We start from the raw sequence: 72,089 nt of genomic DNA on the forward strand, positions 1-72,089 counted from the left end.
CACTTTATTCACTATGTAGCGACTCTACAAGCTACAATATGTTGTTTTCTGCCATTTTTATGACATGTCAAAATTTTTACATTTTTCGACATACTATACTATTGCCTTTGTGGCCATTTTTTGGACATGCAAAATTATGATGTTTTTTGCCGTTTTTGGCCTTTATTTCCACTTTATTCACTATGTGGCGACTCTACACATAGTGAATATGACATACTATGACATACTATGACATGTCAAATTTTGACATTTTTCGACATACTGTTCTATTGCCTTTGTGGCCATTTTTTGGACATGCAAAATTATGATGTTTTTGGCTGTTTTTGGCCTTTATTTCCACTTTATTCACTATGTGGCGACTCTACAAGCTATAATATGTTGTTTTGTGCCATTTTCATGACATGTCAAATTTTGACATTTTTCGACATACTATACTATTGCCTTTGTGGCCTTTATTTCCAATTTATTCACTATGTGGCGAAAGAAGTCTTTTCCAAGAAATAATCAACTGAATTCCCTACTTCTATAGAGGAGCAATGGAAAGCATGCTGACTGGAAACATCACTAAATGGCATGGTTCCTGCCAGGCCCAGGACAGGAAGGCTCTACAGCAAGTGATTAAAACTGCCCAGAACATCACTGGTTCCCATCTACAGAGCATCAGTTACCTCTATGAACTGAGGTGTCTACACAGAGCTCAAAGGATACCGACAGACAGCAGCCACAGTCTGTTCACCCTGCTGCCATCTGGAAAAAAATGCAGACGTATCCGCTGCTGAACCACCAGACGACGGAGTAGCTTCTTTCCTCAGACTCCTCAAGTCCTCCTTCAACGCCAAAAAGATGTAACAGGATTTAGCATCAGCTTCAATATAATTTCTTCCTAAACCACATTTAAGAGAAATGACAATAAATCTACCTTGTACCTTGTAAAAGAACAGAGAAACAGGAGCCGGAAGACTTAAATTGATGATTTATTCTTAAGGTAAACATTTTATTCAAAAATAAATTACCGGAGATATCTTTAAAAGGCAGACAGACATTGTCTCCAACCCACTCAACACAATCAAAACAATTTTCCTATCAGAATCCAAATATTCACACCACGTTTCTATTAACGACCGTCCTCATGAACAAGGAGATAAACTAGTGTAATCCCTACAGCAGCGACTTATCATTTAAACAAACCAGACTGTTGTTAGGATGATCAAGATAAACAAAACAGCCATTGTCAACTGATTCACTATAAAATGTATACAAAGTTTATTTAAATATTTAATCCAACATACATGCCCGATTCGTCATATGTGAACACAGAGAAAGAGAGACTGTACAGTATGAGACTGGCGCTTGAGGTGAGAGATCATGTGGATGGAATCAAAGCAAAAGAGCTCAGACAGATGCGGCGCAGCTGCTGAACAAAGAGAAATCAAAAGCGAGACATGTTTCAGTTCCTGGTGTGAGTTATTTTATCAGGCTTTTTCTGGGAGACCCAGCTCTGATGGAGATATGGTTGAGTGATTTTAGATTTATCCAATTATAGAGAAGGAGGGGCAAAAATGCAGTGGAAACAGTCTTGTCAGTGAAGGAGTTGTTCCACATTTTGGAAGATACGTTTATCCACTTTGATGCAGACGGAAGCTTAATATTGCTCTTGTATAACAGTTAAATATAAAGCTGGAGCAGCCAGTTAGCTTAGCATAAAGATTGGAAAAAGGCGGAAACTGCCAGCTTGGGAAGGGTTCAACGCTTGGTCAGAAATAGTAGTAGTAGTAGAAATAATTTTATTCAGCGGTTATTGAATTACAACAAAAGGAGGAGGGGGATTAAGGGGGGGCTTTTAGTGGCCATAAAGGTGAGATGCTGTGGGTGCTGTTTTGTTTTAACTTTTGCATTTGAAAAATGTTTAACCCGCCTTTTTCCCTAAATTGCGACACAGTGCTTGATACATATTAAATAGTACATAGACACATAGGTTTTCCCACGATTTCTTAACGGCACCCAGCTGAACTTTTGTTTGCAGGATAACCGAATGCTCACTTACGCTTCAGTTCATAAACCTTGTCTTTACCCATTACAATTTTCTCACAAGTGCCTGAGTGTTACTGCACATGTGAAACTCTCAACAGAGATGAGAAGGAAAGGCAGATGGCTCACTCCTTAGCAACCTCCACCATAACTTTTTGAAAAAGAATAAGTTTTGTCTCTCTTTTTTCTTTTGTCTTGTAAATTTTTTTTATTGTGTTAGTGGATTTACTGGCCCGATGTGGAAATTTACTTGCCCTGGACAACCAGAACGTGTCCAAAACAGGTAAAAAATCTGTCCACTAACACTAAAGCTTGCCAATTCACGTTTGTTTAATTCATATAAAAAGATGTGTATAAATTCAACAAACAAAATGTAGTAGAGCTTTTGAGGTGCTTGTATAGGCAAATTTTTAAAAATTTCGTAGATCCTATGACTGCCATCAGTCTTCTCATCTGAATCAAGAAAGCGAATAATCATATTTTCCAAAATGTGTAACTGCTCCTTTAGAGGTGTAATAGTAGCTGGAAAAAGACATGCATCTCTAATAAAATAAGATTCCCAAAAGCAAGAACTGAGGTCCTAAATATGTGAGGGAAAACGTGCAGGGAAAGTGCAGCTTTCATGAAAGGCAGTGAAAGAGAATATGCTTCGAAAGTGACAGTCGTCTCTGGCTACCTGACTACAGAGGCCTGGGCTCCAAAAGCCCTCAGCTTTAATGCTATGATACAGTAGCTCTTAATACCATGCAGAGGGCCAAACGCTGGAAGGTCCACTACGAAAACACTAAAGGCCAGATAAAACATGTCAGTCCTAAATTAAAAACACGTCAAAAGTCAGCTGAGAGGCTCGAGGCTCACTACAGTTCTCTTCAGGGTAACAATCACAAAATATTAAAGGGAGAGAGAGGTAACCTGAGCCCACAGTTTGAACATGTCACCCGGTTAATGAGACTTTCAAACTTAGTGTGAAAAACCGAATGAAAGGAGAGAGGCGGGTGAAGTAGTGGTATGTCAGCAGAAAAAAAATAAAAAAACAGTTTTGCTTAATTTCCTGCTCTCATCAGTTCAGTTCTCAGATTTGTAGGTGGAGACAGGCTGGAAATTTGACCGTTAAAAAGCCTCTCCAGCTCGTACATGATGGAGTTTTCAATTGACTTTAGTAGAATCAAAAACATCTGTCTCCTGAAATAACAATAAACATGAACACGACAATCACCTCGTTATTAGTCGATTAGTCACTTGTGCTTGTAGGAAATCAACAGGCTGAAGAGAAAGAAGCTCTGTCCTGTGAGGCAAAACGATTAAACGCACAGAAAAGTGTTTCAGTTTGCATCCATTGTTGATAACAGCTGCCCACATTGGTGTCAGTTTTCCCTGAATTGCAGCTCAATCCTGAAGCGCTACCAACAAGTGTGTGTGTATGTGTGTGTGTGTGTGTGTGTGTGAACCTACAGTATGCGTTACAGCACAAGATGCATCACAGCATGGCACACTGGAGAAGATGACAGTCCTTCAGGTCCTGTTTTGGCAAGAGGCCGCCGGCTTCTCTGCTCGGTCCTCTCATGAATGTGCAGTTTCTGCTCTGAGGCACTGGGGGGCGATGAAGAGCAGGGCAGACAGCGAGCCTACAGGTCCACAACAGCAAGTTAAGATGCGGGGCAGCGACGCGATGGCGGACGTTTGGGGGTGAGGGATTAAAGAGGGTCAGCTTTGGTGTTGAACTAGTTCCACAGTTCTAGGATTGAGCACGTTGAGCGAGTGGGCAGGAGGGACATGGCGGGGGAGATGAGGAGGAGGAAGAGCGTCAGTGAGTCTTTAACCTGGTGTGCTGCGAGCCCTGATCTGTCAAGCTGGCTTTTATTGAGTTAACCACCGTCTGTCTGACGTTGTCTTCCATATAATGTTCACTTAGTGGCTTCAAAACCTGCAGGAGAGGAGAGAAAAAGAGGATTTTGTGTGAGAACAAATCATTTAACTCATCTTAAAAAAGACATCTAAAAAAAGAAAAGAAAAAGAAACTGAAAGAAAGTAGGTTAGGGAGGAAGAAAATTTAAGGTAAAACAAAGAAACAAAAACATGATGTAGTCTTCACATGGTAACCACAGAAACACAGACTCACAACAAAACCTCTTAAACTGAAACAAAAATAAAGAAACACATAAATCATCCACCCAAGATTAGTAAAAACCGTTTGGACAGGCGTCATATCTTCAAATCCTGAGATGAGCCTGGCCTGCAGGTGTTCAGATACATTCAGTGAAGCTCAGAGGGCGTCCAGGGGTTTAAGTTTAAGAATCCAGCACCAACGGACTGAAAATTAACAATAAAGCCAGCAAACTGCAGAAGTTTTTTATTTAAAAAAGGAAGTTTAACAGTCTGTTATTCAGCCAGCAGCTAATTCATCTTCTTGTAGTTGTTGTTGAGAGGAGACAGAGCTCTGAGTCCCAGCAGCGCTCCTGACGGGAACGAAGGGAGGAGAGAGACGGGCCAAGCCAGGCGGTTCCTGACAGGCTCCAAAAGTTTGGAAAACACCTGAGAGGACAGCAGGGAGGAATGGGAGAGTTAAAATGAAGAACAAGACTGACAGAAAGACACTGGAGCAGAAAGAGAGAAAAAAAAAGATGAGAAAGATCAATCCAGATGTTCAGGCAAGAAATAAAGGAGATATAAAAAAGGTGGAAAAAAATTAGAGGGAGAGATGAAACAGAAAAGTGGGTTGATGTTGAGCCTTACAAACAAAACGAATAAAGGGGGACCGGTAGCAGCAGGCGGAGAAAGTAAAAGGAAAGGAAAGGAAATGAGGCAGGCAGAAGATCAGAGAATCGGGAAGTGACACGTCTCACCTTTCTCAATGTCTTCTGTGAGGCAGAGAGAGAGACACAGAAGCAGAGGAGGGAGGGAGAGGTCAGAGGAGACACGAGGGCTGCGATTGTGGTGAACCTCAAACATTCATGAAATTCCAAACAGATAAGAAACAGAAACTTCATATTTGTGCTCCCGGGTGCCGAGCGTGCAGGCCAACAACTGATGGAGGAATGAGATAAATAAAACTAGGTTCTGATGGAGCTTCAGTGTGCTGGGAGCGCTGAAAAGTAATCCAGAGTGTGTGAGATGGATGATGGGATGTGATTTCAATCATAGACATGAACAGAAGAACGTAAAAAATGATGGAAGGATTCTTGTTTCTCTGGCTTTTTAAGACTCCTTGAAATGAAAGGAAAACAGGCGCTTAGAGGTCCAGTCTGTAGGATTTAGGGGGGATATATTAGCAGAAATTGAAAAATTATTTTCCTAACTATGTTTTTTATTAGTTTATAATCGCTGAATTAAAAATCATGTTTTTGTCACCTTAGATTGAGCCAAATCAACAAACAAATCAAACACTGGCTATAGATGGGCTCGACTGCGGTTTTGCATCAGCCATCGTAGTTCTCCGATACGTTGGCACATGTGAGGAGTTGAAGTTGGCTGCAGTTTGTAACCTCACTGCTAGATGCCACTAAATCCTAAACACTGGACCTTTAAGGCAAACCAAGGCAAACAGTAGGAAAATGCAATTAAAATGTCAGTAACTTGAAAACTGAAATGTCAATATTTAAGAGATAAAAAGATCCCAGAACAACTTGTTTTTGTGACCACATTTTTTTTCCTTTCTAGGAATTACTTAAATTAACCAGAAAGAATTCTGTTTGTACAGACTGGAACTAATGTAATGATTTGTTGCTTTTCTCAGTTACATATAACAGTAAATGTTCCATTTGCTAATGTGATGCAATTTAAAGACCTTGTGTTGGGTTTTGGGAAATTGCAATGGGGAAAAAAAACATCTATTTACTGATGTTTTAAAGCCTTAAACTCTGAGCGATTAAAAGAAAAAAAATTAAAAATTGAGAGATTAATCGATAATAATAATAACATTATTTCTGTATCCCAAAGTATCATAAATGCATGTCTTTGGCATTTCTGTACAGCATTCTTTGTTACTTATTGGCCAATATATGTGCCAGTGCTGAACTATCTTTGATATGATTATATCTGCCTTACACATTTTGAATTTCCAGATCTACAAGTATTTTCTGCACCCGACAACCGCATCAATGATTAGAAGGAATCTAACATCGCAAAGTTAGCTAACAATACAGCTCAGCAGAGGACGACGCCATTAACGTTTACACTTTCCACTATTGCAAGGAGGAGCCTCATCAGTAGATGCACGCTTCCTTCTGTGCTGTGATATAGTTGGTGGGCGTAGACTGGTAGAAAGAAAATAGTTCCTACATAAAACTGCTCACAAGAAGGTCTGAGGATTGTCTGAATAATCAAGTCGTGATTTTTGGAAAGAGACATTACTGTTTACTTAAAGGAAAAAAAAAAGATTGCGCTTTGAGCAGCCGAGTACCATCTAGTTCCATCATATTCAAAGAAGGCAGAAATCTTTACAGCCAATACAAATCTTAAAACTAATAAGAAATTTCCTACTACAGAATCTGTTTTCGCCATGTTGATTAACCTGGACACACGCACGCACACGCACACGCACACGCACACACACACACACACACACACACACACACAGTCCTCAGCCTCTCACACTGGAGACCCACCTGTTCCCAGAGTGTCTCGGCCACCTGATCTATCAGCATTCCCAGCTCCCGAAACTCTCCAGAATACTTCACGTATGCCCACGTGCAGAGCGACAGCAGCGCCACACCCATGACAAGGTTAGCCAGCGCTGCCAAGGTGCTCAGACCGATGAAGCCCGTGACCCCGGACACCACGTAGGTGACAAACATGACTGCAAAAATCGTGGCAGGCGTGCGTGCTGCGTAGAAGATGTTTTTGCCGTCGTTGTGCTTGGAGAAGTGGTTGTAGGTTTCGTCCAGCTCGGACTCAAGCTGGCTCTGGTAGCGCTGGCAGAACTCCTCGCCGCCCATTTTCTTCACAGAGCGGAAGTAACGCACTGAGTGCTCGCGAAACTCTTCGTGACAGCGCTCCAGGTCGGCGGGGGCGATGTATGGTTTGTCTCCACCACAGACCTGAAAGTAAAGACATGTCAGTGAAGTGAAAGAGTTCATCAGTCCCCATTTTGCACGATGTTTTTTAGATATTATATGACTGGACCTGTTGAATTAGTGTGCTGCTTGTTTACTGTAAACCATATCAAAATGAGACCATGACTCCACCCTGCTCTCCCTCAGTGACACCCGGTCAGCAACCTTTGGCTTACTAAACTGATCGTGATTCATGATTGTGAGAGGAAAACATGTTTTTACCTGCTCCATGTTCTTGCCGTACAAGTCTTTGGCTCCTGCAACAGCAGTCAAGTTGTTTGCTTCTGCTGTCGCCTGAAAATCAAGAGAAGACCATGAGATTCAACAGAACTTTGGTGACCACATATAATGAGAATTATAACCTCAAAAGTGTTACCAATACTTAATATTCCCTCTGTTTAGAGACAGAAACTAACCTGCAGCATGGACTTAGGGTGAGGCAGTTCCTCCCCTTGGTAGATCTTTATGTAAGCCTGCAGGAATATAAAAGAACACAGATTATCAGACCAGTGTTTCCTGTATAACGTTCATACTCTGCCAGAAAACATAGCATAGCTAATATCCTGGCAAGTGCTTTTTCACTAATTATTTGGGGAGAAATATGCACATGGGTGGTGTGTTAAAAAAGATACACTAAACAAACGACTGCAAGTATGACTGAGCACAGATATGTTACTTCTACTTATTGTCTGCCACCACTGTAGCAAAATTAATAGAAAGTTTAAAGGTTTGCAAACCATAATAAGCCCTTCCTGAGTCCTGACCCAAACGCAGAACCTTTGTCTGAACCCTGTTTTACTTTGATAGGCTGTGTGTGTCTGTGTTGAAAAGAGGCAGAGTTCCCACACATTTCCATAGACAAAATTTCAAAACTTTCCTGTGACTTTTAGAGGAACCATAATAAAAATTTCCCCGCACATTCATTATGAATAACACAAAAATTGCTCCATCTGAGCACAATACAGCAACAGCACAGGTATGGATTCCTGGCCCTACAGTTTTAATGTCACTCTGTTTTTTCTCATATTGAAACATATCAGAACTTTATCAAACATAATTCTAGCTGGGTGCCATTCATGTAGGGTGAGATGTTACCTGGGAGAAAAATGAGGAAACGTACGTGATGGTAAACAAAACCTTGTCACACATTGACGGATATGATACGCTATCATGTGACATTATGTGGAAAGTTACACGTACAAGATTACTGTACAAATTTCATTACAGGCAACACAATTCCATGACTTTTCCAGGTTTTCCATGACAGTGGGAATTTTGTAAAAGATGTGGTTGGGGACTGTCACAATCTTCACACACTAATAAACACTGTGGCACTTAAGAGGGCACTTTTTGTGACACTTAACTTAAAAAAGGCATTGCCATGTTTATTTTTGCCAGGCTTGTCTGACTTAGCAACAGTAACTTTGGGGGGGTGAGACTTATAATCGCTTAATTGGATGATTTGGGTTGGATGGAGAGGATACCACTGTTTACTGGCTAAAAACTATTATAAAACTATTTTGTTTCATTTATGCCCCCTATAGCTTTTTTGTTACTTTTCAAATGACTAATCCTGTGTTAGCAGTTAAGGTGGCAGATTGTTATTTGAAGCTTTATGTTTCTCTGTGACCTATCACTGTAAAAATAACTGGACCATGCATAATAAAAGCCTGCAGGACCTTGAAGTACTCCAGGAGATCTCTGCAGGTGACTTTGTTGCCTCCAATCTCCTTCACAACCAGCCGCTCTGGTGCCAGGAGGAGAGGCACCAGCTTGGCCAGCTCCCTCTTAAAATCATAATCAATGTCTGAAACACACAAAACACACACCTTGATTGTTCTCTGCAGCATGCTTTAGATATCGTTCTTCATTATTAGTGTATTTTCTATTTTCTCACCTTTCAGCCTGCCGTCAAAGTACGGGTTGGTGGCCACCTTGAGGCCAGGATGTGGCAGCAGGAAGCAGCCGATGTTGGAGAAGCAGGAGTGGATGTGCTTCCTCACATTCTGCAGCTCCTCGTGTTGGTTCTGCTTCACCTGAGTCAGCAGACAACAATTCACTGTCACAGTGAAAGTTTTTTCTCTCGCCATGACTGATGCGAGGAATGTGTACACACATGACGTGCTAAGCATATTTGCACACAGCTGAACAGACTAGACATTAAGTATGTCTGTGTGGTGTGTCTGACAGGAGCAGGGAGCATGTGACCTGCTGTGTAAATATCTTCGACAATGTGCAGAAAAATAATTTCTGTATCCTCAAAAACAAATGTGCATTTTCAACTGGATTTAAAAAGATGATTCTCACCTGCAGTCTTTTGTCCAGGAAGTTGTTGCCTCCTTCCAGTCCGTATCTGTGTTCATAAGGATAACTCCAGTCCCGAATCAGGAACATCAGGGACTGAAACACACCGCCAACATCACAAAGACACAATGAAACACGTTACACATGCTTTTTGGAAAGACAAATTACAGCTGAGATAACAATGGTGACATGCCCAAATATGGCTGTCAATTTTTACCGAACAATTTTTTAAAACTTTTTTGCCTCTTATCGCCCATTCCTCTCTTCAGTTACAAGCTCCATTCTAATTTAAATTAATCTTAATAATCCCCTAATATTATTAATTAAAATATGCAGCTACTTGCTGTGCAGCCATGTGCAAAATTGAATAGATGAATTTTATGGACAAGGTGCACCTTAACTCTTTGAGACCTGGCTTGACATCACTTTTCTTGTGCTGCATTCAGACACCTTTCATTCAAACATTTGGACCCTGAGGCAATTGGTTTGAGTTCTTTCAAAAACATGGAGGAAAAGGCAATAAGCAACCTGGCAAGAAATGTAAAAAATATCATAAAAATATATTTTAAAAACCTAGGAAAGAGTGTCCAAAACTATATTCATATTTATCATTATCATATTTTCAAAATTATGTTACAGATAAATATTTCACAAGCGCTTTCTTTCAGTTCACTTCCTTTTATTCCCTCTTTTTGTTGCTATTTTCCTAGTATTTTTAAAATGTATTTCTTGGTAAATTTGAGTTTTTTATTTCTTTGCTTTTCTGCTCATTGCCTTCTTCCCGTGAATTTGAAAGAAGACAAGCCAATTTGCTCAGGTTTCAAGGGGTTAAATGGTAGATGGCATTCATCAATTAGGAGTCAGTACCTGGAAGGGTTTCAGGTAGATCTCTTCCATTGCCAGCCGGCCATATTCTGTGAAGAGCTACATTTGAAAAAACAAAATTCTGATCAGAAAAACAACAGTTACTGTAACTTTAGTGCTACTTTTTCCAAGGAGAAAAATAAATGACACCAACCTGCAGATGCTGCAGGTCGTCCTCCTGTATGTTCTGGGAGAGATTGTACACCTGAGAACAGAGAAACAAAACAGTGTGAGGCATAACTGTTGACATTTTAAGAAAAAAAAAGGGGACAACATATTTTGAACTGATCTGCTTTTAAGTCTCACCTGCACAGAGCTGGTCATTGTGCTGAGGGCGAACACAGTAGCGCAGTCCTTTATGGTGGACTGGCTGTCGAATGCTCCCTGAGTGTCAACAAGGAGCACAGCAACCTGTTGGGACAAGACGCGACACATGTAATAAGCTGAAATTTCAGGCCGAGCAGGGTATGAGTGGAAAAATCTGTGAATTGTGACAACATTTTCTCGAGAAGCTCACAAAAAACGTATCGTATTGTTTGTAAGGTAACAGGCTACCTTGCTGCCATCAGGCTTGTCGACCACAAAGACTTCGCTCCAGATCTGAATTCCTGTGGTCTCCCTCTCGCAGCCTCCTCTCCAGGTGAACCCTGTCAGGGGCTCATCATCACCTCCTATCCACGACTCACTCTGTTGTAGAGGGAGAGAGGGAGGAGACAAAGAAGAAATAAGATGAGAGGAGAAACGTTGGTTGGAACAGATAAGAGGTAAAGATTGAAGGGAAGAGTTGACAGATGTGGAGAGATAATGTTAAAAGAAAGAGGGAGGTCAGTGGACTGAAGTATTGCTACGATTACCAGCTGGGCTTAAAATTTCATTTTTTTAAGAGAACCGTTGGTGAAAAAAGTGTAGAGGTCAGTGGACTGAAGTTCACCAAAAATTTGCTATGATTACAACCGGGGGAAAAAAGTATTGTTTAGTGAAGTCATTAAAAGAACATAAAGAACCTTCAATAGAGATTGACTGTGACCACAATATTTCCAAACCCCAATGACCCAATTAGTGTGAAATTTGATTTGCACATTCACACCTCTAGTGGACAAAAAACATTGATTTTAGTGACCCTTCAATCATCAGGACAGATTTTGAAAATCTTTATATAACTAACCTATTATCTACAAGTGCAATATTGACTTAGAAACTAATGGCTAATAGGATAATGAAGAGACCTGTGTAAAACTTTCTGACTTGCTGATTTCAAGTGCTGCAGCGCCACACTTGACAGTTATTAAGGTTTCAGTTGAGTTTATTCAAGAAGGGACAATGCAAATTAATAAATACACAAGGTATAAAAATATCAAAATTAGGCAGGAGGCTATCTGTAGTCCCTCAGCCAATATGTTACACAAGGGTTCCTAAAATACAACTAAGCAAAAATTAAAAAAAAACAAACAACCTAAGAAGGCATAAAGTTTGAACATTGTCTTTAAACACATCAGCAGGAGAAAGAAAAAGAGAAAAACATAGCAATAACCAAGAACATGCAATTAAAAAAACATCTGAAAAACAGTTGAACCATCATCCTTAATTTTTTTTTATTTTCACACTATCTTTGTTGTTTTTGCAATGTAATGATGCAACAATGTAATAAATGAGCATAGATGCAGGATCAACCCACCACCACCTACCTGCTTCCCATTACTAACACACATCCAACCCATCTGAGAAATGAATTTAGACAGGGAGGCCAAGAACATACTATGCATCAGCATACCTACACCAGTTATGCTTTCTGGGCAGAGCTGGGAATACTGAGGCTTTATTCTGTGCAGCCTGCTAGGAAAGTAGTTTATTCTATGAATGAGATTGTATTGCATGATTTCATGTCTGGTGTTACAAGAGAAATACTGATTTCCAGTCCACGGTGCTTCTTATTCACTTCAAAATTACAGTCAAGGTCTTCTTCCCATTTGTGTTTAATTTCCATTCCTATGATTTGAGAAAATCCCAAGTACGTATAAGATGTAAACCCTTTAACTCCTGTTTAGTCACACACAAGGTCATGCTTGTATTTTTACAGTGTATAGTGTACAGGGTAACAAGTGTGAACAGATCACTCGTGCTCTGAAAAATGTGGCTCCCACAGTAGCAAGACTAGTGGCGCTGCAGCACAAAGCATCAATTTGAGACCAAACGCCCACATAGCAACGGATTTAATGTTATTCTTGTAAGAATCTTTGTTTTAAGGACCATTAAGAGCACCTCATTACAAAAAAAGTTGATCAAATTAAAGCAACACTTTGTGACCTTGTCTGTAGTTCTGGCTGACAAGTGTAGAGGGCCACTGACCACAAATGGGAAATGTATAAAGAAGCCTCACAAACAAATGCCTAATTTGCAAAGCAAAGTATGAATGAACACCGATTCCTGGCTTCTATTCTATTGCCGTTTGATAAGAGCAAGTCACTGCAATCCAATAATAATAATAATAATAATAACATAAACTAAAAGTTACTTTTTGCACCATCAACTCCTGGGTATAACTGAATATATAGAACTTAAGGTTAGTGTTTGGGGGGAAAAAATGTGAACATGTGCAGGTCTGGTCAGTCTTGCATGAATGCCTACGTTCATGCTGCCCAACAGCTGTGAGAAAAACATTCCTCCGTCTTTCCTCTTGTGTGTGTGTGTGTGTGTCTTTGTAAGGTGATCCTGTCTGCTTCTGAAGGACTAGTTGTTGATACTTGTGTCGGAATGAGTCACACAGTTGTTGGTTGGACATGCTTGAAAATGTCTGTGTGGATATGTAATGCTGTAATTTATATTTATAAATACTATTTCAAAAGTCAGTAACCATATTTAAGTACCCAAACTCTTATTATGAAAGCTAGTTATGGTAAAATTCATCTTCCCAGAAGGCAGAGACCAGTTAAATCACCCTGTCATATTCATGTACCACCTTGTCTGTCTTAGTCACATTGTTGAGTAAGTATCTCAGCATGAGAGCAAACAGGAAGGTCTCGTCTCTGCTCGTCACATTCGGTCACACATGCCAGTGCTGGTTGTTATCTCATCTGCTGCACATATTCCTCGAGCCCACCCGGTTTCACAACCTCAACTGAATGTGAATGTTACACAGTATTAAAGCCACCAGAGGATGGATGAGCCTTTTTATGTTGACTTAGGTCATGTAAACACACCATCAGAAGGGGCTTTTCACAATTAGGACAAGTGTGAAGAATTTGTTTTACTGATCTCACAGACACTTTGCACCAATTCTCTATTTCTCAGTAAATAAGGCCATTACTGGTCTCTTTTAAATTGATAGTTAAAATCCAAATATCTGTGCCTCAGTAAAAAACTCAACAGATTAGAAAACTAATTTTTGACATAAGTTAAAAAAATAAATAAATAACCAGCTACGGAACAAATGCAAGACCAACAGTGACATGATGAAGTAAAAGTTACAGTTACATTAACTTTTCTACTTAGAAATAGTTAGGGAGTAATTTCGTAAGGAGGAATTTAATAATTAATCAGAACAGTTGTGAATGAATCAGTGTTTTTAAAGATGTCTTCATCCGTTAATAGGCATCACAGTTACAGTATAATAGGTAACTATACACTGGAGGTGCAACTATTTTGATAGTTGATTGTTTCAAGTAATTTTAAAGAAAAAAAAAAAATCACTGATTTTATTTCAATATTCTCTTATATGAATTACATGTTAATATAGTATTTTAGTCTTTGTCAATTTGTAAGGTAAAAACATCTTACAACTGACTGGACAAAACAAGAAATCTGAAGATGATATTTCTCTAGGAAACTGTGTTGGACATTTTTCACTATTTTGCAACCATTTATAAAACAAACAATTAATAAAGCAAATAATCCACAGATGAATAACTGATGCAAAACAATTGTTAGATGTAGCCCTACCACATAAATAGTTGTGTCCTTGTCAAAGAAAAAAATATCAGTTTTATTTCTACAAAAATGACTGTCATCTGAATTTTCAATATTATGTGACTCTATTCTACAATGTATCTTCCATAAAACAACATCCAATAACCACATCACTGCACAAGTCAAGCAAAACCAAACAAAAGCATTAGTGCACTGTGAAAGGAGAAACACACAGTACCAGCCTGTGCAAAGTCACGTTCAAATTACAGAAAAATATCTTTTGGCATCAGTTTCTGCCACTATTTAGATTTTAGACCAGCCTCATTGTTCCATCAGAAAGTTGTATCAGCGCGCACATGGTGTTAATATTTTTTTCATCCTGATTTTAAAAAGTCTAATCAATATGCAGCGTCACAGAAAACTGACAAAACACTTGACATGTATCAAGCACTTAACTGAATACATTTCTCTTTTAATCTCCACTGAATAATGTACCCTCTGGTGTCCAGAAAAAGAACGAAAATCAAGCATTGGTTATCTCACCTGACTGTGCATGTAGCGCAGCATGAAGTCCAGCAGGAAGGACTTGCCCTTGCGGAAGGCTCCAGCCACAGACACGACCACCACATTCAGGTCTTTTACGTGATCCTGCAGCAGGATCTTCTCCAGCGCTGCGGCGTCCAGCTCAAAGCTGTGCTCATCCTCGTTTGCCAGAACGATCTGGATGGGCCTGGCCTTCTCTTCCTCTACTACAGCCTGAAGACATGAATTTGCAGTCAATCAGGAGCTTTGCCTGGCATTGGGATAGTATTTAAAGTGATGAGGAGGCAGGTTTCATGGAGAAGACAGGAAACTGAAAATTACAAGGCTGAGATCAGCAAACAAAGCGTCTGGGGGTGAGGTGAGGTGAACAGAAAGAGAAACATTGACTACCCAAAATCGTAATTGTATACATGTTTGTCGGTTGACAGGAAATGACAGGGAATACAGCAGCACATTACCTCTTCTTCCTGAGTCTCTTCATCTGGTGAGGGGGTGAGGTTGGCGTTTTTGCCCGAGCTTGAGGCTGTGGTCCTGGGGAGCAGCTCATCCTCCAGGTCTTCAGGCCTGGCTAAAGGAGGCCTCCGCTTATGTCGAAAAATGGGGACATCTTCCACACCACTCAAGCCTTTAGAAAACCAAAGAAAGTAGGTAGAAAAAAGTTAAATTACACTGGTTATATAACATCATGTTGCATGTTAGTGGTGAAAGACAATAGTCATGAAGGAAGGAGAACAATGTGGGGGCAGGGCTGTGCAGCAAAACCAGAAAACCACTTTACTGAAGTGATAGGTTTCAGTTTGTTTACGTGAGAGACCATTGCTCTGAGAAGTTAAAGAGAAAGCAAAATGCCCTTTATTATGTGATCAAACTGTAGATCTTTTCAGCATTCTGTGCTGGGCTAAATACTGTCATCCACTCTGGTCTACCCATCTAGGTCAAACTCAAAAATAGCCTTGTGCTGAACATTACAAAGGGCCAGCAAAAAGGACACGAGAGAAGGAAGTTAGGAGGGCAGCGCTTTCACATTCTTCTTGTCAGCCACTTTCAGATTCCTGACGTCTTTCCTCTAAATCTAAAGCACATGTTTCCTCTAAAACTGCAGGACTCCTCTTGTCACAGGACCTTAACTGCAGCATACGAAAGTGTGCTGAACCACTAACACACACACACAACATAATGCATGTAGACGAGTCACTCAATCTGATATCATTATTTAAAGGGCTGATTCATTTAATCTTGGATTAATCTGCAGTTTATTTTCTTGATTAATTGCTGTGTTTATAACTGTCACAGCTGGTGAAATAGTCAAAATATTTAAAAACCTTTGAAATAAAAATGATACAAAACAACTGGTTAGTGAAAGCGGTTGCAAATTAATTTTCTGTCAATCAGCAATTAATCAGCTGATCATTGCAACTCCAATATTTTGTGTGACTAAACTACATACGTGAAAATTCAAGAATGGTAAACTACCCTTGTAAAATAACATGCTGTTTTCTTCTTTTGTCTAAACTAGTTTTGTAGATTGAGAAGTTGTCACAACTCTATGAATCAACAATGACAAATAAGGCTGCTTGTGGTATAAAAAAAAAGCCATTTTGCCTTATATATCAACAAGATAAGTTTATAATGCTTTACTACTGTTCCCCACTTTCCAGGCAAAAGGCCTGGTCAGAAGGCCAAACATATTTGAAGAGTACAAAAGAGCTCCTATTATAGCTTCACAGACACGCCTTGGGGACTCCACCTGTATTCAGCAGTGAGAAAACTAAGGCACTGAGAAGATGCTAGCTGCACAAATGCTGCAACTGACATTTTTTTCAATGATCAATAAATATGGAGATTTATTATCTTGAGTTACTGACTAATTTCCAAAAGGGAGGTGACATCTTCAAATAGCTTGTTCTGCATGACAGTCCAACAGTCCAAAGCCCAGAGAGGTTAGATTTAGCATCACATAAGACAAAGAGAAGCATCACATCCGCACAATTTAGAAAATAATTAATCAACCATTCGTTTCAGCTCAAATGTTAATTATGATCTAAATAGGAAGCTTAATATGAAAGTCATGAGTTGGGCCCTTTTTTGTTGTTGCATTTTTTTCATGCAGCTTGAATCTACAGGTTTAGACATTCAAACCAAATGTCTCCAAGTCTTTGTGTTCAATTGAGAGTGAGAGCTTTAACAGTGGTGCCTTATGTGGATGACACAGGAAGAAAGTTCAGGCTGTACAAACAAGTTTATTGCAAACTTGTCTCCTGTGCATCGCCCCAGGTAATGAGGGCCTAGTAGTTACAGCGGCACTGAACACACAAATTCAATTTCACAGTACCTAGACAGACAGAGATTACACATTTTTCCTGAGTACATAATACATTTCAAATGAGCATTTCCTATGAAAATAAATGGTCCTCGATCAGAAAAAACAACACCGTGCTGCATGGTCTAACTGATGGGCTAAGCAAAGGATCCAGAGACATGGGCGAAAAAACATTAACAAATCGGATCATTAATAAAACTGACGCAACTATAGAACCTGTATGATTCAGGCGATGTTCATGATTACTACAATATTTTATTACTTTTCTTGTACACCATTTTGATGGTGAAGTGACTGTAGATTAGTTTGACAGCCTACAGTTAGCTTTTAACCCTCTGAAACCTGAGCAAATTGGTTTGATTTATTTCTAAAACATGGACAGAAGGCAAAAAGCACCTTAACAGGACGTGGCCCAAAAAAAAAATACCTAAAAAAAAAAAAAAAAGTTAAGGTTGAATGTGTATTGTAATTTATTTTGTTTATTTGTTTATTTATTTTGTTCATTTGTGAAGACTGTCCCAACATGCAAGTATCACAAATATTTGTCAGCCACAGAGCTTATTTTCTACAATAATCCAAAATCCAATGGAAAAATCCCTTTTGCATTGGCCTACAGAAACATGTCATCCCAAGAGTCACTCCTTTGCATTATATTCTTGCTCAAAAGGACAACTGTAAATGGGGCACTCAAAGCCCAACCTGGAGTTGCAGCAAATTCCCAAAGGGCAGCAGTAATGCTGCGCTAGTGTTTGAGGAGCTTCCGTGAGCATGAAGCAGTTACAGTAATCTGCTCTGCACACAAATTAGCCCTGCAGATTTCATCAGTCTGTGGCAGTGCAGGTTCCCATCCAGTCCAGAGCAGCACTCAGCAGGATGAAGTGGCACAGACTGCAGCCACAGAGGGGACCCACACAAAGACACTATTCTGCTGGGACTGCGAAGAGTCTGTGTTGCAGCAGAATGTGTGTGAGAGACACAACACAATGCAAGGCCAGTGAAAAACCATTAGCTTTGCTGATCTGTGCATTCACAGCTGCACTCGCACTTCATGATAAAGTGGCTGATGCACTGTCCTACTCCTGCAGAAAACGAGGGCAGAACTAAAATTAACCACATTACTTCTTATCTATGGAGGCACTGAGCAGATGTTAACTGGCCTACATGTTTCTCCACACAGCGAACACTCACACACAAAAGTTATCAAGGGATGAGATAAGTTTGTACAGTACATCACACACTTGAAGCATAAAGCGTTGCACATAAACACACAAGTGGGGGTCTATCTTTATACAGGGCAAGAATAGAGTTTGTCTACGCAAGCTAGCCTACATCTCCGTCCCAAAGCAGCTCTCCCTTCCCTGGACTCCTGCACTATATCTGAGGGAGACTTTGATAAGGCCATGGTCCACTTAACTTAACCAGCTGTCTAAATATGGGAGCTTTCATACTTTCATAGAGAGGCAATTTCCCTGGCTTTATAAAAAAAATTGTGTAAGAATTAGTGTGGGATGTTAGGAAAATGCTTAACTGAAAGTTAGTCAGTGACATATAATTTGGTCTGCAAGCAAGATTATGGCTGAATTTCACCAACAAGAATGAACTTTTTAACATTAAATTATGGTTTACGTTCAAATTTTATTGCACCAAACTTTAAAACTACCGTAAAATTAAGCAAAATTCAATTTAAATCTCTCCTTAAATATCTGTTTTGTTTTTACTCTTAACCTAGAATCCTAGAAACTGTGATCCAGGGTTCACTTTGAAACTAGAGCTGAGGAGGTTTAACTTTTACAGTGGCTGCCTTTTTGAGATGGATTGAGCATGATAATCAAGTTCCTCAAACAGAGTTGAAGGACAGACTCAGCCCACTTGACTTTCATGATGGTAATGAGTTTTTGTAAAGATACCAGCTCACTAAGTAAACTTAAGCTGAACAGAAAGACTGGGACAACTGTCATCACGGGTACCATTAAGCTAGCTTTTTTTTAGCCAGCAACAATATAATGTTTATTGTTGCAGAAAAGTAATGTTTTAACTGTATAACATCTGTATATAATTCTGTTTGAATAAATAAACTTGGATATGGTGTAACAGAGCTCTGCTTAGTTTTAAATCTGGATTCACTCATTTTAAACCTAGTTTTACAAAACTCTGATTAGCGCTTATCTTAGATTAAACCAATTCTTGTTGGTGAAACCCAGTAACTTAAATATCTGCTGATGTTGTTTGTTGCAACATTTCACATGTGAATCATAACTGAACATTTTGAGCATAACATTCACTCAAAAATCTCTCTACTATTGCGACAAGATAACTGCTAGTGCTTCATAGGCAGCATTACAACACCCTCTGCACCCAGGCTATGCATTTTAAATTATTTTGAAATAATCCCAAGTGACCAGGCAATATGTTCATTATGTGTCAAGACAACGAGAATGCAGAGACAGAGTTTATGAGAGAGGACGAGGGATCCACTGTAGCCTATTAAGATGCCAGTACACTGACTTCCCTGCACACCAGCGCCAACAGACAACCTGACACGGCCTCCCTGGACAAGAGTCAAGGAGGGCAAATGTTCAACTGCAGCAAGCAGAGCTATCGGGAGTCTGTGAGGACAAAGTGCAGATTAAGAGCAGCCGCAGTGAGTGAATGTTGCTACAGAGTCAGCTGGCCTGTGCGAAAGCAGACATAAGGGTTATCCTGATAAAAGAGTCCTCCTGATCATATCTCAGAGATGAGCCTTGGAGAGTGACAATTTACTGTTTGCTTACCAGTCTTTACAAGGTTTAGAGAAAGGTTACAAAAACAGAGAGTGTGCTGGAGTAAATTAGTTTCAGTTATTTATTATCTCGTATTGCTTTGGGACAGAGGACAAGGGTATTAGATTGTTTTTTTTTCATGTCAGATGGTAAAACATAATCCCTCTGTTACACTGTTTTTTCTCCAATCACTTAATTAAATGCTTGGTGTATAAAATTTAAGAGTTTCAAACGCCTTAATCAGGGTTCCCATGCATTTTCAATGCGGTTCATTATAGTCGCTCTGGTGCCTGCAGAGACACAGCAGTAGAAATAAGCACCAGTATATAAGAATATAAAATATAAAATAAAAATACAATAAGAGCAAACAATTGGCACAGTACGTAAATATTTAGATCTTTAAAAAAGTATGTAAATAAATATGCTCAGTATGGAAGTGTGTGAACATAAATGTTAAGAACAATCAGCTCTAATCTGTGCAAATTTGTAAATAAATTATAAAACTGTGCATATGTTACAATTCCATGACTTTTCCAGGCCTGGAAAATGTGATTTTGAAATTTCATAACTTTTCCAGGTTTTTGATGACAATGGGAACACTGCTTGTTTTATCTGAACAGTCCAAACCCAAAGCAATTTAAATTTAGATAAAACGTTTCGCCCTTTTTTCTTGATTAAACAACCAAACTAATTAATTGATCATCAAAGCTTGGGAATACAGACATTAATGCCCTAATATCCATAAAATATTTTTATTAAGATCTACGTTATGACTCTTGTATTTTATCTCTGTTCCTGTCTGTTGTTGTTTCTTGTTGCTATTGCTGAACAACATGTCTGCATGTTGTGCTTAATTATGTTGTTATGTTGTTGCTTCATTGTGTGCATAGCTGTTTGTGCTAAAATGCTACGTTGTTGTTGTTGTTTATTGCAGCTGTTGCTGTCTTTATGGTGTCCTGCTATTGTTGAATTTTGTCATTTTACAGGTTTTACAGGAAAAAATAAGCGAGTTGGCACATTTACATAGATATTGATTGTGTGTTGTCCCAATAAATAAAATAAATGAAATGACCTGACATATTCAATATTAACACAACACTGATTCCTCAACGTGCATACCTGTCAATGTCTAGGCAAGAAAAATCATCATGAGGTGTGCCATGTATTGATTTCAGCATCAGTCAATGGTGTGTTAATGGCTTTGGTTTACTTCTTTTCATTTCTTATGATTAATAACTGCTTGTAAAATGCTGTCACACTCAGGTATCACTTTGCATTCAGAAGACAAAATTAGCCTCGCAATTACGTGGATAAGCCTGCTGGCGAAGTGAGCACACTAATAGTAGGGCATTTAAAAATATCCGAGTCATTAGTGGGATGAGGAGATTAGCGTAACTGTTATGTGTGACTGAACCCCCGTTACAGAAAACAGCCGACGCGTAACAAGGACTGTTTTTAAAGTTCACAAAAGAGGCACATGAAGCAGATACAGGGAGACTGAGCAGCTTAAAGGCAGGTTTACACACAGGAAACAGCGGACAAACTGCTGGACTTCTGCGGGTCAGGTGAAAGTGACGCCCGGACAAATGAGCCGACAGGTGTCGCGGTTAAATTTTGTATCCGGGTCAGACTCGTTTTCATACAGCAGCTTGTCAGCTTAAATTACAGATTTGAAACGTGTTTCGACAGAGAGACAACACACTCCGTCAACATGTGTCTCCCTTTAGCTCATTTTCAAACAGTTTTGACTGTTTTAACACTAAGTTTGCGAGCTGCCGTTAGAGGAGACACAGTCTGGCGGGGGTACCACATTTTTCGGGACACCGCTGGTCTCCCAACTGACAACACAAGCTAACGGAAAAGCGAGTTTGCCACTCACTCACAAAGACAAAGACGACAGAAACTAAAACACTTTAAATTCAAATCTCCCCGCTCCCCAGTTTCGCACTCCTTAATCGGATCACACTCATACATCTACTGGACATGAGCAACAACTGTTTACCTTCGTCAGCGACTCGGCTTTTGCAGTTGGGCTCGAAGTGATTTCTGCTCCTCAGCCCGCTCACCTCCGCCATCTTGGACAACTGAAATCTAACGTGGCTGACGTCAAAGGAGCTTTTTTTTTCTTCTCGCGCAGTCTGCTGAAGTTCACAGACCGCCCCGAGACTGCTGCTGCAGCCGGGTCAAGTACACCACACTGCAAACTGTGCTGTCCTTTCACATAGGAAATACGCCTTTTCTTTTCAGTTTTTTCCAAAGTTTCCAGAGCAGATATTGTCTTAAGTATAATGCAATTGTATTAGCTTGTAATTAATACAATTGCAGGAAGTATTGCTGCCTCCCATTAAAAACAACAGCGCATTCAGGCTTTGCAAACACAAGTGATGCATTAGTTGCACACTGTTTTACAATGCTTTTAACATAGCTACCTACCTCATATTTATAAAGTAACCTGTTTGATTAATCAGTCATTATTCCAGCACTCTTTACATGATTATATTCTTGTTTACAATTCAAAGTGTTTGACACATATACTGTATGTATAGGCCTATAGATACATACATACATACATAGACAGCTAGATAGATAGATGGGAAATTATGTTTTTCACTCTGTTGACATACAGTATTATAGTATCAGTATCATATACATATAGGCCAGAAATACACACACATGCACAAGCAGGACCTATACAGGCATTAAATGGATAATATAATAAAATATAATATAATATTATATCTATCTGGTTCGGTTAGCTGAACTTAAGTAGTTTAAACCATGTGAATATGTGCCCGTTTGTTCTTTAATAGTGTTATTTCATATCTTAATAGACATATTTATAAGTAAAATTGAAATAAAAAAAGTGGGAATAAATCAAAGATTAATACTAAAAAAATCTCTGACAGTCATCTGATGTATTTTATGAGTTTTGGAGCTGTTAAATGATCATCTAATACAGGTAATAATGTACCACCCTCTCTTAGTGCTAGAAGATAACTGACAACGCGATACTCATTTACAGACTGGTTGGTACATTTAAAGCTGCAACATTACATTTAATATCACTGTCTTTTCCTGTTTTTGATAATGCATGACCAAAATCATATTATTTGTTTATTTTGTCCTCACAGTACCCCATATACTGATGTCATTGTCATCAGTTTTACCCCTCAAGAATACGAGATAGGAATCTATGAGGAAATTGGATTCATTTCCTTCATGTGCCCAGGCTTCCTAAGCTTATTCTGTTTTGTTTTGGTTCTGGTATAAGCCACATAAGCACGCATTTAAAATTTACGTAGGCATTCACATGGTTTGGGATGAGGGTGATTCCTAATGACTTTGACTTTCCAAACACCATCATGAGGTTGACATTCTTCCTCTGTGTACTTTGATGAAAGTTAATTTTGCTCCCACCGGTGGACTGCCCACAGTAAAGATAAGACTTATCTCCTGTGTTTAGCCAGCTATCTGTGACACAGTGCAGATATGTTGTTCTACACTTTCTTACTTTATGGTGTTTTAACTGCTCTCAGATATAATGAGTGCTAAACGAAAAGTCAGAGAGGCTCTTCACCTCAGTGGGTAAACTGGCTTCATGTGTTTACGCAGCTGTTCACGTCCAGCATTATGCTCTGACATTGTGGAAAGACTATCTGCGGACAGAGATGCATAAATAGGAGGGCAGCTTCTCTTCAAGCCTTATAATCCCATGTAAGATTAAAGTTAGCCAGGGAGGCCTGGTGTACAGTTGCTGCTGGGAAAGATATGGGTTTAAAATCAATAAATATGCTCTAATAGACTAAATGCACTAAGGTATGTGGGTGTAGACTTTGATTTGAAACACACAAAAGTCTCAAGCCAAGCTGACAAGTCTGTTAGGCTCAGCCTACTTAGACACATTGGGACTTTGGGGAAAATGCAAATATCTGCATGCTATGATACAATTCAGTGCTGATGTTTAGCAGCCATAATGTTACCATGTTCACCCAACATTTTCCAATTGGCTCTAAACTTAAAGAACAGCTGCTGATGATTGTTAAGACTTTTGCAAATGTTTTTTCATAAATTAGTGCATTGGACAAATTTGAAGGAACATGTCTACCAATTTTTATTGTAATCCAGCCAATAATTGTCAAGACATAGACTATAAAAACTGCACATGCCAACCTAATGGTGGTGCTGAGAGAAAAGTCAGGCAATCGTCAAAGTCTTTAGAGTTCACCCGCTGGGGTTCATGAATTTATATTTAGTATTTTCATCGCTTTACCTCACCATCACACAGCCTTACTCTTTGGCACTACAGTTCTCATACGCCACTGGTCAGCTGTTTGGGTGAGAAAGTGCTGTAAGCAGCTGTTACACGATCCAGCTGAGGCAAAACTTCACAATGAAAACCTGAGCATCCACTTAGACTGGTACTGTATTTTTTTTTTTTGGTAGGCCTTTTTTAAAGTGGCTAAAACACTTTTTAATATCATCCCGGGGATGCATACAAGACTTCTCAGGGAGTCAAAAAAAAAGTACATGATGTATGTGTTTATTCATGATGTATGTGTTTCTCACTCACCTGGCATGCTTATGCCAGGTGAGTGAGAGACTAGAGCTGTCCACTTCCTGTCCATTCACCCAAGTTGCATGTGTTTTCAATGGCATGAGTTAATCCAAATGTTACGTAAGAAAGCTGCTATCTGGAGAAAGTAATCAAAAGTACTGTTGCAGCTTGCAGCTCTAAACTCTAAATGATATGACCCGGACACACACACACATCAACACGGTCAACTATATTTACATACAGCTGAGGAGACGAAGACAGAGGAAGAGGAAAGGGACAGCTCACCTTAAGTAACCCTGCACACAGGCCAATCAGCTTCAGTTGGCTAACTGTGATTGGATGTCTGACGAATGCAGGATCAACACTCTCTCTCTCTGAGGGACAACCCCACATATCCTGGAGATCCCGCTCCATCCTGGGATTAGATGTGACCTTTAGGAGCCACTGAAGGACTCTGTTGTCTTTCCTTTCCTTTAAAGTCATAGATAAAACTTCCCTGACTGCAGGCTGGTTTAAACTGTATTTGAAAATCTTGCTGGGAATCCACAGAATCTGGGTCCAGCTGTCCAAATTGAGAGGACGGTTATTTATCTGGCACCAAAATCTCTCAATGCTTACCAGATATCCTACTAATACAGATGAAACCTTGTCCTGTTAGGATTATTGTGGCCTTAATTTGGACTACAGGTTCCCCTGTTTTCCATACACTGCAATAGAGAAGGTCACGGGTCAAACTTACAAAAAGGAGGTTCTTGATAGTGAGAGAGACGGATGGAAAATAATTGCTTTTCATAAAGAGTGAGAGGAGAGACCAGCCGTGTTAATCTGTGTCAGTGCTCTTCTATTCTTAGCCAGTCCCATCGGCCAGCAGAAATATGATAGACACACGTGATGACACAAGTCCTGATAAATTTAGAGAGCGGGTCAGTGAACAGTGACAGAACCCCCAGACCGGCGCTAAACTCCAGATGTCTGGACTGCACAGTATGCGAGTCTTTTATGAACGAGCTGTCTAGGAAATCTTCTTCATGAGCCTTTTTTTGGAGGATTATTGCCCTGCATTCAACCCCCTGCTATCAAAACGTCATTTTTGAATACCAGTCGCTGAACCTCATGTTGCAGTCAGTTTAGATAGACTTTACATCAACTGCATGTTTATTTGAGCTCAGATGTTAGTTGATACTGAGTAGAGGGCTCCATCTAGTGCCTACAATATAAAATACAAGTTACGGCCAGCCTGTTGATTATGATTATGAAGGGGTCATCAAAGCTTCTTAGAGGATCATGTGGCCCTTTTAATTTTAAGGAATTTAAAACAAAAAAAAAAAACAACCAAAAAAATTTCAGGTGTTAGATTTGACATTCATAAGTCACATAAGGACTCTGTTGTCTTTCCTGTGCTACTGAACATTGTGAGTAATAGATAACACTTCCTTCAGACTTATTTGAATTATTTTAAAGTAATAGTTCACAAAAAATGAAAATTCAGTCATAATTGACTCACCCTCATGCCAATGGGAGGTAAGGTAAAGTTTTTGATCCAAAAAACACAGCCAGAGTTTCACAGGACAAAGGCATTGCAATCTAACGTCCGTATTTGAAACCACATTAAGTGGTAGATCATTTTATAATGCATCCAAACCACAAAGGGCATTGTCTTTTACTGCCTTATCTTTGAATCAATTATAGTGTCTTTTTAGCATGACACTAACTGAAGATGCAAAGCAGGTTGTGAAAGTAAACTATGCCCTCATGTGTGCTGACTCAACAGGAATAATGTTAAATGAAGAGTTGATCTGCAGGAGACAAAAATATTTGAAAGCATTAGAGAATGTCAGAGGCTACTGCAGTCTCATCTGTAATTGCCTTTTTTTATATTTCAAATAATCACATATCATCTGAATTTTGTGTTTTTCTTTACATATAAAATACATTTCCAACATAAATTGGAGCACAAAACTTCCCCAGAATGCAGGAAATGATGTGAGTATTGCTGAGAATTTCCTGGGGAGGATATGACAATGCAGCAATGTCAGTGTTGAAGTGAGACCTACACCCTAGATGTGTTTTAGAGATACTAAATAGAGGTGGCACACCCAGTTTGTCTGATGCACATCCGCTTTTTTTTTCTTTTTCTGGGCTACGCTAGTGCAATAAAGAGAGGAGATTGGGCCTCTTGCTTAGGGACTTTTGGCCTCATTGAATTAAACCCTGTCCTACTGATTTGCATAAACTCATTTAGCATAAAATGAACCACTTCCTATACAGCAGACATTGTTTGACAAGGTTTTTCCTTAAGGCTTTTTTTGCACGTTTGTGATCAACAAGAGGTTAAGTATTATATGGCATTACGATATACATTTTATATATAGTTTTAGTATTTTATATACTTGTACACAGTTTTGGTATGTGTTTCCTTTATCCTGTTTCTTGTGATACTGAAAAGAAATACTGTCTCTTGGTTTATGTATTCTTTCTTACAAACTAAAAAAGAAAAAAAACACCAAAAATGTTCACTTGTTCAAAAACTATTAACTGGATACAAAAACTAAGATGCAGCATCTCACCATGACCTTACAGTGTACGCACTAAGTCAACATTTGTCCTCCGCTGTCTTATCTTAACTTGTAAATATGTGAGTTACTGGCATCAACAAAAGAATATTCCCAGGAAGTTGTGGAAATGAATTTGCGAAGATTTCCATTTTGCACTGCCACCACACAGTGGCAGTGCAGGCCTGGTTAAGTTTTGTGTCTGTCTGAAGCAGATCAGAGTTTATAGTTGAAGAGGGTTAAGATGATTCTCTTTTTTTTCAGTGTCTGGTTATTTGGCGAATCTGACATATTTACATTCATGTGAACATATTTGGACCACTTTATCAATGCAAAGAAACAGAGGGAATCAGAGTTGTCATTTCCAAAGACTCATTCATGCCTTCATCTCCAGCAGGGTGGACTGTTGTAACGGCTGCTTATCAGGGGTCCCAAAAAGTTTCAACTTCACCACAATCATAATGTTTTAACAACTCCTGTTCTTAAATCTTTACACTGTTTCAACTTAGTTGTTGAATAGTTTTCAGTAGTGATGGTGGTTTATAAGTCACATACCAACCAGTGGCCAAAATCCTCTGATTAAATCTGATCCTAAGAATATACAACCAGAGGGTCTCAACTCCTTAAATTTGAAGCATCTTACACCTTATCACTGCACTGTTTCTATATTTGTGGATTAATATTATTTTTGTCTATTTGCATTTTAATTAATTTCCTCATATTCCTTTTTAAAAAAAAAAAAAAAAAAAATCCCAAACCAAATATATTCTCTAACTTTGTTTCAAAATGCTGTAAATGCATTATATTGTCATCATTGTTAACATTCATTGTAGTCCTTTCTGTAGATAATATAGCAATGGTTTGAAAGGAGGCTACTGGTTTTTGAGAAAATGCTTCATTTCATTTTGTATTGACATGGTCAAAGTTATCTTAAGATCAAACAAATATGTCCGCTTTACCCATTCAAAATTTTTTAGCTGACTCTGACTGTAACATGTCAGTTTCTTCATGTGCAGTATGTGAACAAGTGTATGGGTTACCTCTTTCAACTGCAGAATCTTTGCAAATAATTACTTTGCCAACCTTTTGTTTCTCTATTCGATCATTGCAAAACATAAAATGTCACAAGTGTTTGCTGTCTAGGCTCCAAAATGGAATGAACTCACCATCAACATCAGAAACAGACAGAAACACTCATTTGTCTGACTGCACCTTGGCCCATATAATAAAAAGTAAAAAAAATCATAGATAAAAAAAATTTCCCCATCTTCTATTGTCTCTAACTTTATAATTGAAGTTGGTTTAGAGTAGTGGGCCTTCTTGTACTCACATCATTAAAAACACTTACTTTAAGTCCCCCTTTAAGTTTGGTTAAAATTATCAGCAAAATAAATGTAATAGAATGGAATTGAATGGAAAGGATTCAGTGTATCCTGAAAAAACTACCTGCACATTTTTTCCATTTCATAGTTAAAAAAACCCCAACAACAACAAAAAAAAAACAGATTTTATTACCACTCCGCGATGGGTCTCCCAATTTCCTGTCTGAACATTTTTCTCTTTATTTGGAATCGAAAAATCATTGAGGGCGAGCCTTCATTTACAATTATGTCAAGATTAACAAACAAACAAAAATAACAGATAGAAAGACATACAATCAGTCAATATTATTAACTTCAGTATTAGTTAAAACATGCACAATCAGAAGTAAGAAGCTTAACAATTAAAGATCTAAAATGACCATAAGAAACGGGTTCATGGATTTTTAAAAGGCCTTGAAGTGAGTTCCAGGCGGATGCTGCAAAGAAGCAGAAAGCAGATCTTCTGAGCTCAGAATGAACTCCAGACACCTGGAGAGTAAGCCAGTCATTAGGCTGAGTGTAATGTGCTCTGGAGGACCAGACTAGCATGGAGGAAATGTAAGATGGTAGCATCCCACTAAGTGCTTTTTAGATGAATAAGTAAGAATGCAAATCATGTCTCACACAGAGAGAGGACCATCCAACCTTTTTGTACAGGATGCAGTGATGAGAATTGTGAACATCATAACACTAATATTTAAAAAACACAAAAAAAACAAACTAATTAAAAAATATATAATTTCTAAATGTAAAAGTCTGGGCAATCTAATATTTTAATATGAGATGAAAATTCTTGAAATACTTTGTAATGATATTTTTCACTCATCAGGCTCCTGTTATTCCTCTGCAGATATTAAAAATACAATATCTGATCCCGTAACACCTAACTGTGTTGCCTCCACTCAGCAACATGTTTATTGTCTGCTCTCTACTCAACTCCTCATACAGTTTGGTTGCTGAATCAACAGCATTGTTGCCAGGTTGTCATGGTGTCTGATTGTTGAGTATCATGTCACGCGCCCCATCACAGCCGGACGTCTCCCCGAGCCTGCAGCCGATCCCATGGTCGCCATGACATTTACCTTGGAAACCACAAGAGGCTGGCAAAGACGAGGGAACCAGGAGAAGTTGTATCACCTCATGTCATAGTGTTTAATGCAAAGTTCCCCATGATAAAAGTGATTTTAAGGGACATTTTTTTATCGAGTTTCAGTAGTTGATGAGTGTTTCTTTATTTCTTGATACATCTTAAAATACCTCACATGTCATGTTTTCCAATCAAAGTTAACCATACACTCAGCAGGTTTATTCCTGCCTTCTCATATTCAGACATAGAGCATCAAACACAAAAAATATTAACACAAAATAAAAAAATTTAAAAAGCAGTTAAATCTGTCCTTATGGCTTATTTTGAAGCTACTTTTGAAAGTGAGTGAATGACCAGCCACCCCAGTACACGGGAAGAAGTATTCAGACCTTTTTCTTAAGTAAAAGCTGAAACCCATTGTGAAAGCACTGTGTTACAAGTCTTGCATTAAAAAATAGCTTGAGTAAATACAGTTGAGTATTAGCAACAAAAAGTTCTTGTGGAGTGTTAAATTATTAGATTTTTCTTCAAAATTGCATTGACAGCGAGCAATGAGATGTTGTCGATGTCAAGGTGAAGGTAATTTCCAGTATTTCATATACTTTTAGGTAGTTTAATCCTTAAAACTACAAAAACAGTAAAATCTATACTATTGATTTTGTATGTATAATCTTGATCTGTAGTAAATAACTGCTAAATATAGCTGTCAAATTATTGCCCGTTGAAATGTGGTGGAGTAGAAGTATAACGTAGCAGAAAAGCACATGTACCTCAGTTAAACATAATTTCTGAGCCCTCTCTATTACATTGTGGTAGGGCAGGTTCTAAATTTTAATTTTATTTTTTAAATATGTTCTAAGACAATTACTGATAAATGTACCTTGTACTTTGTAATGTTGGAGTACTGAAATGCTTCTGCAGCAGATTTCAAAGTGATCATAATGTCTGTGGCTATAATTCTACATATGTTTTTGTGATTCAGAGACTTGTTTTGGATGTGAGCTCAAATAGGCTAAAACATTTGGATAAGAGGTGACCAAGCCAGGGCCCCTACAGGATCCCAGAGTCTCCAGGGCTCCAAGCCCTCAGGGGCAGGAGTCTGAAAGGGAAAGCCAGGGAAGGAGAGTCCGAGGCCAGACTCGCTAACACGCCAGCAGGGGGTCTCATCACTCTCTCCACACTTCTGCTGTCAGGACTTTTGTTTCAGCAACATTACTCACTCCCAAGGCCCTGCCTCCCAGGTAACTACACTGCTGAGCTGGTGCTGCTGCAGGGAGGGACAGTACTGCACAGCCCGCACAAAATGTTGATTGATCAAGAAAGACATGTTTAACAGCTCTACAAAAACACAGCAAACGTTAATGCTCTCCAGCACTCAACAGGCAGCACTGACTGTCAGAGTATCTGGGAGCCAAGGAACACTTCCTGCAAGTTCTTCACCAAAATAAGACTTCAGTACCCAAAATTTAATACACTCTCAAACTGAAACAACCTGCTGCCCCAGCACTGCAGACCCATCACTCTCTTCTTCTCTGGTAGGCTCTACACATGCCATCACGAGACAAACATTCAAAGTTTTTTAAGTTGAAAGCAGTTGTTGCTCACTTTAAAACGCTGTATTTAGCTGCTGTAGCCTCTTTGATCTGGTATGAACAATAGTTTTTAATAGGTAGCCTAATGCTAGTTAATGTTAGCACACCATATATGTATACTGTTGTATAAAAATCACATTAAGCAATCAGTTCACTGACTTAACTATTCTCTACTAGTGCCTCTAATTAACATATTCTCATACATATGATATTGTCCAAATTAGCGCCCCATAAATGGCAGTCAATCCTTCACGTAAAGTTACATAATTAATGTAAAGAAACAGAGGTTATGTTTTGGCAAGTAAAGTTAATGTGCTAAGGTTTAGGAAACCGTCCTGTGTTTCATGATCCACCAACCACCTAAACTCGCCTACTGGTCGGTACTGCTTCCTTCTGTGGTACCATAAAAGCAATGATTATGTGATTGCAGCCCTCCAAAACATGTGTGTTATTGCTGACTCATCATTACGTCAGATGTGTAAGAATTTGGGTGCATTATGTTTTGTAGCAAAGAATATGAATAGTGTATGAAAACAGCTGCTTTGTTACAGTCACTTAGCATTTTAGCGAAATGCAAAACAGTAGTGTTGCATTCAGCGTTATCCCATAGCTTGTAGCTGCAGAGGATGCTCTTGCATCAAATTTTACCCTATAAGATGTTTACATAATTTTGTCTACATAATGTTATTTCAATTTACTGCTACAGAAATTAAGACATGGAGCAGTTTATTATAATGCAAATAAATTCCAATTTCCAAACATCAAATATGAAAATGCCAAATATTTAATGGTTGTACCTTTAAGGGGAAGATCTCAGTCTTAACTCTGTGCAGTTTTATTACTAATATGATTAGATAAGAAAATAAGAGAGATTTTTCACTATTCTGCATCAACAAAGCAAATAATACGAGTTCAACTTTCGAAGAACGTCTTATTTTAAAACAACATTTGCATAAATCAGAGAAACATTATTTTGTCTTTGAGTAAAAAAAGTTTGTGCTCTCTTCCCCTCAGATCTGTCTCCGCTATAATAACAGGGTGCAGATTTGATTTCAGTTGTCACAACAGAGCTACTCTTGTGTATCTGAATCTTTCACAGACCAGAGATGGATTTTAACGATGTTGTGTCTTCTGCTTTCCTTCACACCTTTCCATTTACTTTCACTGACGATTCAAATTTACTGCTTACCCCCTGGTGTCATGGCATATAGCAATAAAAAAAAAGAAGAAGAAAAAAAAAAGCCCAAGTCAATAAACAAAGAGGTAACATGTTGCACATTCTTGCAGGAATCATGCTGTGTTTTTTAAATGTTCTCATTTTTTGTTCTAAATGTTTTGGCATTTACTCAGTAATTATCTATGCTTTAATTCTCATCGACCAAATTTGAAATACCCTGAGTAAATATGATTGTTTACCACATTTTGCTGTTTCAAGACTCTTATCAATCATTTCCAAACAATTTTCCTCAAAAACAGAAACTTTTTTTCTCCCCTCTGAAGAAAGTTTGATTTTTACACATTTCTCAGCTTTGATATATAACACCAATGTCTCCCTATGTTATGTTTTATGATTGCACTATATAAACCTACATTTATAATCAATTCTTCCATAGACATTTATGTTTGCTATCTCTCCAATTTGACATGCCAGTTGTTTGTTAAGCAGCAGAGTTTATTAAAAGCTTATTTTACCAGGACATCTCTTAAGATTCATCATCTGTTTTTACAAGAGACACCTGGCCAAAATGACAGCCTTGAGAAGATTTTACAGAGTTGTATGAATAGTTTTATTTGCATTCAACATTATAAAGATCTGAGAGGCATAGGTGGGATACCCTATTTGACAAGACAAATTTCATTAGGAGACACAGCCTTTATATCAGATATTCAAACACCACACTGAAAATGTGTTTTATAAAGACTCTAATTATTTTAATAGTCACTTTCTCTTCTTTATTGTTCAGAAAAGACTCAAGGGACTCTGAAGATCATTTGCTACTGATGACTGAATTAGGAGGAAGCATTTTAAGGATGTGGAGTTTACCAAAAAAGGCTTTAAAGTGGTGTAAAATGCATATTGGATTGATTGGAGAGATATTTTGTTATCATGTGTTATTTGTGAGGGTGACCTAAGAACATAAACACCCTGTCTCTTAGAATAAATAAATAAATAAATAAATAAACTATACTGAGTGTTTTCTCCCACTTTATTCATTCATTAGTACAAACACACGTAAAACATATGGCAATTAAATGACAGGAGACAGCATGCATAGAAAAAGAAAACAAAATAAGAAAATAAGAAGAACACTAACAGAAAGGTAATAGGGAGGGTAGAAATGCATAGTTCTTGGGGCATCACCTTGGAAAAAGCCTGGATATTTCTATCAAAAACAACTACTGTTAGTGCCTCAGCAGCCGGAAACACTGTGACGAGTTGCAACAAAATACTCATGTTTGGGGGCTAAAAACATGCTAGAAAAACAGCCATGGGTTGCTAAAAAAACATGTTTAGGGGCTACAAGGCAGCAGAAAAACATTACAAAAACCCATTTTGGGTTCCTTAAAAGCTACAGAAAACACAGCAATGACTCACTAAAAACGAGCAGTTTTGTTCACTGTTGGTCTTGAATAGTGGTCTGCAGTGGTCTGCAGTGGTCTGTAGCGGCCCGCAGTGGTGTGGTCTGGCATCTCACCTCGGCATCAAATACGGCCACCTTTAACTCCAAAAATCCAAGATGGAGACAGCCAAAATGCAACACTTGAAACTTCACAGAAGTCCACAAACCAATGGGGGACAACAGGGTTGATATGTCCAATACTTTATACAGTTGATGGTTAAAATATGTATTCTGAGTGTTGCCTCTTCTTCTTGCTCAGGTTGTTTTCATACTTTTAGCATGTATTTCTAATTATAGATATTGAAGCTCAGTCGGCCAGTGCTTGAGCAGAGCCCCTCTCCCCCCCCCAAAAAAACATTCACATTGTTTAATATGTTCCCAGTGAACGCTGGCAGACAGACGCCCACTCAAGATTGGCTAATGTTCCTGTTATTCCAAATCAAAGTGCTGAAGTCTGAGTGAAGTCCCAGGTCACTGATGTTAAAGTCAAGTTGCAAGTATTTTATGATTTTATCAAGTCAGGTTCAAAGATTGACAACTTGAGTCCTCTGACGTGCATTGTTGTGCACAGATTGTTCTGGCTTTATACCTGCGTTATGTGCACATACATTGGTTTGGAGATAGAGAGAGAGAGAGCTGCCTGCTAACGTGAGTGCTGCTCCACCACCTCTCCCTGTTTCTGGGTGCAGCTTTGTGTGCCATCAAAAGGCCCTGAGCAAAGAGACATGAGCCTTAATTGTTGTGCTTTATCAGGGGGATAAAGGCGGGATGGGCATCAATTTAAGACCTTTTATTAGACTACAAAGTGTGACAGACTGACGGAGAGATAATTGGCAGTGAGGGGAAAGGAGGATGGGATGAAAGAGGAGAAGGATGGAGAGACGAGGAGGAGAGGGGACGTGGATGGAAGTGTGTTTAATCAGGCAGTTGTGGAGCGGAGAGGAATGGGAGACTTAGTAAAATGAAACTGTTGAACTTGCTCCTCTGGTTGAAACCAGATTGTTTTGCAGGAAAATAAAATCAGTCCATCATCCACAACTAAGATCCAGCATGTGATCAGTTTTGTGGACAAAAGTTTAGTGCTCAGTTTTTAAAAAAATGATTTAATTGAATCCTCATTTTTGAAGTTGATTTATTGGGTCATCTTGTGAGTGATGTGGACTTTTTCTGTGCATCATTATTTTTAAATATTTAATTTGTTAAATTCTTTAACCCTTTTAAACTTGAGCAAATGGGCTTTCAAAAGTCATGGAAAAGGGCAATGAACAATGAAAAAAGAAATGAAATCCAAAAATTTGCAAGAAATTAGTAAAAAAAACACAAGAAAATTACCGGAAAAAAATGTTTAATTTTTTTTGTAATTAAAAAAACAACAACAATGAGATGATCTGGAAAAGTGCTTAAAACTGTAATAACTCTATAACAGATTTTAACATGGAATTGTGATCATTGTAAACATGGCTTTTCCCTAGCCTTCTTCCCTGTACATGTTTTCATGGTTTTTGAAATAATCTACAAAGTTTTTGCAGTTTGTAGAACATTTCTCACCAAGTTGCTTATTGCCTATGTTTTTTTAAGAAATGACATCAATTTGTTCAGGGTTAAAAGGTTTAAATACTTTTGAAAAGCCTTCAAAAGCAGCTCAAGAAAAACGACGTCACTCCAGCTTTCAAAGGGTTAATTAACAAATAAATTGTTTGCCATAAAGCTCAGACACTTGCCAAAGAGGCGTCGCAGTTAAACGCCTCTCCTCGACATTTTGAAGGATTTCCTGAATTTAAATGTTTGCAGAGTTAAGAGTCAGCTACTTGTTGGGGTGTTATATGTGTGTTTTAAGGCTTTGTGTAGTGTCAGGATGCACTGGCTGCTCTGTTTTCCTGCACGCCACAGCTTGTTAATGTGGCAGGATAATGTTGGCCTCCTTCGATTACATCTGAACTAATGTGTTTGTCTGATTATACTGTGGCGATATGAGGACTGTAAAACAAAAGCTTAGCATCATTTCCAATCTGTCCTCTACGCAACACGCTAATGACATCATTTAGTTTTGATGCATGTTAAAAAGTGCCAAAAGAAAATGCTAAAAAAAATTATTCTTTTTTCATTCTGTCTACCTAAGATGCAGTTCACTCTCTCACTGTCATTCTCACAAATCACACACAGTCTGATCACTCCTGAGTTCACACACTGACGGTGAAGCCCTGAGCCCCCATCCCTCTCCTCTGCTCTCCACCCCTGACATGAATATATGAGTGTTTTTATGTGTGCAGTGAAAAGGCGCCGCTGAGTTAAGTGGCCTTGTTGTATTCTGCTCGGGCTCTAACGGCTTCCAGTGGGGGGTGTGGATGAGAGTGGTGGTGGTGGTGGCGGTGGAGGTGGGGGTGGATGAAGGAGAGGCCTGCAGCACCATGCCTAATCAGCCTTTCTCGCCAGGGTCAAGACTTTCTGTCTGGGTCCGCGGTGCTCCCTGCCACCGAGGACTCGCCCATTCATGCGCACAATGTCCCTGTCAGTCCCGACAACACTTCCTGCCTCTGCTGGCTCCAGCCCTCGCAGGGATACACAATATTTCACAGCTCCCAACAATGGCCTGTCTGCCTGCACCCACCATATGGTTACTATGGGCCACAATATTGACACACATCACTAATTATTCAAAGAGATGAGAGAGAGAGGAGCGAGGGAGCTGAGGAGCTGAGGAAGGCGTCTGCCGCTCCGTTTTCTATCTGCAACGAGTTGTGAGTCTACACTTGCCTCCCCCAATATTTAAATATGCTCAAAATGTCCCCACAAAATATTGATAAATTACAAAAAACGCTATGATATGACAGGCTGTCTGAAATGATTTTATCAAATGAAATAAATTGTAACTAAATGAACCAAATTTCCATTTTTACTACTACAAGTTCTGTTATACTGGTGAACTGAAGGTCTACATTTGGTTTGTCCAAGTGGTTATCCTGTCCTACCTCAGCAGCCGTTTCTCAACTGCTGTGGATCAACATGCTCTCAATCCCATCTCGTCAAACTCTGATGCTCGGTCAAAGGATTTTGGCTTTAGACATTGAAGCACTGAGGCACCCTTCAGCTGCAATATGAGATGCAATGGGCTGCAGCAGATTTTGAAACTCAGGGCAGCTGCTGTATTATAAAGAGTAAGCAAGTCCAAATAGGCCAAGTGATTCAAACAAACTCTGGACTTTCACCTGGGAGCCTGCAGTTCATTTCCTTTGTGAAAACAGAAGTCAGTAGAGTTATTTAAAAAACAACATAGTGCGCCAGTATGTGTAGCGAGCCTGTTCTCATTCCAAATTAATGAGACGCTGATGCTAAGAGCCACCTTTCGTGGCAGTATGATCTGTCAGTTTATGTATGTTTATGTATTTTGAAGGGACACAATGCATGCTGTCCCAGAACATCAACAACAGATGCAGAAGGATGCATACTGTGTAACATGTAGACGTCAGCAATATCTGCCGACATTCGACGAGTTGGAATCTGAATGTGTTGGTGTAGCGTGCAATTCTTGTGATAAATGTGCGGTGATGTTACATTAATAAATTTCACTTCTTGAAGCAAAACCATGTTTTTTTGCTAAACCTTTCCAAGTACTTCCTAAAACCTAAGGAAGTAAACTTGAAAACAAAGTTTTTAACCAACTCTAAGTTTATTTTGAAACAAGGCTGTATGCACTGAATGAGCATAAACTGTACATTTCCTGTGAAAAAAACAGATTATTTTGAAAAGAAACAATGCACATAATGATCATAAATCATCACTCTGTCCCTGAACATCCAAATCTGATGCTGCAGGGTACCTTGAGTGTTATAGTTTGACACCGATCGCCACTGCCCTAGTCGATATTTGTAAAGTGCAAAAATGGGTTGTGTTGGTAGGCACAATTAGTGTCAAACACTGTACCGTGTCTTTATCTTATTGCTTTCAAATGTGTTGAAAGGTAAAAAACAAGCATGTAATGAGTGTTAAAGTGTCAATCACTTAACTGCCTCAGTAGCTCACTTGTTGGAGTATGCACATCATGTTGACTGAGTCCTAGTGAATAAACAGACCCCTGGGGGTGATGAAGTGATATTATATTTCATATAAAAAATATTGTTAATGAACATTTTTCTTGTTTCAAAACAGCTCCAATGTTTAATTGGCTGCTTTCCAGGAAAAAGTCTGTTTGGGATGCTTTTGGTTTGAAGCAAGAGAAAGAGAGAGAGAGGATGTGATCCATATTGACGGTGCTTTGTGTGCACATGAGGACATCTGGGCTACAGTCTATAGGCATCCAGCACACCTCGTCCAACATATGTCTGTCCTTATTCCCGCAGGAGCTTCTTAACAGCGCGGGAAATATAAATGATGTGACCTTTGACTGCTGCCACAATGCAGATGAACAGAAAAGAAAAAGTAGATTCAGCAGAACATTTGATTGTTCTGTGGTTGTTTAGAATTGTTTCTTTTCATACCAACATCAGCTGTGGTGCTAGGATTTTACTGGTAACATGCAAACTATCAATCCAACAAACCCAAATAATGCAAAACTCTGTTATGCAATTGCAATCCAATATAAGGAGGGGAAGTATAGTGTTTGATCTAGCCATCTCACACAGCTGGCCAATTTCTGTGTCCTGTATGTTACAGCGTACAGTAAAACAAAACACAATTGTTTTCTTTATTCTTGTAGGAAAGTCAGCTAATTACCTGTTGTCTGCTCTACTGTGAAATTGTTCCTTGATTGTTTAATTGAGCTTCAGTGTGTTATTATGGTTTACCTAATGTTGAATATTATCTATGAAACACACTAACGCACTAAAATACTTTTTTCTTCATCACAGCCTTGGCAGGAGGGAAACTTGTTTTCAAAATGACTTAACCACTTACTCTTGTATTAAAATCCGAGAATTAGTTTCAAATCCAGCAGATTTTAAAAACTTTGCATTTCCACATTTTTGTGGGTCATTAAACCACAGTGTCAACAAGTGATAATTATTGTTTTGGGGCATGCTCTAGCCCACTAACAACAATCTGCACCTGATGTCTTTTACATAACAAATTTAGGGAAATCAATAAATGTTTACATTGATTTCCTTCTTTGCCTTCTATGTAATTATTGTTTTCATCCTTGAACTAAATCCTGCTGGGCTGTTTATCTATATAGCTAAAAGCAAAGCCTCTTCATATAACTCAATACGAGATGTGAGATCATATGCTGTGTCTCAATATGTGTTCTTCTGTAGTTATACATGCCATTTTGAGTACATAGATATGTATGACAAAATGCAGTGTACTATCAGTACTTGGTAGGTGCACCAGCACCACTCTAGGAGTTGGTGTTGGATGCTACACTTCTCTCCCTTAAATTCTCACCAATTTGGCTACTTTGTGAAATAGAAGGGACCATCAAACTGGTGAAAAAGCACAAAGCTATCACATGATGATGCACTAATGATTTTATGCTTTGATGGATGTGGGATGAAAAAGTGCAGTTTGAATGGGTTCCGATGGCACATTTTTTGCGCTTACCGGTATAAATGTAACAATTTTGTTTAGACAGTGTATTTTAGACTTATTGTTGGAGCTGAGTTGGAAATTCAAAGATTAAACAGAAATACACAATCTTACCAAAATGTATGCCATATGTATGAACACTGCCAAAATGATCAAATTAAGAATGAAAGTGCGTGAAATGCACCCAAACAGTCCCTAAGAGTTAAAGTGATCATTTAAGGCTATTTCTTAGATGTTAAACTAAGAAAAATGAATGTTACTCGAGAAATGAAATTTATTTTGATTATTTTTTTATAATATTGAGCAGCACATTTCCACAGTTACTGTGCTTGTAACTTGCACACCTAATTGAAAGTGTCTCTCATTTGGCATCCTCTTTGCACCCTGAACGTCTGCACAAGAGATAATGGCAAAACATAAAGCAGATTTTGAGATATTTCAGTTCGAACCAACATCTTCGTCCATAATTAACAGGGAAACGAAATGTGTATATCAACAAAGGAAATGCGCCACATTAGGCATAAGCATTAGGCATGAATACACTCTTCCAGTCTCTTCCCTAGACATCCTATTAACAACCCTCTCCCTTGAGTTACTCTACTCAATTTCTCACTACTGCAGATGCCCCAGTCTGTCCCAGTCAGGCTGCCCCCTGAGTGGTGGGAATGTACTCCTGTGCAGCAGGCCATGACAGGCCCATGTTGGGACAGGCCTCAGCGCTCCACTCCACAGAGCAATTGATTGACAGGCCTCACTGAGGGAGGTGAGATTCCTCATCTGTCAGTCAAAATGCCACCGGAGATGAAGACGCGTTGTAAGGGACTCCATGGACTGGTGACATGTTATGAGCCGTCGTTTCCCCCTCTCCTCTTCTCCCAGGTCCTTAGCAGCCAGGTAAAGTTAGCTTGTTGGCTGAGAGTGAAGGTTGCCACAGGTCCAGATGTTCCTGAGGTTTCCGATCCCTCTCCCGGCTCACTGTGATGTGCTGTGCCACATCTGTCTGGGCAGAGGTGTGCCATATTGCTTCCCATCTGCCACATGGCACACCCACGCTCACACACACACAGAAACAGAGGCACACACATGCAGCGTGCCCAGAAACTGCCCATTTTAACCGGGGCCATAAATAGTGTAATTCATGGGTGTGAAACAGCGGGTTTTTAAGAGCGCTCAGAGGAACGGAGCGGAGCTGGAACCTTTGGCAGCTGACGGACAGATTTTCTGTTCCTGGTAGCCACATGAAACTCTGTGAACTGCTCACTGAACACACTGAGATAGGGAGGCGATGAAGACCTGCTGGTACAAGAAAATGAGCATCTAACCATCTTTGTCTTTCTCTTTCTTTCCCTTTGAATTTCTCTGTCCTTGTGCGTCTCACCATCTGTCTCCTCGCTCTGTGGCTCAGTCTCTTTTTCCTGTCTCTCCTCTGTCCTCTTTTTGAGCCAGGGGGGCAGTATCGAAATGAATGTCACCCCTGTCCCAATGTTACTTAGGGGAAATTGACTCCTTAGCCTCGGTGCTGTCGGCGGCCATATGCTGATGTTTTCATATTCCAGAGAAATGAGGAGAGGGAGTCGTAAAGACTGCTAAAGTCAGAATTACAACCCTGGCTACCACTGTTGAGGAGAGGGAGAGGCCCCTTCTGTCACACCTCGAGCGCTGTTAAAGCCCCAATCCCTCAGTCCTAGAAAGTGCCATGGGCTTCTGAAGTACCACATTAACACTGCCTTTTCATCGAAAGTTAGACACTTTTTTATGTCGCTCCATTGGCAGGCTTTTCGGTCTAATTCATGGCTTGCAAGGCAACATGTTTAGCTTCTCGTTCTTATTAAACATTCACAACCGGGTGGAGGACGAGGCGCGGTTTAGTTGCTCTGCTGATTGCGGCTTTAGGAGACATCACTGTCTTCCTCAGCACGGGCCGTAGAGCTGTAGGCAGTGTTTCCAGCTTATCTATATTTCATGCTTTTATCTGCTCTCAGCGTTTAATTAGGCAGTTAGCAGCTCGTTAAATTCTATTGAGAGCAAACTTTTACCTCGTTGCAAAGTTGTGCTGATGTTGAGTTTTTCCAGGCGATGGAGGATTTTGATTACCTTGCATCCACAGTATCACGAGAAGTTATTGAGCTATGTTGTCTTCCTGGTTTAGCACCTCATTTCTTCCAGGGAGAATATTTTCTTCTGACAATATTTTCTTATTATTGAGACAGATGGAGGGATAAATAGTTATTAAAGCAACTGGAGTCTTTAGTAAACCTTCTATCACACGTGTTTGAAAGAATTCGAATATTTTAACCTCATTGCTGTGTTCATTTGCAAGTTTGGGCCCGTTATTTTACACTTAGATTCCCAAGATACCAGAATTTAGCAATTATTTAGCAAATAGCACTGCTTTGTCAGTGCTTTCGGTGTTTGAGCATGACACCAAAAGCCACCTTCCGTGTCCAACTGGAATGTACCTGGACGCCATCAGATGTGAACGTGCTTGGAGAAGTGGCAGCGCTGCATTTGTTGACATCACAATAACGGGCTGCATCATCTCACCATCTGCATTTGTTAGCGTAAACAGCTGTAGCAGAGGGACACCTAAAAAAACATGAGTAAATGCGAAAGGTCACCATATGATGCGCTGGGATGAGAAGTTAAATGCAAATGTCAATTTAATGTAGGATACTGACGACAGATGATGTTAATATTTTGGTTGTTTTAAGTTTTGTTGTTTAGTTACCAAAATTCAGTGTTTTCCAAAAGTCTCGGGCTTGCGTCATTATAACAAAATAAAAAAAATTGCTTAATAGCTCAATGGCTGAAGAAAAAAACCTTATGTAATATACCAAGTTGGCTTCAACCTCACTCCAAAAATGCAACAATATTCTGTCTGTATGTTCTGAGACATTTGATTTTCATTGTTATCATAAAAAAAACAGATTATAGCTGATTTTGCATTCACATTTTGACATATACGTTTAAAAAAAAAAAAAATTCTAACAGCTTTTACAACCATTTTACACCTGCAGTTTCCCAGTTCATGACCCCATATGTACCACATATGTATATGCATTTGTTTTAGTTATTCAAGGACAGAAATGAGTACAGTACAAGTTACTCTCAGTTGTATGTGCCGTAAGTTTCAAGTTAAAATTACCTGGACTACGACTCTTGCTCTGGGAGCAGGTTGTTATTCGGGGTTTGGTGTCCTTTCTTTGCTTTGGTGTTATGGGCCACAGTTAGCAGACGGACTTCCAAACCAAACTGCCAACCTGCTGCTCATAACGAAATGACAAAATGACATGTGTTGACCTCTGGTGTAGCAGAGAGAGAGACATGTTTCGCTGCCCTCCATGGTCCGGCCTGCAGCAACTTTCCAACACGAGGCCTGTCAGCGGACCTGTGGGTCCCATGTGAGCCAATCAGGGCTGTTATGTAAGTGTAGGGTGTTTGAAAATGGCTGTGGCCGGCCACTCAGATATGGCTTGTTGCTGATAATCGGTGGCGTGGCGTGGTGCGGCGTGCGGCTGACAGATGCCTGCTCCAGCTGGTACAGGGGGGGTTTATCGCCCGGTTGGAACGCAGGTCCTCACACCCCTCCACTGTGCTGGCCACCGTCGCCGTGTTTAATGAGTCACGAATTGCCTGTTTGTCTTCTGCTCCCTGCTGTTTCTGCACTCCCGCTTCCAGAACAATCCCTGAAACACATGCTGCTGCGCTCCGCAGAGCAGCCAGACAGGCAGGCTCAGCCAAACTGTTGTAAAGAACAAAGTTGTCATTTTTTATTTCTTCCTTTTTTTGTCTTTTTTTCTTCTTGGGTGTTCATCTAAGAGAGGGATGGCTTGTTCTGTAATAAAGCTGCCTTTTCAGATGCTGTGCCTGACCTCGCCAATATGGCTACCCCGAGAAACCAGTGCCCATTTGAAGCCCCTGACAAACACATAAATGGCTCTATAATTGGGCCGCTTTGTTGTGCGAGGTGCTGGCTCATCTGAAAGTGCCGTTCAACACTTTGTGGTAAATGGAGTTACATTATGACAACACATGGCAGTTGCTAAAGGAGCAGAAACTGGCACACTGATAAGACATAAGCAGGTGGTGTTGACACAGAAATGGTTTGTTTTAAGTCGCTAGAAAACCACAATTTGAGAAAAAAAAAGAAAGTTTTTTGCGGCAGCTATAGCAGATCACAAATTCATCTCCAGGCCAGCGACAGAGCTGTGTGACTCGACAAGAGAGGAAGGATCTGCCTCGCAGTCCAAGTAAACACACAGAGACGCTTGGATGACCATCAAATGGACCGGAGCATGCACACACAAACACACACGTACAGAAGGGGTGTTTGTAGCCTGTGTTAGGGGATGTTCTGCAAGCTGCCCAGAGCTTTGCCTTAATCTCACCTGTTTAATCTGCAAGGTTGGGCGACAGCTTCTGTAGCAGGAACAGGTGGCTCAAACAACTGCTGCTGGACAAACTTAGAGAGGCTGTTCTGGAAAAGTTGATTAAAGCCCCGATCTGATTTTTTGAGCATATTAATTGGAAATTTATACTGTTATAATCTTGAGGAGAAACACTTTGATGGAAAAGAAACTTTTCACACTTCTTTGTAACACACCATGGGTGTTTTTTTAATAGGAAGTTTGTCAGAAAAATAGTTTGATTACTGTGGAGTGCATTTATGAGCTGGGCTTTGAGTTAGCTTTAGCTCAAGCTTTATCACCCCTTTGTCTTGTTACCTGTGTCCAGTGGTGGACGAAGAATAAAATAGCGCCTCTCGAAAATACTCTGTTACAAGTAAAAGTCCTGCATTCAAAATGTTACTTAAGTAAATTAAGTATAATCAGGGAAATGCACTTAAAGTATTACAAGTAAAAGAATCTAATGCAGGGAAAAAAGGGAAATAGGGGGGAAAATGGAAAACTTAAAATTATATAAAATTAAAAAGAAAACTATATAAAAACATATAAACCCCCCAAAATTATAAACAAAATTGAAAAAATAAAAAATAACCCCCCAAAAAACTCAATAATATTTAAAAAATAGAAAAAGACTTAAATGTTTATCAAAAATAATTAATTTTATGTGAGTCGACTGATTAAATAATTAACAACTGTTGCAGCTGTACTGATATAAACTCTTTGGTAATTTTAATTTATAACAAAACATCATGTTTTATGAACTCCTCTTTTTTATGCAAAAATATTAATTTGTCAAGTAACTAAAGTTGTTAGATAAATGCAGTGAACTAAAAAGTACAACATTTTCCTCTGAAATGCAATGGAGTAAAAGTATAAAGTGATGAAAATACTCAAGTAAGGTACAAGTACCTCATATTCATACTTAAGTACGGTACTAAGGTAATTGTACTTAGTTACATTCCACTGCTGACTGTGTCATATGGAAAACATCTACATCCAAACATTACTGCACCTTTCCAGGATCAAGACGCACAGAGTGACTCCGAGTGAAGAAGTGAGAACTATCCGTGGAATCTTGGCAGCGTCCGGATTCGGCCCAGTGCCGTGAAATCCTCATTCGGCGGGGCTGCTCTTTGTGGCCGGCTCTGGGTTCTCAGAGTGGCATTCTTCTCATTGTACAGGTCACCGAGACAGAGGCGGTCGGCCTGAAAAGATCCTCGGTGGGGGGAAACAATGGCTTAAGGCAGCCCATAAATGTCTCCTGTTCGGCTTCGGCCCATTGACTCTTTGCCTCCCCGCCAAGCAGGGCCCTGTCAGACCAGCCCCTCTCTCTAACAGCTTAATTAGCAGAAAGAACGACGGTGTCAGAGCCTGTTTCGACTGAAATAAAAACAAGAAAAGACCCAAAAGCTGCTCTCTCCGCCTCTCATTGTCCTGGGTAGCCTGTGATAACAGAGCTCTGACTTTTCTGTTCAACTTAGTACAAATAAAACAACATTCCTACACTGTTTCATGAGGAGCATGACGACCGACAGCAGAGGGGGAAGCTCTTGGCTCTGATCATGTCATTTAAAAGGGGGTTTCTGATTGATTGTTGTGCTTATATGCAAACTTTGACACAGTTTGTTAACATTGGGCAATATGATTTTTTGGAGTGTTTTCTGTGAATTTTTTGAAAGTGCAGAGAGATAATATGCATTCCAGAGTGAATCCTTTATTGAAGGCTGTCTGGGCTGAAGGCTTTGCTACAATCTCAATATGATTTTCATTTTTCATGATAATGGTGATGGCGATGATGATAATGCAGTTTGCATTGTGATGCTAATGCGAGTTCCTGGTGTCACGGAGACTGTGCGAAAGAGACGCTGCACTAGTGTCCACCACCCTGGCTTTGAACCCTCTTTTGCTCTTCGATGTCTGACTGACTGATGGATCGTGTCCGACTGACTGAAACGCTGCGTCTGTCATTCACTTTGTCCTTCTACTTATGTATTTCTGTCAATCACTTGGTTTCATGTGTTTCAATAAGCTTCAATATACTTGCTTTTCCAGTTTTGTTCAGATAAATTGGTAAACATAGTCCTCTGGCATGTCTTCATACCTCCACATTTATTATCTGCCTTACCCATTAATCTCTCTGTCTGTTTGTGCCCCATCTTTCCATATCTCCCTGCTGTCATTCTTTGTGTCGTTTCTTTTATCTGCGGTTCACATCAAACACTGGCACCAGATTGATTCTCATGTGAACAAGGCTGCAGTGGGGGGCCAGGGACCTCTTCCCTGCGCTTTGAAGCTCCTTTCCATCCAGTTCACTGTTTCACAGACCCCCCCACTCCACGAAACACACACACACACACACACACACACACACACACACAGAAACACACATCTCCTGACCGCTTCCCACTACCACCTTTGTCCACTGAGTAAAAAATTTAAAAAACACCGACTTGTACTTTGCCATTTGTAACGCAAACAATCCCATTTACACAATTTTGTTATTGCATCAGGCAGAAAACCACCCTAAAGTCCTATTCACATGGGACTAGTATAAGGTGGGGACTTCCAGAAGTTTGTAATAATTGCAGGGGATGTCTGGTGTGATGGTGTATTATCAATCACGTGCGAATCGGCAAAGTAATTTGTAAAGTATAAATTCCAGGGAAAATTGCCTACCATATTTTGACAAACACAGAGATCACGGGATAATATTAGTCCAGTGTGAATTGACATGTGCCGTTTTGCCTCTGTCCCAGTTGAGGAGGTTGAAGTGGAAATTTTAAATGAATGTTTTGACTGCATTTTGGTTGCAAAGTCGAGAGGCTCATCTAACAACATAACATGGAAACCCATTCACAGAAAGAGCAAGCTCAAATCCATCAGAACAGTGAAATCTCAAAAGTTGATGAGATGGATGACATGTATGGCAGCATGCAGTAAGGAACTTTTTTTTCTTTAATCTTTCAACAGGCTAAGAGTAGGGATGGATTTAAGGATCCCAGGATGTTATGTGGAGTCTTGACATCATATTTGGGGAATAATATCAGAAAATCCAAGTAACATACTGGCATCGCTTATCCCGTGCATGAAACACAGATATATGCAAAAAAGGCTTAAGACATTTACCTGCCCACAATGGTGTGTGCATGGTTGTGCTGCTAAGGGTGTCCAAAACTTGTCTATCATCTGCAGGCACATGCACATTCCATAAGTTATTTACAGGCACAATTATCTGCATAAAATTACAGAATAAGGGCCGTGATGTAATTGCTAACAGCAGCATGCTAACAGCAGCATGCGAACATGCTGCTGTTAAAGGGGTGGTTTGGTATTTTTTTAAGTTGAGCTGTATACTTATTAGTAAGTGTATTCATGCAATAAGACAGTCAGCATGCTCCCAAAAGCTCAGCATTGCATTGCTATTGGTGGGGGTTGACAGTAAAAAGTATTTTACCCACTTTAAAACAGGCCTACTTAAAAAAAAACCCATCAGTGTTAAAGTATGCCACCTCGCGTGACACAGCTCCTGCTTTAGCACAGCAGTTTTACACACCATGTAAATTCCACATTCCAACACAAAATCCCAATTTTGCAATGCTGTATGTACACATGGGGATTACAAACTGCCACAACAGATGGAGGAGGATACCTAAAGCCTGTAGATGTGAATGGCACTAAGCAACTATATTTCACAAGTTGGGATGAGAATGTGTTGAATTGTGCTGCTCTGTCATCCATGTTACTGTTTTGAAGCTAGATCCAAACTCGCTGCAACCATTTTTTAAAGGAATTTGACAGTAATACTGCAGAACAAAGAACACTAATCAGTTTAACAATTGCTCACCGCACACTTAATTGAATGCTGCATTGTAGACAATGTGTTGTTTATGTACTTGTTTCTGTTGCAAATGATAGCTAACCTTTGGGTATTGTTGTAAATGATTCTTAATTCCCCCTCAATGAAGGGTAAATAATAACATTGATCATAATAATGATCTTACATTTTCAGTTTGAACAAGGGAAAAAAATCAGAGCAGTAGGTGAGAAAATGGTTTAACAAAAATTAAGCTTTAATGCAGCTGGTCAAACATCTCCAGGACAGGCAGGCATAAAGAGAGAAGAACCCAAAACTAAACTGAGAACACAGCAGTAAAGCACAGAGGACACAGGGATCAATACAGACGAAATTTAACAAGTGTGAGAGATCCACACATGCAGGGAAAAATGACCAGAAAAAGACACCATGACTACAAACAAACTGACAAGGAACAAAACACACTGGTTTATATACACAGAGATCTAATCAGGAGAACAAGACACAGCTGGAGTGGGCAGCTTCTCGATAATGCATCCATGGCAGGCACAGGCAAAGGAGGGAAACATAGTGGCTGACAATGAGGGTATAAACCAGGGAGGTTTAAATGCGTTTCACAGGCATTTAAACTGGTAGAAACCTGAGCAAAGGATTAGGAAACGGTGTCAAGAAAATGGCCAGAAAATTCATTTTAAAATTGAGTGGGAAATGATTAGAAGTTAATAATCATTAAATAAAAGGATGAATAAAAAACCTGTCCAAAATATGTAACCTTCTCCATAGTTGCTAATTGAATTAAATTTTGCTGTTGTGTTTTTTGTCTACTTGTTCTTTTCTTTGTGCTGGTATCTTGGACAGGACTCGTTTGGAAAAGAGGTTCTGAATCTCAGTGGGACTACTTCTGGTTAAATAAAGGTTAAATAAATAAATACATAGTCTCTGCCATACCATCACATTTTTATTATTATTACTTTATATCTATTATTTTTAATAATCTTGGTGAATATGGAGTAGTTTCTTCTTTCCTATAATGTCACAGGGTGTATGGAAATTATTTTAGAATGCATTTTGGGTCTGCAATAAACAGTATCCCCTCTCTGTAAAGCACCAATGATGCCCCATCATCAAACGCACTAAAGTTGAATTAAATTTATTTATCGTCTTTATCACATCACTTTACTAAAATGCAACATTGAAGCATATTCGTGGTCAGAAAATTTTAAACTGCCTATAGCCCGCGTCTTACTGTGTTATTTTTATCATTATTTTTTTAACCTGTCCTGTTCGGCAGCTCAGGCATGCAGTATGAGAAGTCTGGATGCCTTAAGGTGCTATAACAGATTTGGTCTGCAAAGGAGGAGTCTGATATACTTCTTCCTGTTGCAGTCTTACTGTGTTATTAACATTCAACAGTCTTGCGCAATAAAAATGAATATGTGCTTAATATTCAAATACCTCAAGCAGCTAAACTGGTTTTAACCAGAAGATTCCCATGAAAGATATTGTGTGTGATTTCCTCAAATGCTTCTCTTAACGTGCTGACCTGCTGTAGAGGTGCAAGTACGAACATACTGCACAGTTTTTATTCGACTATACAACAAAGAACTTTCTTGAATCTATTTGTTCATTTTTGTTATTTTAGCATCCATGGAATCTCTGGACTTGGTGAACCCTTACTTGTTCAGGTACAAAAGGAGGATTTTTTTAGTCAAGGGGAAATTGAGACCTTCAGACCTTGATGCTCTGAAACATTTTGAGATTCGCCCTACTGATCTCTTCCTCGTCACGTACCCCAAATCAGGTAAGTTGCTTGCTGTGTAATTTTTAGCTTTAAAATCAACACTGACAGTTTCTTTATCACGCAACTGGTTGCAAATTAATTAAATCAAAAAATCAAAAAAAGCTCATTGACAAACAATTTCCATCAAAGTTTAGTCAACAAAATCACACTGCACCACAGAGAGTCAGATCCATGTTTGAAGTCCTTGTTTTATAGAAGTGCTGATTCAACTTTATGATGATTTTCGAGGATGCGCTTTTTGTAGTGCTGTTACGTTATACTGACAGATGTTTTTGTTTTTTGTGCACAACATTTATATCAGTGAGGGTAAGCTAAATGCCAGAAACGGCTTTGTTTGTATTTGGCTCTGCAGGCACAGCATGGATGCAGCAGATTCTGGTCCAGATTATGGAAGCTGCACACCCTGACTGGGCAGAAGATGTGAGCAACAGGGCACTGGTTCCTTGGCTGGAGGAGAGAAGCTTAGACAACCCTTGCCGTGAAAGGCCAGATCCTCGGATCTTTGGCTCACATCTCCCACCTGACATGTTGCCCCAGGGAGTGAAAGACAAACAAATCAAAGTAATGCAAACATTGTTTCAAGCATCCATGTGTGGCTGAATTCCCCCCAAAAAGATGCTCATGCCTCTGAATGCAACTGTACTCCTGCATGCATATCTGTTTCCTTTAGGTTGTGTATGTTCGAAGAAACCCCAAAGATGTCCTGGTGTCCTTGTACCACTTTGCCCAAAGTTGGGTAATGCTGGAAACACCGCGGAGCTTTGAGGATTTCTTTCAGCAGTTCCTGGATGGTAATGGTAGGTTCAGTATGATGGGGTTATGTTTTGTTAACCAAATACTAGTCTCACTCACATTTTTCATTTATTTTCAGCACTGACATAAACATACTTTTCTCCTACAGTTTACATGGGATCATGGTTTGAGCATGTGCGAGAATATCACGAAGCACAAGATCAATTGAACATCCATTTTGTGCAGTATGAAGACATGTTGAAGGTTGGGAATTTTTTTGTTGTATGTGTAACGGGATATTTGACCATGATAATATACACACCTCAGAAACTGGAAAACTGAACTGCAGAAAAAAAACAGAATTCAATTAGTTGTAAGTACTTTTCAACCTATATAGAATGAAATACAGTTTAGAGTAAAGATATTTAACGTTTTGATAATGTTTAATTTAATGTTTGCGCATCAAATGTGCCATAACATTTCCAATGGAAGACAGGTCTTGGCTGCAGGCAGGCCAGTCTAGTACTTACACTCTTTAACTATGAAGCCACAAAGTTGTAACATGTGCAGAATGTGTCTCATTGTCTCGCTGGAATAAGCAGAGACGTCCCTGAAAAATATGTCATGTGGATGGCAGCATATGTTGTTCCAAAACCTACAACCTACAATTGTATCGTTCTGCGTCTGCAGGATGTCAGCACAAGCACATGTTGAAATGACGCTGCACTAAGTAATGTTTAGGCAACAAAAGCATCGTTACTGGCAGCCTTTAAACCTAACACTGTCCTGCTGCATTTCATGAACACGCGACAAGTCCGCAGGGCCACTCTGTCAAGGGACACTTTCTGTGTGCATATCTGGTGGATGTGCCAGGTGCCCTGTGTCTGTCTGTCGGTGTGGAATAACCAGTCAACCAGTTCTGTCTGGTCACACCCTTAACTTATGCTGTCAGCGGCATTCCATGCCCATGTGAAAGATGCCTTTTGGGCGTTGTGCTCTTATGTGGAAAGAGAGAAAACAACGCCATTTTACGAGTCTTGAATCAGAACGGTCTGCAGTTGAAGCTGCAGTAATGAACTGTTTTTATTGACAATGATTTTCCTAAGTGTTCCTGAGCCTGTGTAGTAACATCCTTTGTAAATTTATGTTGGCTAACCTGTTAATCCATGGAAAGTTATAAAAAGGTATTTTTTGAGTATTCCATGTCTTACATTACCCCTGTCCCAACTTTTTTTGGACTGTGTTGCAGGCATCAATTTCAGAATGAGTTTATATTTACAAACAACCAAACAAACAGAAAACAATTAACATTTTTTCAGTTTGAACATTAAATATCTTGTCTCTGTATTGTATTTAATTGCATATAGATTACAAAAACATTTGGAAATCATGGCATTGTGTTGTATTCGCATTTTACACAGCCAACATTTTGGAACTTGTGTTTTATAATTTCATTCAGCAGTGTAGCAATGATTCATTCATGGGCCCACAGAGCATGGATATAACAACCCTGACCAAAGAAGGCACTGTTTAGCAAAGTGTGTACATGCAGTGACTAGCAACAGACAATGTTCAAACAAGATTCCTGCAGATGTTGGATTTGGGAGATTTTCTGTTTTGTACATTATGTCAGAAACATCCAAAATATACTCATGTTGCATAAATACAAACATTTCCATATATATCTGTGACTGACAGGACCTCAGAGGGGAAGTTGTTAAGCTTTGTGCTTTTCTGGGAAAAGACTTGACAGATGAAGCTATTGATCGTGTTGTGGAGGCGTCCACCTTCAAAAACATGAAGAACAACCCCAAAGCAAACTACAAGGACTTACTTGAAACTAACCGTTACAAGAAGGAAACCATGCGCAAAGGTTTGTCCACTCAATGTTTTATATTTCCAGACAAAATATTAAATGGTGGAGAAGAAATAAGCATCTCTGACTTTTTCTGTCTGAACAGGTATAGCAGGCGACTGGAAGAATGTCTTCACAGTGGCTCAAAACGAAGATTTTGACAAAGTGTTCAAGGAGAAGATGAGCGACTTTCCTCTGACCTGCACCTGGGAGATCAAACAGTAGCTCCTCTTGAAGCTCAACCTTTACCTATGAAGTAAGAGTCTCCCTTAACACAGAAACAGTGATTTACTCCCTGATGCATGATTAACAGCAAATGCCAATATTTTTTCTGGTGATTGGGTTGTGTGTTGTTGATGGGGTTTTTTTGTTTTCCTGTTTAAAAAAAATATGGGTTGTTTTTGCCTTAACTACAATAAGTTCTAAGAAACCAAAGAAAAATCCTGCAAGTTCACTGCTCTGCACTGCTTTGTTTACCTTTGCATGAAGTAACGGTGCGTACCCACCAAACGCGATTAAAAATGATCGCGCCTCAAGATTACATACAAAGTCAATGCAAAGACGCGATTTGACGCCTCATTTTGCCGGGCGACGCGATGGACGCGATTGCGCGGCGCGTTGGACGCGTTGGACGCGAAATTCGCGCTCGAGTTGAAATAATTGAACTTTTGCGGCGTCGTCGCGTGAAGACGCGCCGCGACAGCCTATCTGCGTTGAGATCGTCATCGACGTGCTGACGTATGGACGTCCTGGTGTTCCCTCGCAAAATCTAATCAAACCGCCAGAAACAATGGAGGAGCAGCTTATCGTCGCCGTTACCGCTCACCCAGAGCTGTACGACAGTTCCTGTCCCTTGTTGCAGGAGACGGTGGAACTCGCCGAGCTCACGCCGCCTCCGTAGGGTAGCATGCACCCAGAACCGACGTCGGCGCCTAGCCCGCAGACGACGCTGGGAACTTCTCCAGAGCAGGTGCGGTGCAGCGATCGTCAACGAGAGAATGAAATGGCGGAAGAAATGTTGTTGTTTGGGCGGGCTCAACGCGCGGCGCGATTTCGTCGCGCGTCGAGTCCCATTTTGGGGTTTTTGTACGAGCGTCAAAACTGGAGCGTCCGGCGCGACGCGATTTCATTTGAGGCGCGATGAAATAATTTTTATCGCATTTGGTGGGTACGCACGGTTACTGTTTCTTCTGTGTTGCTACTTTGCTGCAATTTAGAGAATTAAGAAAATTATAATGTAAGGTTTTGTTTTTAATTCAATGCAAATAAGAATTTAAATAATTTGGTCCTAATGATTAGAGTTGGTAATGTACCAACAAAAGGCAATCAAAGTAAAGTGGTTTTGAAAAAAATCCTACAAATTGATTAATAAATCTTATTCATATTGTAGTAACTTGTTAGTTTCATGATACAGATTTTTTAGAGGTTATGATTTTTCTTATGCACTATATTGCATATAATCAACAACAAAGTAATCAGTTAAATGGAAGTAATGTATTTTGCTTTTCATGACCCTTTGATATTTTGCAGACAATGCAAAGGCAGAGTACCTTAACTTCCAAAGAGTCAAAGATCAGATTTGAGCTCAAGATTTTTATGTAGAGAAATAACTTCATTGAGAAAAAATAAAGACTTCATTTCCAATTTTATACCTACAATAAATGTAGATAGACACCAAAACACCTTTAAAGTCATTTATCTTGTGCCTTAAAATATACTTTTCTGTCGTTTTGGGTGAAGTGACTCTTTAATGCAAAGCACATATAAATGATCATTTAACCATACAAGTAGGACAACAGATCTCTATAGCAGTGTGTATGCACAGGGCCATAGTCTCTCGTAGTTTTGAAGTCATTTCATGCTTGTGCTATGTTAATGTTTCACCCATTTATTTTCTGTTACTGCTGCATCTTTATTTATTTCCATTTTTCCTGTCACTGAAGAGTTCAAGTTTATCATCATGAGTTCAAAGCAGTTCGATGAATATAAGCATTATATACGCATGGTCATTGTGTTGATTTTACACCTCTTGTCTCGCCGGGGCTTTGATGAGCCGTCAATAAATCCACCGGAAACAAGTGATGTTGTGACTCTTTTTTTCAATTGGACGGTCAAGCATGAAGTTCAGCCCTGGGACAGCCTTGTGCCTCACTGCGCCAGTATTGTCAATTTCCTGACTGTGTGAAGACGTACAACCCACATAACTTATTTTTTTAACAGCAAGGCCCTTTGAGAGCGTCCGTAGCTGAACCATATTTAACCTTTCTGTGTCAGACCACCCGCCAGTGGCTGGGCCTCTGGCGGCCCATTCACCACCCCAGTGGCACCGACAAGCTAGCCAAATATGATATAGAGCCGGACGGCAGACCATCAGCACAATTTATTCCCCACAAAACGCAAACATCTTTAGAAGATGTGTTGTGCGCTGCCTCACAAAGGCTCTGTAGGCCACAATGCCACAGCAGCACTATAAATTACCTTCAGTTTGAGGTGGTGGATTTTATGTAGAGAACGTCCACACCCTGCTCTTCCCATGATACAAAAAGCATTTTTCCCAGGTTATATCTCACACTGGGCGTCTGGCTGAGTGAGCTGGGGGTTAGCAAAAGCAATATCACTGATTTAGTCAATTTTGGTTGTGTTAAGTTTGGGTAGAAAGCCATGTAAGATCACACAAAACTAAAAATGACTTTTCAGAATCTTTATGTAGAGAAAACTTGAATAGAGAAATGTTGTTAAATATTTTTTTAATATTATTAGTTGATTTATTAGAATTGGCATTACATTTCAAACACCAAAAAAAGTACAAAGACCAAATAATAATTTTGTTCTCATTATCACTTAATCTTCATCTTATTTTCTTACTTTTCATAATTTTCTGAAATCCAAAAATGGCATTTTTAAATTTCTTGTCTTCACAAATCCTCACATTTGATAAGTGACGTTTGACATGAAAAATTACTCAAATGAATAATCGAATCAATCTATCAAATTATTAATAAAATGACTAATCAAATGATTAATACTTAAACTAATTGTTTCAGCTGGAAGGTATTTTACTGACACACAGACTTTAAAGGGGACCTATTATCCTATAATGCTTATTTTCAGGGTTATACTTGTATTTTGGGTTTCTAGATCATGTTTGAATGTTTATTATGTTAATTATTGAATAATTTAATGGTTTTCCTCATACTATTGGTCTGAATATACCTGTATTAAGTGTCTAAGATGCCCTGTTTTAGTGTGTGTCACTTTGAGACCCCCTCCCAAAAAAGCCCAGTCTGCTCTAACTGGTCAGCATTTATGGGTCTCCAGTACCTGAAACCTTTGCATCTCTGCACCATCATTGCAGCATGGGATTGACTGTATTAAAGTACAGCTGCACCATGAAAAATTACTAATCATAGCTCCTAAACCAAAAATCTTCTCAAGTGGACATGTTCTACCAGGAATGTGATCCAAAATCGGGAAGAAATTACCAATATCTGCAACCAAGATGGCGTGATTCGCTGATGTTAGCATGTAGCTACATGTAGCAGAGTACTCCACAATAAAAGTTTCTAAACACAACCTGACATGTTCCAGCCAGAATACCATCTGAAGTTAGGACGAGATTAACAATACCGGCAACCAAATTTGCATGTTTCCCTTATGTCAGCATGTAGCTACATGTAGCAGTGTGGGCTACGTAATGTTAACACTTGATGTACGAGAGGAGCAGATGACGATCTTAAGAAAATCTTAAACATCTTATAAAACACCTTGAGCTTTTTTGCTCACAGGGATTACTTTTACATACATTTACCTCATTACTTGAAGCTTTGGCCAAGTTAAATATTAACATCTGACATTGTAACATTTTATATTTGGCAGAAAATAAGAAAAGGCATAAAAGTGTCTTTTAATAACAGATCATTTTTAGATATTTGACTATTAATTACAAACCATTAATAATGTATAACGTTTGTGGCTTATGGGAGCAAAAATTTTATTAAAAAAAAAATTAATTTTCTTTTAAACTCTTGAGCTAATCTGAGGAAAGATAACTACATGTGCTTGCACTAACAGTCAAAAGATATTCTACATTTTTGTGTTTGTGAAAAGTGTCTCAATACTTTCTGACATCCTCACCTTGTCTATGGCTCTCAACCCCAAATTTAAGACCAGCATCTAAAAACAGGCAGCAAATAATTTATTTGTACGAAAGGCTAAACAATGTTCAAAATATTCTGTCTAGCACTGTAGAATTCATAAATGTTACTCAAACAGGAGTAAAGTGCATTTGTTGGGTACTATTTTTAGCGGTGGACTGATTTGAATTAAAGTAAATTTGCAGCAGCAGGATGGTGTGTGTGGGATTGCCTCAAAACAAACTGTAGCCCGTGTTAATCAGAATCAAGGAACTTCATTCTCCCTGTGCAACAATGCGGCTCTTTGTGTGTTAAGTTTTTAAATGTTTTGTCACAACAATGTCACAAACAATCTATGTCAGTAATGAGGAGAGTGTTGGGTAGGTTTTAAAACTGTAATTGATTACTCATAATTGCTTATTATAAATGATTAATGTTACTTTACTAATCACTCAACAGCAAATTAAATGAGTTTTCTGAATGATTATTTTCTTTTAACACTCTGCACAACTCAAAGATGCCTTTTAATGACTCAGAAACTTTCACAGCCATTCAGTTTGTTCACTGAACGCAGAGAAACCAACCAGTCATCAAACTCCCGGTGAGACAGCAAATAAATGACACCCAAACTGACGAGTAACACAGTGTTAGTAGGATTATAACTGCAGTGCAATCACTGCATTTCAAATTTTAATTCCTTACACTCATAACAAGAAAACTGCAAAACACTGCAGAGGAAAAAAAAGCTTAATTACTTTATGCTTATCAGTAAAATCAGTGCATTTTGTTTTGTTTTACTCTTTTCATTCGATTCAAGAAAAAAATATCAAATATAGCCACATTATCCTTTAAATGTTTGCAGAGAAAAGAGGTGTGTAATCCATGATCCACGCCTCTTGCAGTCCAATTTTCCAGTTTGATTTTCATCCATCAGTCAGTCTCTTTGCTCTGCAGCAGCTCCTTCTTCATCACCGTGTTGCCTTGTCATGACCTTTGCAGAGTGACACTCAGTGGTCCCAGATGACCAGAGGACTGCGGGACAATCCCAGTTGGTTAATAATTACTCCCAGTCCACAGTGGAGGAAGCCTGACCCCAAGCACGGCACAGCAAGTCATGGGCAGCCCACGGCACCGCTGATAAATGAACCGCAGGACCATGGATTCTTGAAAAGAGAGTGGGCAGCATACCTTTAAAGTGTTTCCATTTTTGCACAAACGTAGGAGTACAAAGACATCAGGAATGAGTGGGAATGTCAGAAAGTAGGTTTATAAGCAAAGGCATGTTGGGAAGGAATCTGAAGATCATTTTACCTCTCTGCAGCATCACCGTTCCATAAAGTATTATTGCGATCAGTGTCCTGAAGTACAAATGAAGGACTCTAATAATATTTGTCTTACAATTACAACTGATGAATGTGGCTTTAAAAAAACAGACATTTTTTCTCCAAGAACTGACCCCGTTTAAGACTTTCATTTCCTTTGGAGGTTTGTGTTTTTTTGCGTGTGTTTTTGCATGTGTGTTTGACAGAGAATACCGCATGGAGTTACGACAGTGAGAAGAGAGAAAGTCCAGCAGAGAGCAAATGACAGAGCGGCGCAGAAGCAGCGAGGCAGAGGCCGTGGCTTTTCTCAGAGATGAACATTAATAATATCACGAGCCACAATAGAGGCACTGAGATCAGAGAGATCACCTCCATTGTCCCGCCATCTCCTACTGACACCGACCGCTCTGCTGAAGGGATAATAAGAAGAATAGAGGAGCATAACCTGGCTGCTCACCATGTCCCTCTTTTTAAAATACATAATGGCCTGTGGTCCTCTGCGAAGCCTTTAAAGCGTTGTGTTCAGACTTGATGTGCAGAGAGATGTAGAGGTAAAGGCCACATTTTAGCTCAAAGTCAGCACTGTTGTGAGTTGCTGTGATCTCTGTCTGCAGAGTTTGAAACATATTTTTTTAATCACAACAGCAATTTCAGAGTTGGCCTTTCATTTACATGCATTTTTAGTCCTGCTTTGATTTTTGCTCCATTTATATTGACGTTCAGTTTATTTGTTAACACTTGAAAAAAAATATGCAAAAAAAAGCAGCATTAGCTGAGAGAAACAAACAAATGAGCATCTAAAACATTTGAAAAATTCAAGAGAACATAATAAACATCATGGAAATGCACACAAATGGAGCATACTTATAGAGGTCAGAGGTTAAGCCTATTTTTGTACATAGACTATTGTCTGTTTTTATGTAGTATGCTATGGACCTTTATTGGTGTCCTTAGTAAAGTCATTATTAATAAATTAATAAATTCATTTTTAAAGTGTCCACAGTTCCAAACATGTTTTTTTTATGTTTAATATGTAGGAATTTTGGTGCATTATTTTTTTTCTAAGAAAACATATGAACAGAGAATAAGAAGAGCCTGAATCAAACAGAACACCATCATCTGTGCGGCACTGATGTTGCTGATCATGACTTTGCAGCTGAAATGCATCTATTTCTGTTTATTTTGCCCTCATTTAACAAGTAAATCTGTCTCTTGGTGCTGCTGCTTTATTTGTTTTTGAATACTGTTCCTTTTAACCACTGGCTGGAGGTGATTTAAATCAGCAGAGACACACATTTAAGCACATATAAAACACCTAGTACCATTAGTTAAACTTAACATAAATAAAGAGTAACTGTTTGGATGGCTGTCATCACATATTTAATCTGTAGCATGTTTGAGGAGATCCAAGCACTACTGAAGGCTCGCTGAGGCCCTGAGGTGCTGCAGAATATCACTCGTGAAAGGTGGACCAGTGTCGATAGAGCAGAGGTTCAGCGGCTGGTCATTAATCATCAGAGTGGACAGACACAGACACTCTGAGGTGGACAGGTCTGACTCACTGGACTACAAAGTGTCCTTGACCTCACCTCTGCTTTTATCTAGTTATTTTCATGATTTTATACTACATTTTGTATTTTTTGCACTCCTGATTGCATTTTTCTTTCCCGTTTTCTTGCATCTTTGTGGATGAAACATTTTTAATGTGGATAGATTTTGATTGATTGATTAGCTGCTCAAAGACGACAGCTCTTTCTTCTGCTGATAGGACCTTGTATTACAGAGGGCAGTGTCCCAATTTAGCTTTTCAGTTGTTATTGGCCCCTAAATCAGTGTGAGCCCTAAAGCAATGTTGTTCTAAGATTGGGTCATGACCTCAAGGTGGGTCACAGGAAGATTAAAATGGAATTTTTTAGAGCGGTTGGTATCTGATCTGAAGCTGCAACATAACAGTTTTTATGTTGTCAAAAGATGTCAAAAAAGTGTCAAAAAAGAACATTTAAAAAGTTAAAAAAACAACCAATGTTGGCTTGTGCGTTTGGAGCTTAAAAAAATGAGAGAAACGTCCTGTCTCATTACTGTTCTTCATCCGTCTGCAGCTTTTTTTCCCCATCACCTCTACAGATGCTTTCATCTCACTATCTTATCCGGAGTGTTTATTCAAAGCCTGATGGACCTAAAGCTCCAACACTCCTAGTGTTAACGCTCGGCCTTCCGTCTACGTATACCCACTTTGGCAAATAAAGAAGATGAATGTGTACAAATCTGAAAGCAAACAGCCGAGATTGTCAGCACCGCGGGAACACGATAGGGGCCAAGTGAATGATGATGTCGCTTAGCTCGCTGACAGATCACTTAGCAAGCTCGAGAAGGCTGCTCTCAGATTCTCCTCTCCTCTCCGGGGACGGAGCTTTCGTCCAGAGCCATTTTTCAGCCAATTTATTTCTTGATGTGGTCTAACCTGGGGCATCTCCCGCTGGGGAGGCTTTATGTGGTGATTAATGACGGGTATTTAGCCCAGGTACCTGGGGGAGCTGGAGCCCATCTGCACAACACTGACAGGTACAACGCTGCACTCCAGGACCAGACAGGACAGGACAGGCCTGCAGCAGACTGGAGAGTGGCAGACAGGTGTGATGACTGTGCCACCAACAACCACTGTTTCATGTAGTTTTTTACTGTTGCCAGCTGGTTGCAGCGTTTTTTAACCAAACTTTGCAGAATTACACAAATTCCAGATCTGTTTTCATTTCATTTTCTTGTTTTTCTTGTCTTTCCTCTGCAAACTTCCAGAGCGTCACATAACGGAGCAAGAGGACCTGCTGGCAGAGGCCAGATGATTTAGACATCCATTATACGCTTGAACGCCTTGTCTTCTTCACTCCATCACAGACCATCCCTCAGCAGAACAGGCCCAGATGCCAGAAGGACCCTAATGAGATTAGGCTGCGGACAGGTTGGTGGCCAGTAGCTGTCACAACTACTCTGTCTGTGTGTGGAGAGATTAATGTGTGTGTGTTTGCATGAAAGCGTACTTGTGTGAGCTCACATTCGTGCATGTATGTGATAACCGAGTCCATGTGAGCGAGTGCGCGCAAGCTGCCACGCTGATGGTGATTAATGAGCGAGATAATCCATAGTCTCGTTCTGTCAATGATAGACACATCAGCAGACCCCCAGAGCCTGATGAACAGACTGTGCAGCTCCATCAGTCAGCATGCACACACACACACACACACACACACACACACACGCACACACATGCAGGTAACACAAATATGACGTGCACACTTGTGACAGACTCCTGGTTGTACTCCAGTTTACTACTACATCAGAAAAATCAAATTATGCTAGAATAATTGATGATTTGTCTTGAGCCGACAGATATTTTCCTTCTGAATCATTAATTGTCCTTAACCCCTTTGTGGACGTACACCTCAGCTCTAAAAGCTAAGACCATAGTAATACAATGCTAATGATAGGCTGTCCATAGAGCCAGCAGTCTGCATGCACAATGCTTGAAACCCTGCGGCCCCAGACTCCTTTGAAGCCCACTGAGATCAAAAAGCAATGGTCCATGGAGCACAGACTAGGTGAGGAGTATGGGCAGAACAAGAGACGAATGGTTGGAAGCAAGGAGGGAGGGACGGAGGACAATGCCTGCAGGACAGGGCTGCTGACTTCCGAAGATAAAATCATATTTTGAGGGCAGGCGTCCAAAACTCCCCGTCTGCCTCTGTCTCCCCTCCTGCCTTCCCTCCTTTCTTCTCTGAATATGGACAATGACTGTTTGCGTTTACAGAACCATAAATCAGAGGTGCCCATTGCCACAGAGCAGCTGGCACGTTTGCCAATAATTATAATTATTAATCATGCTGATTTCACGGTCTTCAGCGGGACGGCAGGAGACTGCACGGGACAGGGTGCGGCTGGCGCCTCCGGGACTGCAAAGCAAAAGGGAAGGGTGGCCTGCAGAAGAGTGGGGGAGGAGGAGGTTAGAGAGAGGGGAGGGCTAGTGGCAAGGATGGAGAATCATTAAAGAGCTGAGGCTCAAATTAAAATAAAAATAAACTGAAACAATGTTTCTTTATAATATACATAAACAATGTCAGGACCCCAAGAAGAATGACAACATCAGATATTTCAGGAACCCCCTGTAACTGATATATTTTTATGATCGTCTCATCATGACGGGAGCAAAGGAGGAAGTCAGGTGCAACATTACAGAGCAACAAAGTTGGTGTAGGGCGGAGGCATGGACGGATCAAGAAACATCACACTTTAAAACACAATGAATCACAGTTTGATTCCAACCAAGAGTCAAGACAGTTTTACAGCTGAACATGATCTTTCCTAATCATAATTGTGATACTTGTGGATATTGACAGTTTTCTTAATAAAAAACAATGTATGGACTCATAGAGAGGTAATCCTTCTCAATCATTTCTTAAGTGTGGCAGGTGTGATCAGTGTGTGGCAGTGTATTTTTCCGCAGAGACTCCACCCTCTGCTTATATTGTCTTATTTTCGTATTTTTTTGTGTTCAGATGGCACCTGCCACATTAGCCTGATATGCAGACAGACAGCGTCACTTGAGAACATGTTGCGTGCGCATGATGCGCCACAGAACAGCGAAAGGTTGAAATGCTGCCAGTAACAATGTAATTCACAAAGTGCAAGGTCATCAATAGACTGGGTGGGAGGTGGATGGGTCCAACAAACACCGGACTTTCATGTGGGAGTCTGATGTTCTCTTCCAGTCTGAGTGTGATGTTTTTTTCTACACTTGTAGATGTGCCTCCCTTCCCTAACCCTTACCATCCATGCCAGCATGTGTGTCTGTTGACATTTCGGGGTTGGTTGCCATGTGCTGTTGTTGCCTCATCATAACCCCCCATGCAGCATCATGCCACCATGTGCATTTCTTGACATCCCAGAATGTAAAGAGCAGACCCTGAAGGAAACCTAGAGCATAAAATGTAGATGCTGAAGTCCACTGCAAATGGCAACATGTGACAACTTGGGATGAGCACTTATATGAAAATCCTGTATAGTCGGTAAATTAATTTTCCCACCCATAATAAGTGAGAGTTTTGTGCCTAAAGCTGACAATCACAACATAAAGTTGAAACCTACAGAACTATTTACTACATATAAAATGCACAAATTTACTAACATATCAGTGGTTTGCAGAAGCATACAATAACAAAAATGAATCAGGTGAATGGCTTGTTTTTAGTGGTGTCAGAACACTAAAATATGATTCGTAACAGTTTTCTGGGGCTGAAAATGATTTTGCTTGTAACTTCAAACAGCTACAATGTGTTTTGTCGTTTAATTTGGAGGACTTGTTAAAGAAACTATTTTGTGCCGTCTTTTACTCCGCCGGCTCTCATTTCCATCTCATTTTCTTCATCCTGCATGAATATAAAGCTTCAGGTGATCGCTCCCAACATCGAGCCTCTGGAGGACTCGTGTTTAACTACTCACATTCATTCCAACAGCTGCTGCCAGTTCCCTCCTCCTACTCAGGCCCTCTGCTAACCAGCTGCCTTACAGAGCCCGGTAAAGCATTGTGAGGAACTGCCAGCTTGTGTCATCTGCCTTTCACTTCGACAATACTGTAAATACACGGATGACTGTATAATTAGACACTTAATTAGCGGAATATGGTGTTTTACTTGTTAAAATGCGTGCGTCTCGGGGAGCTGGCCACGTTTGTGTTCCTAAACTTGTGTAAGAAAATGTAAATGTGCTTTTGTGTGTGTGTGTGTGTCTGTTGTCGTACTATATGTCGTACATGTACAGTACATATCACACACTGGACAGATGGGTGCTGCACAGGTGTGATCATCGGAGACCTGAACCCTGTTGTACAAACCCAGCAAATATCAGGAGACCTACAGGGCACAGCTCTGGTTTGAGGTCAACACATGTCTGCGCTGGCACAAACACACACTGAGCAGATGTGTTATTCAAATCTGGGGACAAATAGCTGTTCGGAGAAGTGCTTCATTCTCTCGTAGAAGCGGCAACACAGCTATTTGGGATGGTTTTTAAATCCTTTAAGGCAAACTGAAATTTGAATCCCCCTCCCCCTTCTGAGTAAGGAAATATAACTGGCACAATACTGCACAAGGACACAAGTTTCATTTCAACATTTGAAAGGGGAGGTTTGGGAGTCTACCACCAGAACATTTGGAGCGTCAAACATTAGGTTTTCTGCATTCTTGTGAATTTTTATCTACCACTATACACCTTTTCTTTTTATGGTGTAAACAGGTGTAATTTTGTCAAAATAAAAGTCCCCTGCTCCTTACATGTTAATATTGGGAGAAAAATGCACATGTTTAAGATATGAGGTGGATTTGTCCCCTGCACTACTCCTTAAACTCTACATCTATGATACTGCAGCTCTTGTTTGTAATGGTCATTTATTATACATCCATCCATCCATTTTTCTCCACTTATCCAGAGTGGGGTAGCATTTATTAGATGAGGAAAAACCATCCTGTTAACTTGGCTTGCTAACATTAGTATTGATTCTAAACAGAAGTAACTGTACAGTTATTTCAGTTCAGTTCAATATATAGAAATACAGGTGCTCTTCGGATCCAAGGACGTATGGGACCAAAACGGAGGCAGAGGTTAGACTTTGCTTTGCTTTGTGGTCAATAAGTTGTAACCAGAAAAAATACCACGGTACACTGCTTTGTAAAAGTTAAAAAAAGGAGCCTTTAAAATAAATGGATTTAGGGTCTACATGTTTCAACACACAGTCCAGGCAGGCAAAAACAAGTTGCAGCTCACAGATATACTGAGGCTGCTGTCAGGTGCCAGGCAATCAAGAGTGGCACTGGATAATTGTCACAGATGCAATCAATGAAGTGAGTGTGCAGACAAACAAGTAAACCCCACGATTTCCCATATAGGTAGATTCCTCATTTAACGCCCCTGTAGAGCACTAATGTAGGGAGTGGCATAAAGTTTAACTTGAATTTATTCTATTCTGTAATTTGACATCATCATTTTGTGAATTCAGCAAGAAAATCAGTTTTTATTTCAGTTTGACTCTAAATTGTTGGCGCCTGTTTTTATCCCGGCAGTATTTAATCTCTCCCCTCCTCTGCGTCTCCGCAGGAGGGGAGAAAATTGACAGCAGGTTTGACAGATGACCTCAGTCAACTCTCCTTCTCCATCTCCTCCACTCTCCATCCTTCCTTCTCCTCCGCCTCTCTCCGTCCCTCTCCTCTGACTCTCCTTATCCTTGCCATGCATAACACAGTGTCCCCTGGGCAGGCCCGGACAGGGGGCCGGTCTTGGAGGCCAAACCCGGAAACAAAGCACTCTGTGCCATTCGAATGCCCTCCCCCTGGGCTGCTGTCCTCCAGGGAGAGTGCTCTCTGCTGGGCCGGGGCTGTTAATAAGCTGCTAATGAGGAAACAGACCTCTTTTCTCTGCTAACATCAAGACAGATGGACACACAAGACATGTTTGTTTTAAACTTCTGACTGATATGACGGATTAGATGAAAGAAGGGCTCTGATTGGTCCATGTAGCTAGATTTGTAGTGATTTGTTGTGATTTTAGGTACTATTATCAATAAGAGTAACATTAATTTTAAGAAAATAATAAATATTATTGTGTTGCTGGTAACTGCTACCAGATTTTCTGAAATATTTTCTCCATTTTTTGACTTCTTTATGGCAAAAAATTGGGGATACTGTTGCTCCAGGAAAAATGGGAGAAAGTTTGGTACCTTTTACACATAATGGTTTTCCTTTAGTCTAATGACTCTTTTTCACCCAAATCTGCACGTGTACAAAGGTTTTTTAAACAAAGGAAAACCCGCTAAAAATAGACGACAGACTGCTTTGCTATTATGTATGTGTGTGTGTGTGTTTTGTTTTTTTATGGATTGTCATGTTTGACATATTAGACAGACCGGAAAACAAGTAAGTAAACATCAGAAAGCAGTATGGAGGCTAGTGAAAATGTTACAGTGCTTACTTCTTTTTTATTTCTCTTACCTATTCAGCTTCTCTCTCAAACTTGACTAAATTTGGAATGAAAAATAGGAGAAAAATGTAAATAAACATGAATGGAGCCATTGCTATAGTGGCATTTAAGTGTGTCAGAAGAAATATAGGATGAGAATGTGGATGTGGTCGTGGCTGTGGAAAAGAGGCCAACTTGGTATGACAATTTTGCCACAAGAGCAAGTATTTATTAACATGTATTAACATTTAGCAGAGTCATGCTGATCAGTGCGTCATTTCATTATACATTTCTTGGTTGGTTAGTAGACATAGGTTGTAACAGTAATTACACATTGAGATGGTGACACTGTCAGAATTTTATCTCAGGCTATTTGATTGCAAGACTGAGGCAACGGACATCCTTTAACCTCTCTCACTGTGCGACATACGACCGCGTTTTTAGAGCCACGACCAAAGATAGTGGCACGTTTCTTTTACGTTGGTCATCTTTCATCTGGGACAGTCCAAAATCACACAGTGTATACTGGGTTTTAGTCTAAGACAGACACATTATTAAGTAAAAATGAGACAAGGCCTTAAGAAAAGACCAGACCAATTACAACACTGCTATCAGCCACCACCCACAAGACAAGAAAATAAAACAGGCGCTGACAAAGATAAAAGCTTCAGTCTGACTCTGAAACGTGACATGTCAGGATGACAGAAAGACTGAATAAAGAACAGGGTGAAAAATAGAGAGAGAAATGTATCAAAGACTAGCGACAATAGCCATAAAATTATACATTCTGTGCATCAATTTACCAGAATTTGCTTTGTGACTAATTGTTTGCCACAAGCTGCCATTCTCAGGAGGCATATTGTGAGTCACTGCATCTTTTACAAACTCATCAACATCACAGTTTGTTCTCATGTGTGCCTTTGCCCTCACACACTGTCCCTCCACCTCTGCAGCGTCCTCTCTCTCAGTGTGCAGGAGGAAGCGGCATGCTGTAAACTCTGCAGGCCAGATGTGATCCAAAGAGACAACTGATGGTATTAAAGACACCAACAGAACTAGGAAGTGTGCCTTTTCAAACTCTGCATTGTCTACTGAGGTCCATCAGTGCAACAGGAGGACTGACAGGAGGTCCGCACTCAAGTGCCACGCTCGCATTGAAGCCCCCATCCCCTCTCTGTCTCGACAGGAGGCCCATGCAGTGCTGTCTGTGCCAGGCAGGCAGCCCGGCTGTGTCGAGCGGCGGGAGGCATAACAGACAGGTATTGATATGGATTTCTCTCCAGTAGGCCCCAGCAGAGAGCCTGGGGACTGTTAATAGGCCTCTAACGGGATGACCAGCCCGTGGACGGCCCCCACCGACCCCCCAGCACTCGTGGAGAAGAGGAGATGATAACAGATGGAGGAGGGGGGGAAAGGCGCTCTTCCTGTTTGACGGACAGACGGAGAAAGGTGGGGATGAACACAGGGTGGGCCTCTGGCGAGTGACAGCTCTTCATGGAAAGCAACAGTGCTTGGTGTGTTTGCTGAGGACAACTTTTCCTTTCGGTGGCATCTGTTACAGTAGTTTGAAGACATGTTAACAAAATATTCTACCACTTGAAGTTGTAGATGAGAAGGGTTAAGGCGAGGGATTGGGAGTTCTGAGAGGTTAACGTGCTGCAGACTAGCAAAAAACACTAAACTTGGAAGACTGTTTGTGTATTCACTCACCAGTTGTCTGCTTGTGCTCTCTTTAGGCCCCCTTTCACTACTAGATTCTGAGATAGATCTAGCCAGAGTAAAAGGGGAACTTCAGTGACATCAAAGTCTGTTTATCGGTCTTGGGTAGTACCACTACATATTTGAAAAGTTGTAAAAAGCCCTTTGTGGCTCCAAAGGGATCTTTGCAAAGTCTTATAATGTTTGAAAATTTTAAAAAAGTATACGTGAAAAATTCCCTATAGGAATTGTTCAGCTCCGCATATTAATTTGTTAGCAGCAATATTTCAAACCAATGCCTGTCACTCCCTCCAGAAAATACACAGCACCATGTTTTTTTTTTTATCATTCATGAATCCATTCCTCTGTCATCAAAATCCACCATCCAACTATTTTAAATGTTCAACAATATACAAATAAAAACTTGCATTACACATAAACTGCATGACCCTAAATATGCACAATGAAAAACAAAACAGACACATAGACATACCCCGCTGGTTGCACAACACCGAGCGGGAATGAGTCCACTTTGACAAAAAAACACCAACCTATAACAGGTGAGGCAATAATACTTCTTCTTCTTAACCGTAAGGCGGAGTGTGAACTTCTACCACTTCACGTCTTCTTTGAAAAAATATGATGCAGCTGAAATGTGTCCCTGTAACACAGTATCGAAACATAGTTCCTGCTTGTTGAAATAAAACATTGATCCAATAAAGTGTAACAACAAATCAGTACCCTTGAACCTTTCATGAAAGGTGGCTTTTGGCATGTGTGTCTAAAGCCAAAATCACTTACCAAGTTGCGGTACGTTGGGAACAAGAATGGGCTGATATCGCTGGTTCTGTCACATAAAGGAGCAAATCTGACTCACTACTGTAACAAATCCTGTTTTCCCCATCAGAGCAAACTTTCTCTTTGGCTCCAGCTCTGCTTAAACCCTCCATTAAGCTATTTTGCTCAGCAAGTATAAAATGAGGCTTATGTATCGCATTTGCCCGAAAAACTGTGATGAAGTGTTGTATACTACTCCTCGACTGCAACAGGGTTGTGGATAGCTTGGCCATCCTCCCTGGTGGTAGTTAGTGTCATGGTTAGCAGCTGCTAGATTCCAGTGCAGCATCCAGTGGCTATTAGCACAGCATCTGCTGCTGCTGACATTTTCAATATAGCAAATCAGAGCAGTGCTGCTTTTATGACATTATGTACTAGACAGAAAGACTGCTGTGCAAAGCTACTTTCACTTTTTTTTTTTTTTTTTTACAGAGCAGGACTGTGTGTGTGCGTGTATGTGTGTGTGTCTGTGTGTGTATGTGTTTGTGTGTTGTGTTTTTTATCTTAATATGGACTGTACTGTAAATCAGTGTAAATATTTTTTAGATTTAGCTCCATGTGCAGAAGTGTGGCTTTATATTCAAATGCCAAATCACAAATTTCACCTTACAGTCGTATCTGTGAAAAGATTTCACTGATACTTTTTACATTATAGAACTTTATTATTATAGAGCTGTAATATTTATTCTTCAAAGTTAGCCCAATGTGGCACATTATTTTAACAGGAAACTAAGCTACCATAAAACTTCAGTTAATAGTAATAATATTTGTCCACACCACTGAACTTAACAGGCTTATATTTGGGACAAGCATCTGAAAAGGATGTGGTTTTAATTCATTTCACACAAAACTGTTGATCAGCAAAGATTGGAAATACAGTCAAATTGTAAATTTAAAACTTTTTTTGCATTTTTCTTGCTTACTATGCTACTATGCTGCTCTTTGGCGCTCATGGCTTCAGTAAAATGAACTGACTGATTGAAATGTAGAATCTTATCAAACTAACCATTGTGTAGCAAATCCATATTGACAAAACATTTATATTTGTATGCAGATCTAAGCAGCTAACTAACGTTATCTCCAGCAGGTAGCCAAAGAATGTCTAAAAAAGGATCTGCATGGTAACCAAGCCTCTAATTAAGACAGGTGAGGGGGGGGGGCTTAGTAAAAAAGGATTGGGCATTTAATTTTGACAGGCTTATATTTGAAGTTTTACGGTAATATGAGAGAAGCAGTTTGTGGTAGTATTTGGCTTTTTTGAAAAATCAGCTCAGTGTTACAGTATAAAGGTTGTGTATGAATTAATTTTAATTAGCTGCTAATTTTGAAAGAGTGACTATATACTAAAGTATAGAGTAATAAAATAAACTCTTCCAGCCTATTCTCATTCCCAAGTTGTCACATATTGACACTTTGTCACACCCTCCATGTGATACCAATGCCGAAGTTGCTCTTTGACATCTGTATGAGACACACCGGGCTTTCAACTCCAGTGTAAACCCATCCGCAGCAATATTTGATGATTAGAGCAAGTGTCATCGGATAAAGATCAAGAAAGTATATATAGTGTAGAAGGAGAAAGGTGTGGTGGATTGGTCAAACAAACAAACTGTCACCTAGGAGACTGCTGTTCATGTGAAACCAGAAGTCAATGCTGTTTTAACTGAACACTAAATCCATCCATCACACACTCACTCATGTCATGTATTTGCAATACTTTATGTACTTATTTTACCATGCAATTTTGTTGCCTAAACCTAACAGCGACCACTGGATAACGTTAACCATCTGCAGGAACATGTTTCACCCTGCTGACAGCTGTGCGTCACATAAAAACCTCCTTCTGTGTCGGAGTGTGAGAGGAGTGTGAGAAAGGTATTTAATGACCTGAGATAAGAACGTGTTGAATCAAGATTTTCATTACCATTTTTTTCCCTGAATGAATCAATAGAAAGAAAATAAAGGAATGAAATTATAGTCAGGAGTGTCTACATTCTCACTTGTTTCAACCTGTCAACCCCAACATAAAATAGTAACCGAACACACATAATGACAACAATCATTGGTATTATCAGAATTATTCTCATTTATCGGGAAAACAAACACCTCTTTTATAACCATGATAGGAGAAAGGACAACATCCATCATACTGTAAAGCCACAATCTGTTCAATCATCCAAAAAAAAGCAAAATCAAATACTGAAAAATAATTATAATGAAACTTCAGATTAGTTTGGGTGAGATCTAACTCTAAAATTATCTTCAAGAAACAACTAAAAGCTCTTTTTTTCTCTATAAAACAATCAAGCTTGTCATTGCTTTAATCATCTTTGAGTAGATTTCTAAATGTGTTTGCGTCCCGCCTTGTTTGGTTTGATCATTTTATTTTTACAGAACTTTGCTGTGATGTGCAGTAAAAATCTAGTTATTCTTTGAAATATGCAGTAGTCAAGCATGAAATTACTCTCTGGTAGCAGAAGGGTTCCTCTCTCTCTCTCTCTCTCTCCCTCCCTCACTTACACACAAACACACACACACACACACACACACACACACCATCAGACATTTTAAATGGTTTATCTGAAACCTCCGATTAAAGTGAGACACAAAAGATTCAAATATTGCAGATGTTCAACAAGGTTTAATGGCATGTATGAATTTGAAGATCATCACTTCCACCACAGCACGACCCACTGCAGCACACACTCACACACACGCACGCATGCACGCACACACACATCCCCCGGCCCATCACTGTGTCCTGTCTGATTGGGTGAGGTCTCGAGGGAGTCATTAAGTACAAAGCGTTAACATCTGCCAGACATTACTGAGCCAGAGCAGTTTTGATTTGTCCATATGATGACTCTGGCCCATACAGAGGCTGTTTGTGTGTGTGTGTGTGTGTGTGTGTGTGTGCCCGGTTGCCCACTGCTGCTGTCACTTCTGGTTTCACACCCATGATAATGCCTGTTTATAATTAGAGCTGTGCTTTCCTCGTGTGTTTCCCTCTCCTTAGCAGTTGCTGCGTTCACGCTGCTGAGACTTGCCAAGCGACCGGGGCTGGTCATCTTCACAGCAACGTGATGAGATCTTTTTTTTTTCTGTGCTTTAAAGTGAACCTGACTTTTGATTTTGCTTTGCTTTATGTATGTGACTTTCTGGGAGCACCAAGAAACTTTGAATGATTAAAATAAGGTATTGTATGTTATTATGAGGCGCTATAGAGAGATCAGATCAAAAGGAGGTTTCAAAAACACAGCTCAGAAAAAGCAAGACTGATTGTGAAAGTCTGAACATAAACAGAAAGAAGTTCAGAAAGCTATTATATCTGAACAGTGTTGACATGTTCTTTACCGGCTAACATATTAGCAGATATCTCTCCAGCTGCTGTAGCTGCCTAAAGTAGTTCCTTCCTCATGTCCCAGCTGGCATTGGACAGCAATAAGATGTCAAAAAGATTGTAAACGATGTGTTTTGGTCCCCATAAGGCACAATGCCGTTATTTTACGGCAACATGACATTGGATTTTGGATACTTAACAGCATAGCTTAAACAAAATACCAATGTAATTGACTGTCAACATTGTTGACATTGTCCATCAAATGGATGTTGCCCAACATTGAATCTGGACACCCAACGTCACAACATGAATTCAAGCTTTAACATCTACGCTGGTGGCCAGCTGGAGTTCTACACGTTCCAGCAATTAAATATGGACAGGGGGAGCAACATTTTTCAAATCTGACCCTCTGTCATTGAGGCATTTTGTCTTAGCAAGTCTGTAGTTTGCTTTACATCTTTGAATTATCTTTGTGTGTCCTATACACAACACAACACAACACAACACAACACAACACAACACAACACAACACAACACAACACAACACAACATCACCAAGCAACCGGATGAAATTTTCATAGTAGTTGGTGATTTTAATCAACTCATCCTTCAACTCTAAAGAGTTAAACTTTGTTTAAAAAATGACTAATAGATCTGCCGTCTTCTTCAACATCTGACCTCTGATAACAATTCAGATTAAAAATGTATTTATCATATTGATACAAACAGTATAACTTGCATTGTCAGTTTCTGCACTTGATCCCATTCAAGAGTCAACCATAAACCTGCATACCTGGTACAATGAGGTATTAATTTTGATTGATTGATTCATTTTTATATATATTTTACTTTTTCGATGTAGTTTTTAGTTTTTGAGGGACCACAGAGCTGCACGCAGAGAAGGAAAAATAGACTAGCCACATGAAGATAGCTGAACATCTCAGCGCCTGCGTGGCAAAGCATGGCTTTCATGGTCAGTGCCAAGAGTTAGGATCAGGACCCAAATGCAAAACAAAAAAGGGAAGACGGGTGTACAAATAAAAAGTGAGCTTTAGAGCTAATAACATTAAAGGGAGAACTCTGGTGAAGACAACAT

The 72,089-nt window shown here is 39.7% G+C and overlaps 2 protein-coding genes across 2 annotated transcripts; one reads left to right on the forward strand and one right to left on the reverse strand.

The window, feature by feature from the left end:
* Nucleotides 1-961: 961 nt before the first annotated feature.
* On the reverse strand, nt 962-21,859 carry atl2 (atlastin GTPase 2). Its single transcript, XM_042501800.1, has 14 exons — nt 21,775-21,859; nt 15,152-15,318; nt 14,694-14,906; nt 10,803-10,934; nt 10,554-10,658; nt 10,402-10,452; nt 10,251-10,307; nt 9,387-9,479; nt 8,977-9,115; nt 8,759-8,886; nt 7,496-7,552; nt 7,302-7,373; nt 6,633-7,064; nt 962-3,952 (listed from the first exon to the last, which is right to left on the reverse strand). The coding sequence occupies exons 1-14, from the start codon at nt 21,845-21,847 to the stop codon at nt 3,833-3,835; spliced, it is 1,839 nt and encodes a 612-aa protein (XP_042357734.1). The 5' UTR covers nt 21,848-21,859; the 3' UTR covers nt 962-3,832.
* Nucleotides 21,860-48,791: 26,932 nt separating this feature from the next.
* LOC121954917 (amine sulfotransferase-like) lies at nt 48,792-52,232 on the forward strand. The gene is made up of 6 exons (XM_042502660.1): nt 48,792-49,078; nt 49,431-49,639; nt 49,749-49,875; nt 49,980-50,074; nt 51,509-51,683; nt 51,772-52,232. Exons 1-6 carry the CDS (start codon nt 48,925-48,927, stop codon nt 51,888-51,890), a joined length of 879 nt encoding a protein of 292 aa, XP_042358594.1. The 5' UTR covers nt 48,792-48,924; the 3' UTR covers nt 51,891-52,232.
* Nucleotides 52,233-72,089: the final 19,857 nt, after the last annotated feature.

The sequence above is a fragment of the Plectropomus leopardus genome, chromosome 15 (assembly GCF_008729295.1).
Source record: "Plectropomus leopardus isolate mb chromosome 15, YSFRI_Pleo_2.0, whole genome shotgun sequence".
Classification (NCBI taxonomy): Eukaryota; Metazoa; Chordata; class Actinopteri; order Perciformes; family Serranidae; genus Plectropomus; species Plectropomus leopardus.

What these genes read in the sequence shown, in the direction of transcription:
- atl2 (XM_042501800.1), bottom strand. Translation starts at nt 21,847, where the DNA reads ATGGCGGAGGTGAGCGGGCTGAGGAGCAGAAATCACTTCGAGCCCAAC. An exon ending in ACAAGCCTGATGGCAGCAAG is followed by an intron (nt 10,659 to 10,802) that starts GTAGCCTGTTAC and finishes TTGTCCCAACAG; the next exon opens with GTTGCTGTGCTCCTTGTTGA. An exon ending in CAATGACCAGCTCTGTGCAG is followed by an intron (nt 10,453 to 10,553) that starts GTGAGACTTAAA and finishes CTCTGTTCTCAG; the next exon opens with GTGTACAATCTCTCCCAGAA.
- LOC121954917 (XM_042502660.1), top strand. Translation starts at nt 48,925, where the DNA reads ATGGAATCTCTGGACTTGGTGAACCCTTACTTGTTCAGGTACAAAAGG. An exon ending in GCAGTTCCTGGATGGTAATG is followed by an intron (nt 49,876 to 49,979) that starts GTAGGTTCAGTA and finishes TTTCTCCTACAG; the next exon opens with TTTACATGGGATCATGGTTT. An exon ending in GAAGGAAACCATGCGCAAAG is followed by an intron (nt 51,684 to 51,771) that starts GTTTGTCCACTC and finishes CTGTCTGAACAG; the next exon opens with GTATAGCAGGCGACTGGAAG.